Source organism: Camellia sinensis, unplaced genomic scaffold (genome assembly GCF_055761805.1).
Source record: "Camellia sinensis isolate YWXY unplaced genomic scaffold, ASM5576180v1 Unanchor1, whole genome shotgun sequence".
Classification (NCBI taxonomy): Eukaryota; Viridiplantae; Streptophyta; class Magnoliopsida; order Ericales; family Theaceae; genus Camellia; species Camellia sinensis.
This window is the reverse complement of record NW_028128987.1, coordinates 1,751,047-1,807,682: the sequence shown is the minus strand read 5'-3', so window position 1 is coordinate 1,807,682 and position 56,636 is coordinate 1,751,047. Positions and strand designations below refer to the sequence as shown.

At 35.2% G+C, this 56,636-nt stretch overlaps 1 protein-coding gene and 1 pseudogene across 1 annotated transcript; both read right to left on the bottom strand.

Annotated features, from left to right (window-relative positions):
* Nucleotides 1-27,359: 27,359 nt before the first annotated feature.
* Nucleotides 27,360-28,145, bottom strand: LOC145814325 (secreted RxLR effector protein 161 pseudogene; annotated as a pseudogene).
* Nucleotides 28,146-28,576: 431 nt separating this feature from the next.
* On the bottom strand, nt 28,577-29,551 carry LOC145814324 (uncharacterized). Its single transcript, XM_082910994.1, has 2 exons — nt 29,402-29,551; nt 28,577-29,152 (listed from the first exon to the last, which is right to left on the bottom strand). The coding sequence occupies exons 1-2, from the start codon at nt 29,549-29,551 to the stop codon at nt 28,577-28,579; spliced, it is 726 nt and encodes a 241-aa protein (XP_082767120.1).
* Between the last annotated feature and the right edge of the window lie 27,085 nt (nt 29,552-56,636).

Below are 56,636 nucleotides of genomic sequence, written 5' to 3'. Positions count from 1 at the left end.
TTTTCTTATTTTTAATTTGTATTGAGTTTTATTAATAATTTGAGGAATAAATGTATTTATTATCTTTAGATTTTTTTGTAGTCATTAAACATTAATTAAATTACTTCTGACTTTGGGAAGAATACTGGATTTGTCATTATTATAAAGATATCAGATGCGGGAGGTAATGACAGAAAATCAAGACTTACACTTGAGCTGAATTCGAATGTAGTGCATTACGTGTAACTATTTAGTTCACAGGAAAGGGTTGATGACCTTACCTCTTTATCTTATCCTATTTTGAATTTGACCCTGGATTTAATTATTGGATGACTATGCCTGACGTAGGCCATTTGATAGCATCATATTACCGAGTCGTTTTTTATCATTTATCCGCGCAACAGTGCTTGACGTTTCTATCACTTAGATCAGTACCGATTACAACACTTGATCAAAGAGATATCTACATAGGATTTGTAAATGGAAACCATTTCGTGCAGGTATAAACTACCAAGCCTATTTAGATCGTTACCATGTTTTATTTTATAATTCTACTTATTGATGTCTTTGTTATAAGTTTATTTGCAACCTGGTCATCCAGTACCTCCGATAGCAAATAATTAGATTCATTTTCATTATTCGTGTACTAGTGGATAGGAGAAAGCATATACTACCCGTATTCATCAATTTCGTATGCTTGTCAACCCTGATGTAATAACTACCAAAACTATCGATATAAACGAATTGTGATAACATGTTTGATTGATGGATGCAAACAATAACAGATTTTATGAATTTTTTTATGGATGTTCGTATAATTGATATTTTTATAAATATTGTAAATCATAGTATTATAACGTAGCGGGAAAAACATTTAGATCATACCTTTAGGTGATAGAACCTCGTGGGTAAATCACGTGCTTTCAGAATCCGAACAATAAACCCAGCAGTGGAGTGATATTACAAAATGAGTATCACCCACACAAGTCACAGTGCAAAATAGTTTGATCATTGTTTAATGGGAGAGAGTCAGAGAGAGAGTTTGGGAAAAAGGTTATGGGTAAAAACCACATAACGTATCTTATACGTATCTGATATATCAATATATTATCTAAAATATATAATCAGAATATAACCACCAATATCTATCTATCTATCTATCTATATCTATTGATATGATAGATATAGATATCCTGAATGATTATCCAAATAAGTTCTGAATTCAAATTCAAACTTACATGGATAAGGTTTAAAAGGTTCAGGTTCAAAGGGTCATGCCACAAGGGCGCCCAATTTCTAACATCTTTCACTCGCACATGAGTTGGCATGGCACTGCTACATCTCTATCTCAATCTCCCCAAAAATGAACAATCTCATACTAGCCAATGCACCGTGCGACTGCTGAGAACACTTGTATGTGGGAGCTCTATACTAGAAACTCAAAATGAGCCAACATAGAGACATCAACCCAAAAGGAACAGAAATAGTGTCTCATATATCCCAGACCCATCTAATTACACCGGTCCAAAAAACATCTCTAATCCCTCAAAAAGAGCATGTTTGACCCTCTCAATTCTTGCAATATATTCACACTCAATTCGTCTCTTTCAATTTGTCTCTTATACAGAGCGATGTGAGTTACCGATAGTGAATATACAGCAGTGGTGTAATACTAGATGATTTTCCCTTTGCCCTCATGTCATTTAGTTTAGGATTGACCGCTTTCCCAGTGATGTCCCTTAAGGCCGAATCATACATGACCGCAGGCAACATACCAAAGTAGCAGAACATCAACCCCTTACCTTATGAGATAGTCAAAAGTCACAAAAGGGTACATAAATGAAAGTCATATCAATAATGACATGTAAGACTCACATGGTGAGGAAACATGGATCCATTTTCTCACCTCATTACTCAGTCGCCAAGCACATATAGTATGAATACATGTTACGGTGGAGTAACTCTTCCAAAAGAGTGACGTCATACTCGATACACCGTACAGATCTTAGTCTAGTCGCTTTCTAGCGCTTAACCCGAATTCTCTATTTGCTCGCCTTCTAAGCGCCAAATGAGATCTCGCATCTGGCTAATCATAAATGGAAAGTGGGTACTAACATCCATGTTTGGTCCTTAACACGACCTCATCTTGGTTGTAACCAAGGAGACATACATAGTGGATAATTTTAAGCCTCTCTTGGCTCCAAATAAAAATAAAACACTAGTCTCATCCTTGCTCGCTCCCAAGCACCAAGGGCGATTGCTCGTGTGAGTGAGCCAATCTTGCCTGCTGACATCATCATCTGCTAATCATTATGGCACAAACCATAATAGTGTCAACATCCTATCATCTCAAAATAAGTGATCAATTTTTTTAAAAAAATTGACCACAGCTTGCGCAATTCTAGATTCCAAACATAAGCCTTATCAGCACCTCTTGCGATAAGTATATACAACGGAATCTACCATGTGCGTCTCATATGAAGTGATTCAAGATCACAATTCTAGATTCCAAACATAAGTCTTATCAGCACCTCTTGCGATAAGTATATACAACGGAATCCACCGTATGCGCCTCACATAAAGTGATTCAAGATCACTACCTCTTGTGCAATAACCTCTCTAAAGATATTTTGGTGACCAATTTGCGTTCATTCTGGATGCGCCCAACTAGCGCATTGAATCTTACAAGGAGCAAATTAATATACTACTAGTAAAGCATTCTGTCCACAGTCTAATGAGCAAGGTCAATGTCTAAACAACTTAGTTGACCATATACCAAAGATAACACTTATCATATCGAATACGCCCACATAGCGTACTTTAGGCTCCCATAACAAAGAAAAGATCAAGGAATATAGGTCATCTGTTTCTCCTAAAGACAATCCGAGGATTCACTCAATAGCTAAGGCTCTGGCTTTTACCGATAGGTAAGTCAATGGGTTTGCAATTTTGTATCTAGAATTGTTCTAGGATATTCCTTATGTAAGTCATTGGAGACAAAACAGGAATTCTCCCAAAACAATCCCTAAGGATCGTACATCCGAGCATATAAATTACATCACCCATGTCCATCATATCTAAAACAGAGGACTGCCCACCCGAAGTGGCGACAACTCTATAAATTCCTGGCTCATAATGACTAAGTAAGGAAAAACTTCTTTTGGACCATTGATCATGCCTCAGTGGTCTTCATCGATCATCGTTGGCCTATCATGGCTTGACGAAATCTAAGAACCACTATTTGAATAACTGTTTTAGGCTGTAAAAGATTTATTGGAACTAGCAACCTTTTTGTGCTCCTAACTTTTCACCATAAAAGCAGAAGGTAAATCCCTACGGATCTACTTATCCAATTCTTTAACGAGAAAGTTGGGTCACAATGTCCACAAATCAATGTTTTGAACTTTTGTCAATCATAGCCTAAGTCAAAATAACCTCATTCCCCAGGAGGAAGTCTTCTCATGGTCTACACTTTCCTCAATGGTGCGACTTTTCAATATCTAGCGAGCCTTATGCCTCAACAATGACTATCCAAATTGCGTATAACCTCAGAACAGTTTCACGTCATAATGGAAAGTCAACCAAATTATAGAAATTGTTAATCCTCAAAGACTTTGTCTTAAACTGCGCAACATTGATCAACTTTCTAAAAACAGGGGACTAGAGCCTTTGGCATTATCCTAGGCTCTTTATCATCTTGCGGAGCAATCATGAATGTTTCCTTCTCAATCACCCAGTGATGACGTGGAAAATTTTCACATTCGCTTCCACGCAACTAAGAATGTAAAGTATTCTTCTCTAATGGAGTAATCCATTAGTAGGCATATCGCTCCCACTGTCCCTAGGATATTGGAAATTTCTTTCCATTCTCAACTAGGCTACATAGAGCGCTATGCTTAGAATTCTCTATCTTATAGAGTTCCAAAAACTCTATTCACGTCACCTTTACTAAGAAAACTTTATGTGTCTTAGTTACACTCCCACAAAGCTGTTTACCTATATGCACATGACCCGGAGGGTTTACATGATAGCATACAATAATGCGCCTCGTGACCCTATGTGTTTACAAGACAGCATACAATAATGCGCCACAGAACTCTAGGTCTTAACTTTGCAACCTTATGAGAAGTAAAAATAAAGATAAGCTGCTTAACGGTTACAGATCGCCCATAGATGGTTCTTCACTAACCCATTACATAAATGGAGTGTAAAAATTTGATATAGAGGGCATTTAGTTAGGGATATAGGCAACAAACTAAATTGCAATTCCCAATTGGGAAACATTTTGCGCCATCATCCACCTAACACTAAAAATACTTAATTCCTTATCTCTACTACACCATTGTGTTGTTGAGTATTAGGAATAATTAATTTTCTAAGTATCCATTTCTCTTCACAGAGTTTTTTCTAAAATAACTCAAATAGATACTCGCCACCTTGGTCAAAACTAAAAGCATGAAAGTTGTTATCTAATTGATCTCAACCTCATATGTGCAACATCAAAAATCATCTCAAAGCTTTTGACTTATGGGAGATCAAATAGTCTTGACTCAGATGCATATCGTAATCTATAAATGTGTCGAGATTGAGGCTTAGCTATCAAACCCTTACACATATCTAGTCACAAATATCATAGTAGACTAAATGCGCCAAAACAAATGACCTTCTACAGCTTTCCTACTTACTTGTGCACACCCATTGCGAACAAAGTTACACATTCACATGAGAGCAGGATGTCATAAGCGAGTGGGCCCAAGAATGCCTACTCAAACCATCGTGTCATCATCTCATTAATGTGACTAAGTATAATAAGCCACTGGTTCATGACCAATGTCATAAACTAATTCCAATCATCTTAATGTGTGAGTTCTCGAAGACAAGTTTTAAAGGTTTAGGCCCAATTAGGTAATGACTCACGACTAATTCATATTCACTAGGTCATAAAAGGATGTCATGGAGATATCAAGTGCGCCTAAGTCGCAAATTTAACTAGTAAGTGCTAATCCCCTGCACCTTCAAGTCAATTTTATTCTCCATACACTTTACTGCATCTAGTTGAAAGATGACGATACTCCTCTTGCCATAGCTATTTCTCGCTTCATAGTTACTTGTAATTAATTCTACTATCCACAAGAAGGAGAGAATAAGCTATCAACTATGACAACTCCTGAAGTAACTTAAGCGCGAATTAGGCTAAAGAGTCTAATTCAACACAATGCTCTCACGAGCCATGCGTCAAATTCTTAGAGTCGTAACAACTTTGTCGGCCTTGACCTTTTCATTACTATGCTGCAACGTTTGCGCTTAATGGTAAACGTTATTCAAAAACAAAACGTTAGCCTAGTAAAGGAATCACACAAAGAAGCACCCCATCATGTCTCACACTCAAGTGTGGAAACAATAAGTGTCCAGACTTAGACAAGTTGGCCATGCTAATAGATTTTGCAGCCACTAAGCACTAATCTTTTCACTTAGTGTTAATAGATTTTGCAGCTTCTAAGCGCTAATCTTTTCACATAGTGTTAATAGATTTTGCAGTTTCTAAGTGTGTGACAACCCTCACCACTAATTAGTGCTAATCTCTGATTAAGCATGTTAACTGACTGAAATCCTGAACTGATTAATTGAGTGTGTAAGTTTGATGCATTTCTATATGTTTGCCATTGAATTATCTGTTCGTGTTTTATATTTCAAACTGTAAATTGAAGGCCTTATCAGCGGCCGAATCTGAAATTGATTAGTGTTTTATGCTAATTAGGATTTATGTGATTTTATGGTATATTTAATTGAAATGTGATTTGGTATGATTAAATTGGATTAAATAGTGTTAAATCACATAAGTTAGACTTATTTACCCTTTTGCCACTTAGTGGCCTATCTCGACAACATTTTGAGACTTGTTTTTACAACACTTCATCAACCATTTCCTAGAGCACAACCGACTAGAGAGAGAGAGGTAAGAGAAATTGAGTTCATCTAGGCATTTAGCTTGGAGACTTAAAGAAATTGAAGGTTGATTGCATAATTGAGCTCTCATTCTTGTAATTGAAGAACCTAGGTATGGAATTTGTTTTCTTAAGTGTGATTTAAGTTAATTCTTGCATGGCTCATTGTAATTTAGTCATCTAAGTCTAGAATTGGTTTACAATGTTGAATTGAGAGCTAGATCATGCATGCATGCTCTTATATTGAGGGTTTGAAGTTGTTTTCATGAAATTTGTTACATGCATGTTCATATCTTGAGTATAGTTCATGAAATCATCTTGTTTTTGAGGGAATTGGCTTATTGGAGCATGTATTAGAAGCTTTGAACTCATTAGAACACATGCATGTTATGTTTGATCATGTTCTTGAAGTTTTAAATGAATTTGTGTTTAATTGAACTACCTTTGGGTTTTGATTTCTCAAATTGATCTTTGAAACATGTCATATTATGAGTTTACAAGTGTTTTCCAGCAAATTGGCCCAAAAGGATCGAATTTGATACATTTAAAGTTGTTTTTGAGCTTAAGGTTCAAATCTGGAAATTCCAGATTTTGGACTCATGCTCGAGCGTACGCCTTGTGTTCATGCAGTCTGCTCGAGTGAAGAAAGTGGCGCTCGAGTGTGAAATGCGTGTATCCAGTACATTGCATGTGTTCACAGTCTGCTCGAGCGAAAGGGTTCACGCTCGAGCGAGGACTTGTGTGTCACGCTCGAGCGTAGATCGAGCGCTCGTCGAGCGTGATTTTTGTGCATCCAGTATTTTTACTGTAGTTTACAGTCCGCTCGAGCGATGGAAGTCACGCTCGAGCGGAGCTCCTTTATCTGCATGTCCATTCGAGCATAGAAAGCCACGCTCGAGCGAGACCCCTGTTTTCTAAAAATTCTGAAAAATATTTTAAAGTGCATCTTTGCATCCTCATTTCATCCTAGGCATTCCTAGGCCTAGTTTAAGGCATCTTAATGAGGATATTGATGTAGAACCACATCGAGGCAAATTAGGGACTAAGTTATTGTTTTCCCAACTGTATAGCTTAGTGTGTGTTCGTTCTATAACTGTGTAGAGTTGGCATCCGAGGACGCTCTAGCTTATCTATAGCCCAGAACTCTGTGAGTAACGATGTTGTAAAGATATGTTCAATTGAGATTATTTTCTGAATAAATGACTGTGCTGCTTTGTGAAATGACACTGTTTACTGAATGAATGTTTATTCTATTTGTGAACTGTATCCGTGGCATCCATAGCAATTTACTGTTACTGAACTGTTACTGCTACTGTTACAGAGATCTCTATTGGTTCCCATGTTGGAACCACTACTGTCTACTGATATGATGGCCATCATTGACTGCTCAGTCTGTTAAGACCTACTATACTGTTTTGCTATTGGATGTACCACATATGACTATTATAGTTTCTGAATGACTGTTATGGCATGAATTATGAGCCACAAACTGAATGACTGATACACTGATAAATGACTGTTTTCAATACTGAAAAGACATTCATTCATAACCTCTTTACACAACTGTTATTCACTGGGCTTTAACTTACTGTTTATATATATGTAGGTGTCCAAGTACCGGATTGGAGCTAGGGGCGTGGGGTTTAAGCTCCCGTTTTGTCAAGTCAACCAACGTGCCTCACTGTGAGGTTCCAAGTCCTTCAAGCTAGGGCTTTTTAGGGTGTTTTAGTTTTTCCCCTTTTTTGTATCTGGTTTTGTAACACTGTATAGACTGAATGATACTTGTACTGTACTGTTATGGTAGGGATTTGGTCCCTAACCTGTATGCCTGTAAATGATGTATGTACATACTGTTATGGTTTGAATATGTATATGTTTAAAAAGTCTTTTTGCATATAGACTGTCACAGCTCATTGGACATCTTTTAATTACTGTTTTGGCTTCTGCCAGCCCCTGTGCTCTGTATTACTGTTATTACTGTTAAGTAGGCCTTCGGTAATCACGGATTACTGGCCGGTTACGGTGCTAAACCTATAGGGGCGGGTTTGGGTCGTGACAAAACGCTAATCTTTTCACTTAGTGTTAATAGATTTTGCAACTTCTAAGCGCTAATCTTTTAACTTCACGTGATACTTTAATGCACACTATTATAGTGCGTGAAATTTTACTCCATTCATTCCCAATAATTGGGTAGAGAGCAAGACACTGCTCATACTGGCTACTCAACATACACTTAATGACTAATTTATTTAAGCTCACATTTCTTGGATGACGTGACTCTTGAATGTTACTTCATCCAATGATGTAACATTATTTATAAGTCAAATTACAAAGTCAATTCGCGCAGCTCAATAGTCAAGATCATATATAGATCTATTGAGGGCTTACTAATTTCATAACTCCAAAACTCGCCATCCAAAACTACGTAGCATGCCGCTAATCATAGCGTACACATTAGTTTTTATTATGCCAAACAAGGCAACAAAACCACGGCGACTTTGAGTCATGTTTCCTTACTTTGGCTTAATTAAGGTTTGACCTAAAGTCTCCAAGACTTTTGCTCATCTAAAGAATGGGATTGCATTGTTCACATTTGAACATCTCTATTAAGTCTAGGTCAACCAAATTAACTTCCATAAGCTAAATCAATTTAGAGAGAAATTCGCATTGAGATTAATTTGATTAGCATAATATAATTTTGCCACAAAAATCTAAATTAAATAGTGACAATATTACACAAGTCGCAAGATCGAAAATCTGCTATGCTCGTAATCATCTCTTGAGCCACAGGTCACAATTATCCAAAATTTAATTTAATTCATGCGCAAATATTAGTTTTCGGGAGTAAATCTACAAAGATTTCTCTCAACCGAACAACCTCCCACTGATTATGACATGTCTAAAAGCATGATAAATTTTTTTTAATTCCATACAATAGCATCATAATGTAGATCCACAACCAACTCATGCTATGTCACAATTAATAATGGAATTTAAACAAATAACAATTAATCATACTATTCTAATTGCAACATATTAGAAACTCTAGGCAAAAAACAACAATATGCTGTATTTAATATTCAAATCATGCCATAACAGAAAGTATATCACTTCTGAAATTTTCTGGAATTTTCTGAAATTTTAAATAACTAATAAACACACATAAAATTAGAAATAAATATTCCAGAATCTGGTAAAATGTAATAACCATACCAGTAAATAGTAAACTACAACAGTAGTCTACAATAAAAAATTCAGCCCCAGAAATTTAATCATGCAACGCCAGATACATTTTAAAGCAGAAATAATGAATTATTATTTCAAGAAAAATATTTTTTACTTTCATAAAATTTTGAAAATTTTACAGAATATAGAAAATTTAATTCTGAGTCTAATGGTCTCAACCACCCTTAAAACAAAACTATAACGAATTACCTATGACCATTTAACGCGATTCAGAATTTAAAACAAAACAAACAGCGCCTTAGTACCAGCAGCCAAGCCAGCCAAGCCGCGGAGGAAAAACGGCGCGGCTCAGAGGCGGCTTAGCAAGCGGCTCAGCACGCGCGGACGGTGCGCGCGTGAAAACGCGGATAGTGTGCGCATGGTAGTGCACGAAAGCGCGTGAGAGCGGGTGGAGGTGCATGCCCACCGTTGACGGCGTCATCTAGCGCGTGAGGCACACGCACCACGTTCCGGGGTATTTTCTGGTCCAATTTTGGTACTCCCGAACTCATTTTTCACAATAAAAACATTTATGGTCTCAAAAATAACGTTTAATGGCCATAAAAATAAGGTGTTTTACACTCTTAATCTAATGAGAGTGGACATCTTCCTCATTTATTAATATTCATGCATATATCATGTATATATATTTATATAAAAATATACACATATTTTAATGCATAAAAATAAGCACGAAAATACCCATATTGGCTCTGATACCAATGTAAATCATAGTATTATACCGCAGCAGGAAAAATATTTAGATCATACCTTTAGGTGATAGAACCTCGTGGATAAATCACGTGCTTCCAGAATCTGAATAACGAACCCAGCAGTGGAGTGATACTACAAAATGAGTATCACCCACACAAGTCACAGTGCAAAATGGCTTGATCATTGTTTAATAGGAGAGAGTCAGAGAGAGAGTCTGGGAAAAAGGTTATGGGTAAAAATCACATAACGTATCTGATATACGTATCTGATATATCAATATATTATCTAAAATATGTAATCAGATATATAACCACCAATATCTATCTATCCATCTATCCATATCTATTGATATGATAGATATAGATATCCTGAATGATTATCCAAATAAGTTCTGAATTCAAATTCAAACTTACATGGATAAGGTTCAAAAGGTTCAGGTTCAAAGGGTCATGCCACATGGGCGCCCAATTTCTAACAAATATTTTTATGGATACTTTTTATGTATGATTTTATAATGGATGCTTGAATGAAAAAGTAAATCTTTCAATGTACAGTAACAGGTGACTAGACAAATCTATTATAGTTTGACAATATGACACTAAAGTAATATAATTTCTATAGCAATGTATCAGCGAACAGACACTTCACAAGTGGCCCCGAACTAATTTCTTGTTATCATCCAATTGAACGGCAATATACTGCTCAGAAAAAAAAGTTTGTTTGGTAATATGGCACTAGATTAATTCAAATTCATTAGTGTATTATCGAACGGGCTCGACATAAATTTAAAAATCATTGTTTGGAAGGAAGTGACTATAAATGTATAGCAACAAAATGCTAGAAAAATCTATTTTTTTTGGGCAACATTACACTAGAGGAATGTAAATCGTTTAGCATCGTGTGACTGAATAGGCACTTCGTTGTGGGCTCCATTCACTGTCTTCCTTGCGTCTTTCTCTATTCTCTTACTTTCCCTCAAAAAACTATTGGTGTAACGAGATGGAAGGGTTTTGAAGAGTCTTACTATGGGGTTAATTTTGGTAATATGATAGGTGTAATGAGAATCATGTTTTTTTTAGTAGTGTAATGAGATGGAGGACGTAAAGAGATAAAGTAGTGGTGCAAGTAGAATTACTCAAAAGTTAATTGTTCTTAACATTTCAATTGTCCCTTGGTGGAGTTGGTAATCACATATGGATACTATTAAGTTGTGTTTGGATTATAAATTTGGATAAGAATTTGAAAAGGGAAAAGAAAATATTTCACCCATCCAAATCCATGATTCAAACACAGGAGTAAAATGTCATTTCATCTCATGTGATGTTTTAGATAATACTAATCACATTATCTTTATGTATGTATGCATCTTTCATAGAAGTGTTACGGACAAAGCTCTGGATGATTGGAAAAGATGAAAGCAGTTTCAATTGCTAACGACGTTACACTGAAATATGGTATCTGATTTTGACGTCATCTTTATATTAAAGGTTTATTGGGTTGGCCTTTAACATATTATTACAATTTTTGTTCGAAGTGAGTAAAATTTTTAATAATATGTTGAAATCAAACCTAATAGGACTAACCCTATTACAAAAGGTTATCAATTTAAAGCCACAAGTCACCATATGTTGTCATCTCTATGTCTAAGCATTTGTCATCATCTTCATGTTTATTATGTTAAGATTCATTGATTATCAAATTTATCTAATAATAACACCTTGTTTATCCTTGTCATGGATCCTCATCTTTGTCTATTATGATTATGTAGTCTATTGGCCATATTAATATGTGTGAGGAGGGTGGAGGAGAGGTGGTTGGTGGTGGTAGTATTTGAGAGAGAACGATGAAAACAAAATTTGGAATCCCAACCCTCTCATGAGTTTACAATTGTTTTTGCACCTTTCTATTCCTAGTGTAATTTAAAAATATTCCATCTTTTTGTAATATTTTACCCCAAAACTAGTTTTGTAATTTTTCCATTTTTACACAAATTTTGGTTAAATATTATGATGTGACTATTTTCTAAAAATTGAATAGAACTCTAACTTAGAGAGAAAAAAATTGAGAAAAGAGAGAAGGAGAAAGGGCTTTTGGAAAGGAAAAAAAAAAGATAAATGAAGGCATGGAAAGAATGATACTTTACCAAGAGAAAATAAAAGAAAATGAGAGAATTTTTGAAAAATAATAAAGTATGTCATAAAAAAGTAGTAGTTATTTGTTAGTCTTGGAATATTGCTCTCTACACTCTCATAGTAAGACACTTGTCTTGTTGTCTCTTCAAAAGAGACACAAAAGTGGTGAAGTCCACAATTTTTAACCAATAAAATTCAAATTGAGAAACTACAGGAATTTACCCTAAAGTAAAACATAATTTCCACAAAACAAGAGAGGTTGGAGAGTGGAGTAATGTGACTTGTGTCAACATATTTAAAAGAGTGCTCCTAATTGCTCCCAAAATTCTTCTTTAGACTTTCCATTTCTTTGAACTTCCATAGCAAATTTGCTCCCCTCCCTTTATTCTTTGAGCACTCTCCATAATACCAACCATACCCTTTGGACCACCCACATCTACAACTTCTTCCAATTGCCCTTAACCCCACCCCCACCTCCGGTGACCCTTCCATAACACTTTCTCCTCCAGTGACCATTCTTTGACCCCCCAACCCTCCTCCCACTCTAGTGACCCTTCTTCAGCCCCATGACTATCTTTTTTTCCTCTTTTCACCAAATGTTGTGTCCTTTTCTTTCCCTCATTTTCTCTAGTTGTGACCACCCCTGCTACCACTACCATTTCTTTTTTTCTTTTTCTTTGTCTTTTATTCTTTTTCACGCCAAAACCCCTGCCTCTTTGCTAACCTCCATTGTGAACCTCCATTTCTACTGTTAAACCCTAGATGCGAAAATGAGGAGGGGATTGGATGGTGGTGATTGGAGTTAGGGAAGAGAGAGAGAGATCACGATGGGTGGGGGTCATAGTGGAGAGAGGGGTTGAAGAAGGGATGAGGGTTGCGTGAGAGCCTAAGGAGGGATTAGGGGTGGCTATCAACATTGGGGAGGGTTGGAGGCTAGTGTTGGAGCATGGAGAGGGGTGGCTAAAGGTGGTGGTGACAATGGTAATGGCTAGGTAGGAAGATTAGAGTTAGGGTTTGGATGGTAGGGATGAGAGTAGATGTGATAGGCTGATGTAAGAAGATTGAATCATATAGTCCAAGTTTATGGACTTGTAAGGCGCTTCTTTTTAATGTTTAATTTGTTTATTTTTGAAATCTATGTGAGTAGATTATTTTCAAAAGAAATTAAATGGGGCACACCTGTAATTACATGATTTCATAAAATAAAAAAAAATAAAAATGAAAGGTTTATTTTTAAAATCATATTTATCTATTTTTTTGAAAAAAATATATATAATAAAATAATCTAAATAAAAATAATAAAATTATTATTTTTTAAAAATCAGATTAATTTAATTTTTCTAGAATAGTTTATAGATAAGAACTTATAAGATGAACAAATTAAATTATTAGAATGCACCCTTAATAGGCACACGGATTTGGACAAAACCAATCTAGTCTATACAGTAAAATGGAGACAAGCTAGTCCATTTTACATACACGCTTTTTTATTTTCTTTTGAGGAGAGACTTACATATTAAACAATTTAAATCATCGATTACTCTTTAGTTGATTCTTTCATTTGAAAAGAAGCCTCTCCCTTCCCTTTGAGAAATTCTATTTCCACACACCTGATTAGCTCAGGACACACACATAATGAAATATTAATTTAATGGCAATTATATCCTAAATAAAAATTACCATAATAGACATCCAGCAACACTCGTAATATTATATAGAAAATTCTTTATACAAATTTTTTAGGAATAAATAAAATCTCAATATACACCTTTTGAATTAAAAAAATTAAATCCTAGTTTTTTTTTCCCATTGTTGTCACTTTGCTTGTTGCATACTCTATACTTCTCTATTGCTTGCAAAGCAATCCTCTAAAAAATTTCTCATATTGCTTTAATCTCTAGGTTCATACTCTATTATTTATATCGTTTAATTATTAGTTCCACAATTTTTACTTGATTTTGATATGGAAGAGTTACAAATCTATGAAAGTTCAAACTCAAGCAAAAATATATCTGATAACAACAAAATCAGTGATGAAAATGTTAGTTTTTTTTGTGTAGTATTTATTTATTTATTATTATTTTTGTTTTTGCGTTTTTTAGTTGGATAGTCAGTGTGGAATTTTATCAATATATTCGGAAATCAACTTCCAAAATACTATTTATATTTCGATATACAAGTTCTGAATTTTATATATTTTTCGATACTTAAATTCTGACTATTTAAATTTATTTCGGTATTAAGTGCCAAATTTTTTTATTTTGTTTGTTTAATTATGTTTGTCTCTGTAGTGCCGAATTATTTTATTCTTTTCAGCCCTATAGTGCTGAATTGTTTTATAATTTTCACTTCTGTACAACCGAATGAAAATTGTTTTTCCTCCTTTTTCAGATGGCATACAGTGAAGAAACTAAGGTTCGATCAGATATTATGATGGATTGTACTAGTTATTTTACAGCTAAACATGTAACCTTTAACATGAAATTCGTAAGTTCATAATTTTTATTAGTTAGTTTGTTTAGTTTGTTCTTATGAAAGTTGTGTGACATTATGTATAGGTTTTCGACGACAAAGATGAATTGCTCATTTAGATACGTGATATTGGAAGGACAAATGGCTTTGTTATTATTATAAGAGCATCGGACTATGGTGGCAGACGCAAGAGACCAAGAATTTATCTTGCTTTGTGAGTGGAGTGGGAAGTATAAATCACTTAAAAAGTTAAAAGATGACTCAAAAGACTTATTGAGACAAACTGGTACGAAGAAGTGCGAATGTCCATTTGATTTGAGGGCATACAAGTTGAAAACAAATGATGAATGGACATTAAATGTAGTTTGTAGACTATATAATCATCTAACTCTGGAGCATCTCTAAGGACATTCATATGCAGGAAGATTGTCAGCTAATGAAAAGTTGTTCTTAGTAGATATGTCAAAGAGCCTAGTAAGACCAAAAGAGATACTCATTACACTCAAACAGAGGGATGCCCTTAATATGAGTACAATGAAGACAGTTTACAATGTACGACATTGATGTAGGGTTCTACAGAAAGCTGGTAGATCCCAGATGTAACAACTGTTGGGTGAATTAGCAAAACATAAGTACATTGAGCGTCATCGATGTGAGGAAGGCTCTATGGCTGTCACAGACTTGTTTTGGGCATATCTAGTGAGTTTGGATTTGCTTCATATATTCCCTCGTGTGTTGATTATAGATTGCATATACAAGACGAATAGATATCGGCTTCCTCTTTTTGAAATTGTGGGAGTGACATCAACTCATATGACATTCTTCGTGGCTATAGCATACTTGCAAACTGAGCGAGTTGATAATTATGCATGGGCGTTACAAACATTGCATAATCTTATGGGCGATAGTGTTTTACCTGAAGTCATTGTCACAGATAGAGAGCTTGCTTTGATGAATGCCATTGACAGCACCTTTCCGAATGCTCGATATTTGTTATGTTGTTGGCATATTAATAAGAATGTATTGGCAAAATACAAAAAAATGTTTGAGCCAAAAGAAAAATGGGATAAGTTTAACATTGCATGAAACTATTTGGTATTGTCATCGACTGGAGAGGAATACAATGATCACTTTGCAATACTGCATAAGGATTTCAGTAACTATTTGGAGGCAATCAAGTATGTTATTGTGAGTTGGTTGAGTCTGTATTAAGAAAAATTCATTACGGTACATGCAAACATGTGTATACATTTTGGCAATGTTATAACCAATTGGTAATATTTGTTTTTTTTTTTTTTTAAATTTCTTATAAATCATGTTGTTATTTTTAATTATTATGCTTGACTATTTTTGTTTACATCTATATGAACAAGGTTGAGAGTGCTCATTCGAGATTGAAGAGGCAATTAGGTTCAAGTTAAACGACATTTGAGATTTCATTTGAAAAAATACATTGTCTCCATGAGTTGCAGCACATTCAAGTAAAAGCACCATTTGAGAAGAGTTTGACAATTGTGAAACATCAATTCAAACCTTCTCAATTTAGAGAGCTCCGAGGTAATGTGTTTATTTGTGCATTGGAGTACGTGTTGGTAGAGAGTAAGAGAGCAAATTCAATTGGAATTGATGTTGCAGCATGTGAGTGTGTTCTTAGGCACACACATGGTTTACCTTGTGCTCAAAAGATTACAGATTACATGAGACAAGGCCGTCCTATTCCACTCAGTAGCATACATGTATATTGGATGCGACTTACTATATGTGTGCATAATCTGAAGGTTGAGAAATTGGAATTGACTTGTATCCTAGAACTTGAGATGATTCTGAAGCGGTTCAATGAGTCTGATATTAACTCTGCCGGGGTTATTAACAACTCTGCTGGTCGCAAGCTCGGGTTAAGGAGGAGGGTTATGTGTTAAGTAGTCGACAGCCAACACGTAAAAAAAGCCGCTCGGATCTCTTATGACAATGAATCCTACTTTGAATTTTTTAAATGCTAGGTCGTTACTCTCAAGTGACGCGTTGCGCTTGCCTCCGGGTATTTCGAAAAGTGAGCAAGAGGCGCTGCATTGACGCCTGGGTGCGGTGGAAAATGGGCAAAAGTTCCTGCGTTTTCCTGGACGAGCGCGGATAAAGAAGCTAGTCCATGACTAGAGGTTTAGGGTAGCCACTTGGAATATAGGAACCTTAACTGGTAAGACGATGGAGTTGGTAGATGTTATGATTAGAAAGAGAGTTAGTATAGCTTGCATATAAGAAACTAAGTGGACAGGTGAGAAAGTTAGGGAAATTGAGGATACCGATTTTAAACTGTATTATAGTGGTAATGATAGATGCAGGAATGTGGTAGAAACCTTAATTGCCAAGGGTCTTGTGGAGAATATAGTGACAGTCATTAGGAAAGGGGATATGATTATGTTAGTTAAACTAGTTATTGGAGGGAATATAGTGAACGTTATTAGTGCATACGCCCCTCAAGTAGGATTGGATGACCAGACTAAGAGGGATTTTTGGAAGCAAATGGATGAGATCTTACAGGAGACACCCGTAGGAGAGAACCTGGTTATATGTGGAGATTTTAATGGTCATGTAGGCATAGATAAACTAGGCTATGAAAGGGTGCATGGTGGATACGGTTTTGATGACAGAAATGAGGCTGGAGAGAGTATCTTAGATTTTTCATTGGCTTCTGACCTGGTGGTGGCCAATACTATGTATAAGAAGAGGGAGGAACATTTGATAACCTTTAAGAGTGGGTCAATTAAGAGCCAAGTAAATTACTTCTTAGTGAGAAAAGTGGACTGCCTAAAATGCAATGACTATAAGGTGATTCATGGAGAAAGCCTGACCTCTCAACATAGGATTTTGGTACTAGATTTATGTTTTAGAGGGTAATACCAGGCTAGGAAGGATGGTGGGCATCGTAGGACGAGATGGTAGGACCTAAAAGGGGATAAATTAGAAATATTTAAGAATAGAATGGATAAGGAATGTACTTGGGACTTGGAAGATGATGCTAACACTATATAGAACTCGATGGCCAATTATATGAGGAGAATTTCAAAGGAAGTGCTTGGAGAGTCGAAAGGAACAGGACCCAAGTCTAGGGAAACTCGGTGGTAGAGGGAAGAGGTTCAAGCAGTAGTTCAGGCAAAAAAAGAGTGCTTTAAAAAGTAGCAAAATGATAGAACTGGAGAAAACCTTAAGAGCTATAGATTGGCTAATAAGGAGGTCAACAAAGTAGTGAGAGAGGCTCAGTTGAAAGCTTATGATGACCTATACACTAGACTAGATAGTAAGGAGGGATAGAAGAGGGTACACAAACTTGCTAAGATATGGGAGAGGAAAATAAGAGATTTTAATCAAGTTAAGTGCATCAAGAGTAAGGATTCTAACGTATTGGTGAGGGATGAAGAGATTAAGGAAAGATAGAAGAACTATTTTGAGAAACTATTAAATGAGGAATATGGAGGTACGGCAATAAAAGAAGAAATAATCAGTAATACGATAATCCAAGACTATAGGTTCTATCGCAGGAATAGGAACTTTGAAGTGGAGATTGCACTTAAGAAGATAAAATCAAATAAGGCTTTAGGACCAGATGATATCCCTATTGAAGCTTGGAAGTGTTTAGATAAAAAAGGGATTGCTTGGTTGACTAGGTTGTTTAGCAAAATTTTGTTGACTAGGAACATGCCAGATGAGTGAAGGAAGAGTATTTTAGTGTCAATCTATAATAATAAAGGAGATGTCCAGAATTGCAACAACTATAGAGGAATTAAGCTAATATGTCATATAATGAAAGCATGGGAGAGGGTGATAGAACGCCGATTGTGAGATATAATAGAGGCGCCAGAGAATCAATTCAGGTTTATGCCTGACAGGTCGACAATGGAAGCGATATATCTTCTGAGGAGAGTTATAGAAAAGTATAGAGAAAAGAAAAAAGATATTCATATGGTGTTTATCGACCTTGAGAAAGCATATGATAGAGTGCCCCAAGATATAATATGGTGGGTGTTAGAGAAGAAAGGGGTGACAAAAGGTTACATTGATGTGATTAGGGACATGTATGAAGGGGTGGTGGCCACTATTAGATCGCCTGCTAGAGAGACAAATGAATTTCCTATCACTGTAGGGCTACACCAAGGATCTACCTTAAGTCCTTATCTTTTTGCTTTAGTTATGGATGAGTTGACGAGAAATATCCAAGATGACGTGCCATGGTGTATGCTTTTTGCAGACGATATAGTGCTAGTGGATGAAACTAGAGAAGGAGTTGGAGATTTGGAGAAAAGCTCTTGAATCTAAAGGATTCCGGATAAGAAGAACTAAGAAAGAGTACATGGAGTGTAAATTTAGTAACAATAACAATGAAAGCAGAGGAGAAGTGAAGATTGAGAACCAAGAACTACCTAAGAGTGAACATTTTCGTTATTTAGGGTCGATTATCACAACAGTAGGGTAGATTGATGTGGATGTGGCCCATAGGATTAAGGCGGGATGGTGTAAGTGGAGAAGTGCGTCTGGGGTACTGTGCAATAGACGAATACACACTAGGCTTAAAGGTAAGTTCTATAGAATGACTATTAGACCAGTGATGTTGTATGGGACGGAGTGTTAGGCAACCAAGAAACAACATATAGATAAGATGAGTGTGTCTAAGATGGGAATGCTAAGGTGGATGTGTGGCAAGATTAGACAAGACATAATTAGGAATTAGTGTATTCGGGAATGAGTAGGAGTAGCATCGATAAAAGATAAGTTGAGAAAGGATCGTTTAAGATGGTTTGGTCATATCCAACGGAGACCAACAGAGGCAGTAGTGAAGAGATGCGATGCTATAACGGTAGATGGAAGTGTTAGGGGATAGGGTAGGCCTAGATTAACGTTGGTTAGCGTTATAAATAGAGATATGGATCTACTTAATTTGACTAATGAAATGGCTTTTGATTGGGCCGCATGGAGAAGAAGGATTCATGTAGCCGACCCCATTTGATGGGACTTAAGGCTTGGTTTGGTTTGGTTTGGTTTGGTTTGGTTTGGTTTTAATGAGTCTGATATTGGCATGCAATTGGATATGTTGAAGAAGTTGAGGGAAATTACAAATCTAGCGAGCACTTTTCTTATTGAGCTTGATGTGAAGCCTAATCCACGTTGAGGACATAAAAAAATTGATATATATTGTCGTCGTGACTCGTGTGCGTTTGAGTTGGTTGACGATGGCCATGATAGCCAGAGCACATTAGCTTCTAGTCAGTCAAAAAAAAAAAGAGCTTCGAAAGTGCATGAGAAGAAGCAGAATATGAAGACAAACACATATCATACAAGAATAAGTTTACTGAGTGCATTTGCTAGTGACTTCCCGCCTATGTTAATACCATTCATAAAGTTAATGAATGATGTAAATGGTGATGAGAATTGTGGTTTTAAAGCAATTGCGAGTTTACTTGGTTTTGGAGAGAATGACTGGGTGCAAGTTAGGCTTGATATGCTACTTGAATTGAATAATCATAGAGATGAATACGTTGTACTATACGGGTTACATGAGAGGGTTAATGAGCTAACACACATCCTTTCATATTTTGAAGATAGCCCAAGCTTTGATCGTTGGATGACTATGCTTGACCTAGGGCATCTTATTGCATCATTTTATAATGTAGTCTTGTACCATTTGTCATTGCAACAGCGTCTCACTTTCTTACTTTTGAGATCACACCTGTAACCCTAGCTGATCGTCGCGAGATTGCCATTAAATTTGTCAATGGAAATCATTTTGTGTAGATATAAGTTATGAAAATAATCGAACATTGTTGTTTAGTATTTGTGTAATTGCAAATTTGATGGATTTGGTAAAGATGTGTAATTTTTTGGATGTATGTGCAGGTATTTTTGGATGCCGGTCATCCAATTCCTCCAATTGTTGTGCTTTGGCGAGTTCACCATCACCTTTGTGCATCAGAATTGGAGAATGCATATGTTAGCCGCATTCAAAAATTCAAAGACAACATAGGACCTAATGTAGCTAGTCGAGAGACATTTGATATAGTTGACATAGATTGATGTATTAGAAAGCAGTCATGAGAGGTTTAGGACATTAGTTTTTATAATTTACTAGCATAGAGTAACGAGATGGATATCATTTTGTCATTGAATTTTGTAATGGTCATTTTTTTTAATACAATATCATATGAGTTATAGTTGTCTTATTTATAGAATGGATGTCATATTATTTTTACATTGTCTGAACACAAAACATAATGAAAATAATATTAACCAAGTGCAATTACTATTAAAGATTATTCATATTAAACAACAAGTATCTAAGAAGAAATAGTAATATTAACTAGTAGTTCAATCCATCCACATCATCACAGAATACATGTCACCTTACACATAATCTAAAGATAATAATAATATTTGTCTCCTTATACATCCACCAACACCATCACAAATTACTTGTGCTGACATTATGAACTACTATCAACTATACAACTGAGGAGTGTAATGTGCTCCAAAATGATATGCAGTAGAAGAGCTGAGTGCAGATTGACCCTGAGCGGATGTGTTGGGCGCAGCTTCACTAATGTGTTGATCTTGAAGAAGCTGTTCAATTGCATCAATTGCGTAGTAAAGTCTATCAGGATGTTGAACATTGTACTCATAGCCAGCCTCAACGAAAGGATGAGTAATCTGATATATCTGTGACATACGTTGCATTACGAGAACAAATACAACATTATATACAAACCTATAATAGTTTACATATATAATTTATAATGTAAACGGGAAAAAAAAAAGTACTAGTGCGTCTTGGCTAGGATACTGATAATGATGAATATTTGGGTCCACCTGATAACAACACGCTGAGTTTTGAACATACATATGGGTAATGGTTTGGTACCAATCCATATAACCAGGAACACAATCCCAAGGTTGCCGTACTGGTGTACTCCTCCTCCAATCAGATAACACATGGTTATCCCATGCCTCCCAAATAATGTCCAAGTATGCATACACAACATTGTGGCGTGGAGCTGTGGCTCCTCAAGAGGTACGCATAGGGCTAAGTGGTGGATTAGGGATTGTTTGCAATGCACCAAACTGTCTCAAAACTCTATCAGGGTGATATGATTCAACTACTTCCAAACACTTTGGGCAACAGTGGTAGAACGTAACTCGATGACACGGATGGACATCTCTGTAACTCTGGTATGGGTCCAAATAATCTACAAATAATAACAACTGTAAGATATGACAACTGTAAATTTTGTATGATATAGAGTTTCAAATTTTGGACTCTCTAACTTACATAATGTACACCCAACCTATCAAGCTTCTCTCGAAAAGCCTGCAACTGTGTCTCTTCACCAAACTCTCTCCAAGAAGCCCAACGGTAAGCATGTGACATGTCTCGAGTGTAATTTATATTCAAGTGTAGTCGGAATCCATGAAAGTGCTCATAAATCCATTCCTCAAGGAGTGTCATGTAATCGGCTATTTGTTTCAAGCTGGACTTGCTAGTGTAACCCATCTGTCTATATAAGTATGTCAATGCAGCAGCACCCTAAGAAGATGAAGATACAGTCGTCAAATCAAACAACAAACTCAAATAAACAACAGGGACCCTAGTACCAGTCTTGTCACTGAAAAGTGTACAACTCAACAAAAATAGCAAGTATGCTCTACCTGCATATGCAATTCTTTCCATTGAATCATTGTCTATGACATTATAAAAGTGTGCCCTCAACCACTCAAGCCTCACTGAATTGCCTCCAGCACTAGACATCTCATGTCTGACCTCTTGCTTATCAATTTCCAAGGTATTAACTACTAATGCAATGGCCTGCTTCTCTGACAACTTACGCACACTAATAGATTTGTCTCCAATGGGAAGCCATAGGATAATGGCAACATCGTCCAATGTGATAGTCATATCTCTAACAGTCAAATGGAAGGTGTTTGTCTCCAGTTGCCATTTCTCAACAAAACTAGACACTATAATTTTGTTAACAAAGCGGTACACGCAACGAGCTAATTGTGTAAGTCCTAACATCTCCACAATATTTACAAATGCAGTGCTGTTTCCTTGTTCCCACCACAGCCACGAACGAATCTTGGACGAGTGATTATGACATTTCAAGGGCCCCCTTTTATTAGCTCCATTCCAAATAGCTGTGGCAACATAACTTTTAAAACTTTTAAGGATTGATGGATCAGTTGGCCCTCCCGAAATTGACTGAATAAGGATATCTTCATCAACAATGTCGGCATCATCACCAGTAGGGTCATCATCCATATCATCCATAACTGGTGCATCATATATAGGATCATCATTTATAGCAATGTGTGTGTCATCATCATGCACTCGAGCATGTTCATGTCCACGTCAACGTTCAGCATTGTCTAATTCACGGAGTCTTCTGTTCGAAGCTGCTACTGACCAACGTTGACTAGGACCGGCATCCATCTGCATAAGGAAAGTTGTTCTCACCAACCCAATATAATGAAATAAAATAAGCACTCCCAGAAAAGGATCACATCAATGCGGGTAATAAGCAGCCTAACCATGCCACCTTAATGAAATCTAATATGCAGTTATAGACTATTAAATTGACAATTTGAATGATATGAAATTAACAAAATAAGTTAAGGACATAAACCTACTACTGATGAAAGAGTGAGACTGGGATTTGTTGAAAAATTACAATGTAAACATGGATATATCAAAACTATTTGTATTCTATACAGACCATTCACCAATTAGTTTGGTTGATGTTCACAACATGCCAAAAACAGATTAACTTTACTTCGGGCAATTTACCAAGGCAACAGGGTCATTAATCAATACCAACATCATTTTTAAAACAAACATCATTTTTAAAACAATCAAAGAACTGCCCATTACTTGTCTTTGTACATTCTATTGATTGTAAATTTGTTATAGTTGTAAGTATACAATCAAAGACTAAATTTGGCCCCAATTTCAATGCTTTGAAAGGACAAACCCCAAAGGCAAAATAATTCAAGCTTTAATATTCTATATAATGCAATTGTTTTGTTCAACTATTTAGCTAACAACAATTTTGAAGACCTATCTTTAACAACTACTTAAGCTAACAATATAATGTGGAAATACCAATAATGCACAGATTTTTGTTTCTATTGTTATGCATTGAATTTCGCAAAAAAAAAAAAAAAAAAAAAACGCAAACATACCCACAAAATAAAATTGTTGGAAAAGAACCTAGAGTAAAACCAGTTTTGATGGCCTATGTAGCTTTGTGTAAATTTATATATCATTAAAAAAAAAAAAAAAGCATTCATTCGGAACTTCAATGTTGAATAAACACAAAGATTTCGAAAATCAATTGCCGAAAGTATTGCATTAATTCGGAACTACCGAACCGAAACTATGTATCAGATTCAGCAAACAAACTTTGAAAGTTTGTGTTTTGTTCGGATCTAATTGGTCGAAATTATATAGATTATTTGGTGATTAAGTTTTGAATTAAACAAACAAATTCGGACAACCAGTGCTGAGAGCTCCAAACCGTGACCAGCAAGGGAAAAATCAATGGTTTTATGCCAATAGAGTGCAGAGATATCCGAAAATGGTAAATGTAATAACAAAATGATAAATGTTATAATAAAATGGAAAGATTTCTTAACTTAAATAAGGATTTTCAATAGTTTTTAATGGAGGTTCAATGGATGTCTTCGATATCTTCAATGGAGGTGAGGAAAGTTCAATAGACATTTTTTTTTTTTTTTTATTGAACGAAGTCAGTTTGGTTTTCACTTTTGTGGGTGGAACTAGAAATGTGAATTAGAGTCAATTAAAGTGTGTGGATTTGAAGGTAAAGTGTGGTTATGAGTGAAAGATATAATTGTAATTTTGAAAGTGTGAATTATGAAAATTAGTTAATAATCAAATTAACAGGTGTGTGTATTAAAAAAAAAAAATTATCTTGAATTAATTAGATGCGTGAAAATAGAATTTTTTCTTCCCTTTTAACACTTACAATTCCCAATGTATAAAGAGGTGAGTGTGAGGGAAATAAATGAGATGTAGGTAGACCAAACTTCATTTAGCTTTGAGTTTCCCTTGAAGTTATGGATAACAAAGACACACTCCCATTTATGATAGATGCTGTGTTTTAATTTTTTATGGGAATTATTATAGAATCAAGCATAAAATATATTTGAATGAATAAAATTTTACATGATTGATTAGTGGGTCCATTTTAAAAAAAATTTACCATTCATATATTTTGTATCTACTTTTGTGATTGAATTCTATGTTCATAAACTGATTAATAAAAAAAGGTAAATTTTGCCGTGACACTTGTTAATATTGGAGAAGTAAGAAAAAATGCATTGAAAATGTGTAAAACGATTATAAAGTGTTTTGAAATTCATAAAAAAATTATTAAATTTAATAATAAATACCTCAGGATTAATTCATTTTTTGTCTTCTTCTTGTATTCTAGGGGCACTTGTTAGCAAAACCGATTAAAAAAAAATAAAATAAATAAATTGACAATCCTTTGAACTGTTAATAACATTTAAAGAAAAACTTTATTATATTAGATTTTTTGTACCGTCGTTGTATGTTGTAAATAAAATGCATCTGGATGAATTTTAAATTTGAAAATAATAGGTTCATAATTCAACACATCATTTTACATATATTTTATGTTTGTATATTATTTATCATATTTAAATATTAAAAATCTCACTTTTAAATATGTATGAGCTTTTTTTTGTGTGTGTAGAATACTATTGAAAACTATTGCAGAAAAAAACGTAAAATTGAGGAAATTGCAACAAAAAAAAAAAAAAAAAACAAAACAAAACAAACAAACAAACAAACAAAAGAAAGAAAGAAAAAAGTATTTTGGTTAAAAAGAGGTATTTTAGTCCCCTTCAGAAAATAACAATTCCTCAATAAAGTACAGTTATTACCTTCTCAACTTTCTATATATAGTGGAGGTGGTTTATCTTATAAGTTAAAAATTTGATAAACATAATTGTTTCTTCTTAATAAATAGTTTTTTTTTTTAATTTATTTAAGTTAAATCTAACCCATAAGTTGCAGGCAACAATTACATCAAACACTTTGCATAAATTTTCGAAATAAAATTTAAAAAAAATAAAAAGATAAGCAACACAAAATCATGCTCTTGTGACGGATCGTTTTTTTTTTAAATTTATTTAAGTTAAATCTAACCCATAAGTTGCAGGCAAAAATTACATCAAACACTTTGCATAAATTTTCGAAATAAAATTTTAAAAAAATAAAAAGATAAGCAACACAAAATCATGCTCTTGTGACGGATCGTTAGAATTATGATTGGAAAATAAATTATTTGGTGCTCTTGGAACTCCAAGTGTTCATGCTCTTCACTAATCATAATACAATATGCCCCCTCATGTTTTCTAATTACCCAATACAAAATCATGAGTTTCACCTTATTCACCAATCACAATACTCCTAAAACACCACATGGCTGTGCTCCAGGAGCACCCAATAATTACTCAGAAAAAAATTATTTGGTACTCATGGAGCACCATGTGTTCATGCTCATCAATAATTACTCCTCATGTTTCATTGAGAAAAAAACAAAGTTCAACTATGAATTCTGATAGGTTAGAGAATAGCTAATTGTAGGGTTGTAAGAAAAATTGATGAAATTGAACCGTTAGTTAAAGATTGCCCATAATTTTTTCAGTCTGCTTTTCATAAAATACAGTTTGTTTTAGTTTCAAATAATTTTACACATACAAACTAAATCGACTAAAATGTTATATTTAAAAACTTTCAAATATTAATTCTTTGACCATTAGAAGGTAAATGATATTAACTGATACATATTTTGTAATAAAAATTAGAAAGAGATACATTTGTAGAACATCTTTCACCTTTTTTTTTTCCCCATTTATTTCTAACATAGGATTCTAGAAAATTTTATAAAATCCTTTAAGATTTCATATCAATCCTCTCTCTAAACCAAATTGACAAAGCCGACAAAACCAAGTATTGAAATGTTCGGTTTAGTACTAAACTTTTCTTTAACTCCGATCAAACTGAATTGTTTAAACTCCTACCTAATAGAATAGTTCATTTTTTTTTTGTTTTTAAATATGTGAAAAATATTTGGAAAAGCCTCTTTGTTATAGGGGCCAACAAAACAAAGAATATTTTTGTGCCGATACCCTCATTTAAAAGGATGGGAAATGACATTATCTAAAGAATAATTAAAATTTAAAAAAAGAAAAAGAAAAAGAAAAAACAAACTCATTACTTGAAGACCTCTAATAACAAAGTAAGGCTAAGCAAGGAGTTCAAAAAATTTGCACGGTGAACTGGTCCAGATCAATTCTATAAGTTTGGTTCGATTTTTTTAATTCGTGGTTCAATTTTGATTGGAAAATTAGGGAATTGGTCTCCTTGATTTGTTTCAAATTTAGGTCTACGGTTTCGGATTGGAATCGAATCGGACTGTATAATTTAAACCATATGTGTTTATTTGTTAAATATTATGTTTGTTTTGTTGAAACCAAGCACAATGACAAAGAACTTTGTAGAAACAAAAGTACAACTACTCTCAGATGCAGAGAGAACTTCTTGTTAAATTGAAGAACCAACATGGCTATTAACTAGCCTTACATCAAAGCAGGAAAGGGAAATAACAACCCACGACTTTACAGCCCTAGAATCGTGGTGTATGACTAAATCTAAACAGAAAATAACTTGCCCCTTAAGACTAGGGATTATTATGCAGGACTTCAAAGCACTACAATCCTAAAAACAAGGAAACCCAAACCTTATCAGGTAGAAGATCCTAACAACTTTAACATCCTCCCTTAAACTGAATGCTATCAATATTCAGTTTATCCCTGGATATTCGCAGACACCCATAAGACCACGCATTTTCATGAACACCTCCAGCTTTAGTGGCTTGGTTAAAATATCTGCAATTTGCTCCTGAGTAGAACACTGCACCAATTCAACAACATCATCTTTGATGAGATTTCGAAGAAAATGAAAGCGCACATCAATGTGTTTGCTACGACCATGCATGAATGGATTCTTTGACAGCTTAATAACTGAAATGTTATCTCAGTGAACCACTGTTGGTTCGTATTGACCATGATTAAGTTGCTCCAAAATCCTCAGCCACACAGCTTGGCAAGCACTAGATGCAACAACGATGAACTCTGCTTCGGTAGTTGAAAGAGTGACTACGGGCTGTTTCTTAGAAGACCAAGACACTGCACTTGTACTTAGAATAAAAACATAGCCAGAGGTGCTCTTCATATTGTTCTGATCACCAGCGTAATCGCTATCTATGTAGCCAACAAGTTCCTTAGTTCCTCCCTTCTTGTAGAATAATCCAAAACTGACTGTACCCTTCACATACCTTATCACTCTTTTCATTGCTTGCAAATGAGTCTCAGTGGGTCGTTCCATGTATCTGCTAATTAAACTTAGTACAAACATCAAAACGGGACGAGTGGCAGTCAAGTACATAAGGCTTCCCACAATTTGTTTGTAATATGTTCCATCAATCCTTACTCCATTTTCATCCCTAGTGAGTTTAAAACCAGGAACCATTGGATTGTGCACTGGGCCATTTTGAATCTCTCCAAAACCTCCTGAGTATACTTCCATTGACTGATGAAAATACCATCCATCCTTTGCAAAACTTCTATTCCAAGAAAATACCTCATTTTACCAAGATCAGTCATGTCAAATTCCATCATCATGGATTTCTTAAATTGTTCAAACATAATCTCATCATTACCAGTGAATATAAGATCATCAATATAAAGGCACACAATCAAAACTTTACCTCCATCTGTTGTTTTTAAGAACAAAGTGTGCTCATAAGGGCACTTCTCAAGGCCTTCTTGAACAAAATAGGTCTCGATTCGACTGTACCAAGCTCAAGGAGCTTGTTTGAGTCCATACAAAGCCTTCTTCAGTCGACATACCTTATGTTCCTATCCCTTTTGTTCATAACTTGGTGGTTGATTTACGAACACTTTTTCATCTATCTCTCCATGCAGAAACGCAGATTTGACGTCTAGTTGGTAGATCATCTAGCTTTTCTGGGCAGCAAGTGAGATGACCACTCGAATGGTATCCAAACGAGCTACTGGTGCAAACACCTCAGCATAATCCACTCCATACTGCTGACTGTACCCTTTCGCAACGAGCTGAGCCTTGTATTTTTCCATTTCCCCATGTTCATTGAGTTTCGTTTTAAAAACCCATTTTACTCCAATTGTCTTTACTCCAAATGGCAGCTCGGTGAGTTCCCATGTATCATTCTTCACAATAGCTTCAATTTCAGCATCCATGGCCTGTCTCCATTTGCTACTCTTCACTGCATCCTCATATGTCAAGGGATCATGTTCAGAGAATAAGGCTAGATGAACCACATCATCATTTTCTTCATCGGAGAAGCCCTGTCTACTTACATAATCTTGCATCCACCCTAGTGGTCTTCGAACTCGTCCTCCATGACTGTTATCACTTGAAGATTCTCCCATTTCAAGTGAGTCACTTAGAATGGATCCTAAGTTTTCAAGTTCGTGAAAAGGAGTGATGTTTGTTTCAGTGTTTGCTTCAGTTTCCTCCCCAAGGCTTTCATTTGTCCTTGCATCTTCATCTTCCTTCCATTCCAAATCAGCCAAAATAGTTTCCTTGTGACTATCATCCCAGTTCTACCTTTGGTCTTCTTCAAAAACCACATCTCGACTCACGATTATTTTTTGAGAAATTAGATCAAATAACCTGTAAGCCTTGGATGCTTCACTTACCCCAAGTAATATGCATTTCATACATTTGGCATCGAGCTTTACTCTCTTGCTATCAGGTACATGAACATGGGAAATGCATCCAAACACCCTAAAGTGACTTACTGAAGGCTTAAACCCACTCCAGGCTTCTTCTGGTGTCTTGCTTCTCACAGCAAGTGTCGGGCTTCTGTTCAAGACATGCACTGTCCAATTCACTGCTTCAGGCCAGAAATTCGTTGAGATTTGCTTCCCTGACAGCTTGTTGCGCACCATATTCATGATAGTGCGATTCTTTCACTCTGCGACCCCATTCTGTTGAGGTGAGTAAGCTGTTGTTAATTATCTTTGAATACCATTCTCATCATAGAAGTGAGTGAACTCTTGTGATATAAACTCACCTCCACGATCAGTTTGAAGACTCTTTATGAATGCACCGGTTTCTTTCTCAACTCTAGCTTTGTAGCATTTAAAGGTAGCAAATGCTTCTGATTTTTCAACTAAGAAATAAACGCAAGTTTTTCTACTAAAGTCATCAATAAAAGTAATGAGATACCTTTTTTTTGCTGTTTGAGATTGGTTTTATTGGCCCACATATGTCTGCATGCACTAACTGAAGAATTTCAGATGCCCTCCATGTGCTTTCCTTTGGAAAAGGATCACGATGTTGTTTTCCTATCAAACAGTCTTCGCAGATCTTCAAAGGAGCCTTCAATTGAGGCAAACCATCCACCATATTCTTTTGTTGGATCACCTTGAGACCATTCCAAGTAAGATGACCATAATGGAAATGCCAGGGTTGAGTTTGATCTGTGGTTATAGAGGAGAAGCATTTTTCCTCTTTTGGAGGACAGTGACCAAGCACAGCAAACATTCTGTTGCATGCCATCTCGGTGTCCATGATTAAATCTTTTTCAGGATGATAAATCTCGCACTTTCTACGTTGCATGAGCACTGCAAGACCTTTCTCTTGCAACTGACCAATGCTTAGTAAATTGTTCTTCAACTCCGGCACAAAGAAAACTTCAGTAATCACCTGTACAATCCTATTTATCTCCATTCGAATGTTGCCCTTCCCTTACACAGTGAGACTCACATCATTGCCTAGCTTCACGTTTTCTCTGAAATTGTTATCAAATTGTGAGAATAACTCTCTTTTCCCACACATGTGATTACTACACCCAGAGTCAAGAAACCACAAATGATCTCTTCCAGCCTCGTTGCCATCCACATACGCCATCAAAAGCATCTCTTCACTGGTCTCGACAAAGTTGACCTTTGTATCTCTTGCTCTTTGGGGGCATTCCCACTGAAAATGACCCAACTCATGACAGTGATAACACTCTAGGGTAGATTTATCAAACCTGCCCCTACCTTTTCCTCTTCCTCGGTAAGAACCTCTACCACCACCTCTTCCTTCTAGTTGAAGTCCGTAAGTGATCTGAAGGGCTTGTTCATCCACAGTGTGACGGCTAATCCGTTGTTCATGCACCAAAAGACTGCTTTGAAGCTCATCTATGGATAAAGTATACAAATCATTTGATTCCTCGATTGAGCATACAACATAGTCGTACTTTGGAGTCATGGATCTTAAGATCTTCTCGATGATCACCACATCCTCCATCCTTTCGCCATGAATTCTCATCTTATTTTCTGTGATGAGGGTTCTTCCAAAATAGTCATTCACCGATTCCCCAGCTTTCATGTACAACACTTCAAACTCTTTGCGAAGAGCATGGAGTTGAGCACGTTTAACTCATGTTGTCCCTTAGTTCTTCTGCTTCAAAGAGTTCCAAATATCTTTTGCTGTGTCTTTTTTCAATATTGTCTCCATAATGGATCGATCAATGGCTTGGAACAGATAGTTTTTAGTCTTCAGGTCCTTCAGCTTTTGATCCTCAATCACCTTCTCCTGTCCCTCAATGAGATCCGTTCCTTCCGCTGCTGCAGAGATCCCAGTTTCCACCAAACTCCAATACTCCTTTGAACGCAGAAAATTCTCCATAAGCATACTCCAGTGATCGTAGTGTCCATCAAATCGTGGGATAACAGGCTGCACAAAGTTGCTTTCACTTGTCATGTTGTTCTTTTACCCTGTGGTACAAGCTGTTGGTCAAGCCCTGTGATAGAGCTCTGATACCATATGTTGAAACCAAGCACAATGACAAAGAACTTTGTAGAAACAAAAGCATAATTACTCTCAGATGCAGAGAGAACTTCTTGTTAAATTGAAGAACCAACATGGCTATTAAATAGCCTTACATCAAAGCAGGAAAGAGAAATAACAACCCACGACTTTACAGCCCTAGAATTGTGGTGTATGACTAAATCTAAACAGAAAATAACTTGCCCCTTAAGACTAGGGATTGTTATGCAGGACTTCAAAGCACTACAATCCTAAAAACAAGGAAACCCAAACCTTATCAGGTAGAAGATCCTAACAACTTTAACATGTTTAAGTTAATAGTGAAATAATGTGCATGTTTATATTTTGAAAGTTTATGCTTTGAAAAATCATAACATATTAATATTGAATAATATTTGTTTAATGTTATATTTTTGCTTAATTGCGGAATATTATGAGAATAGTTTGCTTGATGGATACGTTATTATTATTTTTAAAATTTATGATAGTTTGAATTTTCTTCAAAATATTATATGATTTTTTCTTGTGAACAGATTATTTGAAACCATGGTTCCAAACTGAACTGAAATGGTTTGGTTCGGATTGATTTCATAATTTTTTGAATGATTTGATTTGATTTGGTTCCAATTTTATGAAATACGTAGATAATAGATTGGTTATAATTTCATCCCAAATCAATCTAAACTGGACCATACCCACTCCACAAAGCGTGTAAATAAACGTTAGTTGCAAGAATTAAGGAGAAAACTCATATTTTACATCAAACAATTGATAATATAAAAGATCAATAAATGTTATTTTAAAACAATATATAATATAATAAAAGATAAAAAAAAAAAATTTCAAGATTTTACCTTGGAAATTATGCACGTTGAGCCGGCCTGTCCATTGTTACTATATTTTAAGAGTTAATCAAAATTTTAAGCATCAAAGTATGCTATGTTTGTGTTATTTTAGTGTTATTTATATTTAAATTCAATTAATTTAATTACAAATGTATAAAAGTGTTTAAATTTAGTTTTTTAACCTAACTCTGTTAGTAGACGCGATTAATATTAAGAATAAATGTGAAAAATCAATTAGTGTAAAAATTATGCTTTTAGTCCCAAAATATGTCAATTAAAAAAATTAAACTCGTTTGTTAACATTTTTAGTTTACAATTTTTTGTTTACAAAAAACAAGAAACAAGTTTTCATTTATTTTTATATTAAAAAAAAAACTTATTTCGTGTACAAAAATATTTTGAAACAAATAAAAATAAAAATAGATAATGTAATGCCCCAAAAATTTAAAGCAAAAATAGATACCAATTCATGATTAATTTCACTAACTATAAATAACAAAATGTTTTTCCTTGGAATTCCTTTAGAACCCAAAAGATAACTCTAATACAAAATACTCTCTTTGTCATTGAACTATAATCAAAAGATTACAATTTCAAGTTCAACAATACTTAAAGTAATGTCATCATAGTTCAAGAAGTTAGAGATTTTCGAACAAAATGTCCTAATGGCTTACAAACATCAAGGCAAGGGCCTTGGTACAACAAAAAAATTGGACACTCGGCCCCAAAACAATTAAGTTCGAAGCTTCCACATAATTCGTATCCATGAGCCTGTGTACTCCATTCACAAAATCTACCTCTTGATCATTGGGGTGGAGGCATATAACCAAGTCCTGAAAATGTTAGATAGGGATGAGTTATGGATCTCAAAAGTACGCCTAGTAGAGAAATTTCCCATCCATGAGCCTTTGTACTCCATTCACAAAATACGCCTAGTAGAGAAATTTCTCACAAAATGCCTATAATAACCGGTAAGTTCCAAAAAGTTACGGATCTCAAAAGTATTCTTAAGTCTTTCCCATTTTTGTACTGTCTCAATCTTGGAGGAATCTATAGTGATCCCATCTTTGGAAACCATGAGACCTAAAAGCTTCACTTCCGAGTGCCAAAATTCACACTTTTCAAACTTAGTATATAAACGGTGTTCCCTAAGTAACTATAGAACAATGCGGACGTGCTCTTCATGCTCCTCCTCAGAAGGTGAATAGATTAGAATGTCGTCCACAAAGACGACCACGAATTTGTCAAGATATTCCCGGAAAACTCGATTCATCAAGTCCATGAAAGTGGTGGAAGCATTGGTTAGACCAAACGACATAACAAGAAACTCATAATGGCCAAATCGAGTATGAAAGGTCGTTGTCGGAATGTTCTCGTCCCTTACTCGCAATTGGACCCGACCTTAAATCAATCTTAGAGAAATAACAAAAACCCTTAAGTTGGTTGAAGAGATCATTTACCCTAGACAACGGATATTTGTTCTTGTCACAACTCAAACCTACCCCTATAGGTTTAGCGTCGTAACCGGCCAGTAATCCAAGATTACCAAAGGCCTTCCTGTACAAATCAAAATAATCAGGGCTGGCGGAAGCTAATAAATAATAATATATAACCTCCAATGAGTTGTGAAGACTTAAATGAATGAAACCAACCGTATATACATATAAGCATATAATTACATATCAAACTTATATATAGTAAGCAAAACATAACCAAAACTTAACGACTTAATCCCAATAACAAAACCAGTCAAATTAATAATTGACCACCCAGAACACTTAGTCACAGCACAAAAGGGTGAAGTTTAAACCACCCAATAAGCCTGAAGCTTGACCCGGTTGGAACCTTGAAGTGAGGCACGGTAGTTGGCTTGACAAAGACAGAGTTCAGGTCAACGCCACCAAGTCTGGTCTTGCACTTGATCACCTACATACATATATAAAATAATGAGTTAGAGCCCAGTGAATAACAACTATGTAAAGAGGTTAAGAATGATGTCGTTACAGTAATTGAACCAGTCAATTTGATCATTTGCTCATTCAGTATCTCATAACATATCAGTCATTCAGAAATTATAGCAGTCATACGTGGTACATCCAATAGCAGAATAGTACAATAGGTCATAAAAACCGTACAGTCAAAATTGATGGACATGCCATCAATACAGTAAACAGAAGTTCCAAGAATTGGAACTGACAGAGATATCTGTAACAGTAACAGTAACAGTAAATAGTAGCAGTAACAGATGCTAAGGATGCCATTAATACAGTTCAGAAAATAGGACAATCATTCAATCCGTCATGAGATATCATTTCAGAAATAGAACATTTTATAAGTTAGAAAATACTTATAATTTGAACATATCTTTACAAGTTTGTTACTCACAGTTGGCTCCTTGAAACACATGATCACAATGCGGCGTCTGACCTATAGAAACACATTCAAGCACAACTTCTTAACACACATGCAATTCAATTAGTCATTCTTTAACCCTATTCAGTTCATTCACAACTTGTTCATTCTGTTAGCTCGATTCGTTCTTTAACTCCTTTTTCATTCATGAAATGCCTATGCATATGAAGTACATGTGAAAACCATGCAAATGAAGGCCCAATAGTCAGAGAAATGGAAAGAAAACAAAATCAAGACTGCCCTGCAGACCGCACGTGCAATGGCCTTAGCCGTACGTGCGGAGCCAAAGTAGTATGCAAAGTGAAGTAGAGCAAGGTTGGCCACTCGAGCGGTTTGGGTTTTAACCCAGTCTGAAAATCTACTTCAAGTGTGGAACTTCTTCTTTTTCAAAATCCATCTTCAAATCCATACAAATCAAGGCCTAAAACCCTTAAAAACATGTTGAATTAAACATGTCTAACTTCAAAACTCAAGGCCATAACTTCAAATCTAAACTTAAATTTCCATGTAAAAGATCAAATCTTTGGTTTTAAAGTGTAAAGTCATGAATCATGCATATCTTGAGTTCCTTAGGTAAAAATCCATGAAATTGCTCCTCAAATTTGGGGAACCATGCAAGATCTCACTTGTAGGAACAAGAATAAAACAATGAATGCCAATAATGTGAGCTAATTCTTTCAATTCTTCCCTTTTAAGCTCATATGAGTTCTAACCATAAATTTACACCATTAAACTCCCAATTATGCATGATTTCTTTCCAAATTAAACTGGATTTCAAGAGGACATGCATGTTGGTGTCTCAAATTCAACAATTTAGGAAGAAATTCTTACCTTAAGTTGATGATCAAGCCTATTTTCCATGGCTTCCCAAGCTTCTCACTCAATCTCTTCTTGAAATTCTATCTCTAGAACTCTCTCTCTCTCTCTCCTCGTATTTTTCTTGCTTTCAAAAGATGAGAATGAAGTGTTTAGCATCGTCTAAAACCCTCTCTAGCCTTATATAGGATCAACTAGTTGATTAGCTACACAAAGCTTACGTTAATTAAACTTAATCTAATTAATTTGATATGAATCATTTTTTAATTAAATTTCTCAATAGACTCTAAAAATTATGCTGATCACCATAACGTAATCCATATCGGTTTTTGTTACCTATACGACTCGCAAATGCAGATTGTAGCAGTAATTGTAAATAGATACTTCTATAAGCAACATATGTAAAGCCAAAAATCACATAAAACACATAATTGGCATTCAACTTCACATTAAGCACCTAATCATATGCTTAATTAAAGAATTAGAGTATAATGTGTGACGGGGTCGTTACAGTTCTTAATCGTGACCCTATTCAATTTGTGGTAGTCAATGCACAACTATAACAAACCATCCTTTTTCTTAGCAAAGTGAGTCGGTGTGCCCCACGACGAAGTACTAGAGGATATAAAGCTCTTATTTAATAACTCTTGCAACTGTTCATTCGAAATAACTAATTCGTCCAGTGCAAATCTATATGGTGACATGGAGATGGGTGCAATGCCCGGTACTAAGTCTATGGAAAAATCAACCTCATGGTGAGGCAGTAATTCGGTTAGATCTTTCGGAAAGAGATCCGGTTACTTGCAGACCACTCTTGAAAGTGCACCCCGAACCATGCTACCTTCCTCGACAAAAGTTATTACAAAAAGGAAACTAAGCTTTCCTTTACCCTGCAAGTCATATAATGGAGGTAAAACATATCGCACTGATCTCCCAGAAAATAGAAGCAATCCCCATCCAATGTACAAATGGTGACTCTCTTACGGTGACAATCTATGATGGCATAATAGGAAGACAACCAATCCATGCCTAAGATAACATCAAAACCCGACATGTCTAAGACGTTGAAATCAAACTAAAGTCAACGTTCAATGACCTCAATCTCACAGTCATGACATATTTGGCGCAAAACAACTCTACCCCCAACCGGTAACTTTACCATAAGCGGAGATTCTAGTTGGTCCACCTCTAGTCTCAAAACAAATGGTGACATATTTGGCGCAAAACAAATGGTGACTCTCTTACGGTGACAATCTATGATGGCATGATAGGAAGACAACCAATCCATGCCTAAGATAACATCAAAACCCGACATGTCTAAGACGTTGAAATCAAACTAAAGTCAACGTTCAATGACCTCAATCTCACAGTCATGACATATTTGGCACAAAACAACTCTACCCCCAACCGGTAACTTTACCATAAGCGGAGATTCTAGTTGGTCCACCTCTAGTCTCAAAACAAATGCAAATATATATAATATAATAAATGAGATGCACCAGTATTTATCAACACATTAGCCTAACTATTGAAGACAAGATATGTACCTCTCATAACGGATGGTCCCAATGACTCCATGGATGTGGTGACGGCGTACACTCACCCTTGTGGTCTCTGCTTTTCCTGGTTACCCCTCAGAACATAGGCCTATTGCACAGACTGTGCAGAAGTGGTCTCGTGCACTACTTTAAGTATCTGGCCTGATTAGACCAACTGGTAAGACTGCCTTTGGCCCTGACTCATCTGAAAACCTCCCAACTGGCAAGACCCCAAAATACTGGCTAACCCTAACCTTTGTGGGCAAAATTTCTTCATATACCCCGGCTGACCACACTAATGACATGCGGGCATCTGACTCCTACTTTGTCACTGGCTCTCAGAATAAGTCGGCTACGGCTGTGGCCCCAACTTCTAGCCACACTCTAAAGCCATGTGGTTTTGCTAGCCATAACGAAAGCAAGCACTACGGCTTTAACCCGTGCTCTCTGAACTCCTTACCATCATAGAACCCGAAGATCTAGCCTACTACGGTAATGACTGAAAGGATGATGAGCTCTTCGATTTCTTGGAGGATCCAAAATCACCTCAGGACTCTGTGCATCTTAAGTTTCTATCTCGCTTCCTTTGTCTCTATCATGATCTCTACATGTGTCGTGACTTCAACAAGCCAAGCAAACTTCCTAATCATGTTGCCCACTACCTTCATTAGAATATTGGGCCACAACCTCTTCTCAAACTCCAAGCATCAGCACTCCTTAGTCACCACGAGCTTAAGTGCGAAGCAGGATATACCAGTAAAAGTCGCCTCAAACTCAGCTACAGATGTGTCAAGCTACTTAAGGTCTTCGAAGTGTTTCCTTAACTGTTCCCTAATAGTGGAAGGGAGGAACTTCGCTTGGAAGGCGTGAGTGAATGCCTCCCAAGTGTGCTCAATACAGTTCTTAGCATATTTCTGCCACTGTTCGGCCTCTCCCTTCAATTGATAGGCCGCCAAGCCAACCGAAGCTCTCCCTTACGGATGTCTAGGATTTTGAAAGATTTCATGATTTGCTTTAGCCATTCATCGGCTTTCATTGGATCGGGTCCACCATTGAACTTTGCGGGATCAAAGCGGAAAAATTCATTTTTCAGAAAAATAACTCTAGCTTGCCCTCAATGGTTCTAGCCATTTGCTCGGCTCTAAGTATGTCCATGGATTCTCTAAGAGCCCCAATCATTTATCGAGCCAATGGCCCTATTACATCTTGGGCTAGTGGAGCGGCCACATTGTTTTGTCTAACTCCCTCTTCTTGGAGAGGAATTTCTTCTTAGGCCGAAATACCTTGACCACCTCGACAAGGCTTACCACAGCCTCTTCCATGCCTACACATCCTATATAAAAATTTAAAATATGATTAAGCTCACAATTCACACACTCACACGGTACCTCATGTGTCAAGCATGAGCCTATAGACGTATCTATTTCACATATGACAAACCACATAAGCACATAGTCACATAGAGTACATACAGATCACCCTCCTAAGATATTTATTCGTCCCACTGCACTCAAGGACTTCCAAAGAGAAAAAACATTGATCAAGTGCATTTCCAAAAGGATTTCAATGAATGCAATAGGCTTGAGTTGTATCCTAGAAACTTAACCACATACCCACATAGTCACATAAACACATAAGGCATACAAGGTAAACTAATGTCCCTTCTTAGCATGATAAACCTACTGGGGCAAAAGTCACAGCCCACGAGCTCAAGATATTCAAACCTGATTAGCTCTGACACTAAGTTGTAACACGCTGAAAATTTAAAACAAAAATAGATACCAATTCATGATTAATGTCACTAATTTTAAAAAAAAAAATGTTTTTCCTTAGAATTCCTTTAAAACCCAAAAGATCAATTTAGTACAAAATGCTCTCTTTGTCATTGAACTATAGTCAAAATATTAGAATTTCTAGTTCAACTATAGTTAAAGTAATGTCATCGTAGTTCAAGAAGTTAGAGATTTTCAAACAAAATGCCCTAAGGGCTTACAAACATCAAGGCAAAGGCGTTGGTACAACAAAAAAATTGGACACTCGGTCCCAAAACAATTAAGTTCAGAGCTTCCACATAATTCGCATCCATGAGCCTTCGTGCTTCATTCACAAAATCCAGCTCTTGATCATTGGGGTAGAGGCACATCACCAACTCCTGAAAATGTTAGATAGGGATGAACTATATGCCCTGTAGAGATAAATTTAACAAAGTATCTAACTGGTCGAAATTCATATGATCAAGCCATGACAAGATGATTACTTTTATTATGTTTGAACGAAAAATGAATAAATGCACCATTGTTCAAATTTAAACATTTCATTAACATTGGGGTGGTAAATACACCATGAAAATACACCATGAAATTCCTAGTAGGAGTCCCAATAATATATATATATATATATTCATATCAAAAAATATCGTCACATTTGCTGGCTATTAAAACTGCAGGGCGATGGGCACCTATAACACCCCGACTTTTATTACCCGGACAATGTTACATTTTTTCGTTTAAATCAATCCTCGTGCACATGTAATGAAATACAATACACACCAATAAGCGTTACGTCAACAATTACAAAATAAGAAAATATATAGAAGGGATTAACCCTTTTTACAACGTATTGGCATTCCGCCTGCATTTAAAAGGCCCCATGGCCAGCAATTAACAGACTTCAAGTCTCAAGCAACTCTTCACTCCATATCTAAAAAATGATTAGCAATGTAGGATGAACACAAAGGTCCAGTAGGAATCCCAATAATCCTAAACAATAGCAACATATAGATAGGTATGATCATGAATGATCCACTTATATATATATATATATATAGGAAATGTGACATTTCTACTTCAAAATATACTTAGATAAATACAATTTTCCAAAAGATCTTCTTTAACATAACAAGAAACAAAGACCACTTCTTATCTTTCAAAATTTTTCATTTGCATTTAAAGAAATCTCAACCGTTCATCACATTACCACGATCTCCTAAGATCAATCTAAACAATATACTTGTCTGACATTCCAACTCATTACGGCTACAAGGACAATTACTATATATTATGGCCTTAAGCACAAGTGTAAAATGAACATTCCGCATCAACACGCATTACCATATTTTACCGGTCACAAGCACGAAAAGTCAATAATGCATCCATTCTCATCATAACACAAGTATGAAGATACACTACGCATAATTAACACATAACGGACTACGGCTTTGTCAAGCCATAACCACCACAACCCACTTTACTAGGCGCGAGCCAGAGGGAAGAGGAAGCCATTTCAAAGCACCAAACTTTACCGATCCTCGAGCCGGAGGGAAGATGAACTCGTTCACACTTTACCAGGTGCGAACTGGTGGGGAGAGGAACTCATGTCAAAGCGCCAAACTTTACCGGGCACAAATCCGGAGGAGAGAGGAACCCATATCAATGCGCACTTTCATTCAACTCAACAATTGGCACATTATTCCAAATTTCACAAATTATTCAACAACGTCAATACCATCCTCTACCGATGGCCAAGGACACAGCCTTATAAGCTACAGGTACCAAGTCCATGAATTCAATTTCATTCTCTTGATTTAGATTTTATCAACATTTATACGTTACATAATTTTCATCTTTCAACTCCAATTAATTCAACTTCCAATTCACATTATTTTCAAAATTCATAATTAAAGTCTCTTCCATCACTACCATCCCATCTTTATAATTCAATTCAAAATATTCAAATTTGGTTCAACAAGTAATAATTTGTCAAGAATACAATTATTCAGTTGTTTTAAACAAAAATCGGCAGCTCCTCTTACTTTTAATTTCACAAAAGTATATAAATGTTTTATTGATTTTCAAAATTTATTTTCCCTTATCTCCAAACTCCCAATACCCACAACAATCCGTCACATGTTTCTCATTAATTATCAAAACTCAACTAGTAAGTTATTTTCATAATCCAACACATATGTAACACAAATTAATCCCATTTCTCAAAAAAATAAATAACCAAAGGATTTAGGGCTTTTCATCACAACCCTCATAGATGAGATTAACCAATCCACAAATATTTCGATACACATAACATTTACCAATATCCTTTTTATTTATCCGAAATTTTGATTTTTTGACAATTATTACAACTTAACAATTATAAAACCATAAATAATAACTAACACAAATTAAATTCATGACAACTTTCTTTATTGTTTTACATACCCATTTTCACATTTTTAATACACAATACCTTATGTGATTCAAATAAAATCAAATCACCAATTTTCTCCTCTTTCTCATAATCCATAAACAATTAATTAGAGTTTTTTACTCTAATCCTTTTAAACATATTCCTCAAATATTACAATCTCATATATTCATAACAAAACACAAGATTTAACTCTAGATCATAAAATCCTAACCCTCAACACATGCTTTTCAAAAGTATCCAACAAATCAAGTTTTTAATGCAATAAAAACTACTACTTGTCTATCTATAACGAGGTATTGAAAAGGAGTAAAGAAATCCATACCTCAAAGAGAGAAGAGAAGAAAACTCTAAAAATCAACTTTGTTGGAATTTGATCTCCATCGGTCAAAACGTAGCCCTCGAGATACTCGTTATTTTTGTATAAGGAACAAGTATCAAAATGTCGCTTGATCTTTGTAAATCAAAGAAAATGTGAAATTTGGTAAGCGAGTGAATGAGAGAGAGATAGAGAGAGAGAGAGATGATAAATTGTCAAAAAGACAGAGTGGGATATGATTTGAGTGAAAAGAGCACAAAAATTGATGTTTAGGCGCACAAAAATCACTCGTGTGGATTTTAAAACTGCTCGTGCGGATCAACTTAGGGAAAAATGGCTTTCTCATGAAATCCGCTCGTGCGGAATTCAAATTTTCGCTCTTGTGGATTTGACCATACAACTTTTGCTGGGTGACTTCAAACAAACGTATCTCCCTCGTTCGAAACCGAAATATAGTCATTTTTGTGTTTAAATAGAAGTCCCAGAAATAAGCTTTCCAATAGTTCTAGCCTCAGATCAATATTCAAAATGTGGAGAAAGAAAGAGGAAAAAGAGTGAACACTACTTAAAATAAATATTTGAATCTGGCATTAAAGTCTAATCTTGCCCGACCAACAAGTTAAATTATCAATCAAGGTTCCAAACAATGAAGATGAGGTCCCAATAACTAAAAGGTTAAATGCAACCCATGACTTTTCAAAAGTTCAAAAAAAAAAAAAAACAAAAAATTGTAACTATAAGGTAACGGTAACCACTTAACATAAACAAGTCGAGTTTAAGACTTGGGACACTACAACACCCAAAATACAATTATTTTCCCACTTTTGCAGGCTCATCGTATGGCCGCACCAGTGGGCATCCAAAAATATTTTCCTACATTCGTCCAAAAATAAGCTCAAGACAAGGCGATTGAGCACCTAGACTCTCCATGTAGTACCACTACCATACACAATACGTTTCCAAAATCCGACTTGAGTACCAAGATTCATACGATATTTACTCCTTTTTTGATATTTGCTAAACTTCCATGAGATCATAGGCTTACGAAATAAAACGATAATGCACATGATGCGTGAATTTGAAATTCCCAATTTAATTAAAGTTCATCCAATTCATAAGTAAAATAGAACAAAACAATAAACAAAAAGGGATTTTTGTTTTGAATTTCTCAATTCAACAAGCTCCAACATTTCTCCAATGCAATACTTATTTCCGAAATAATCCAAAATTTCATATCTCAACACATTTGTATCAATCATTCACCAAATTTCAAGATTCAAGGACCAATTGAACCAAACATCTTTCATAGATCAAATTTAAAACTAGGGTTTGGAGAGGTTGGGGGCTTTTACCTCTTTATGCTTCAGGAAATAAATACTCAACATCAATATCCATAATCAACAAGGAAATACTCATAACCTTTTAAAATAATAATAATAATAATAATAATAATAATAATAATAATAATAATAATAATAATAATAATAATAATAATAATAGGTAAAAGCCTCTTTTTAAGCATCAAAACTCATTTTATATACAAAAATTACCTCATGTAACACTAAAGCTAAGAAAATACCACATATTCATCTCAAATCAAAGAGATGCTAAGTTAAAAGTAACCATACCTCAATGATGAGAGCAAAAAGAGCAAGACCCAAGGAAAAATCCACCCAAAAATGCAATCAAAACAGTAGAGGTGATGATCTCCACATGGGCTTCACCTTTCTCAAGAGATCTAGGCTTGATTCTTAGTGAGAATAGAGATTTTTAGAGAGAGAAAGTTGGGGTTTTCGGAGCTTAGGAGAGGAAAAGAAAAAACCAAAAATAAACTTTTTAACTTGGCTAACTCACGTAGGACCACTCGAGCGGTGGACTCAAGTCCTCAGCAATTCAGGCCTGTAACTCAAGATACTGGACTCCCTTTTTCATTGCTTGAGCGGTCCTCCTGGAATTAGATTGTCACAGATAAATATATTTGATGAGTTGTTCGAGTTGGTGGTCGGAGATGAAGGGTGACAGATGTGGTGACTGATAGTGATGTTTGGCCGAAGGTGTCTATTGGAGTTAGTGTTTGGATGTCGTCGAAGGTCACAAGATGGTTGGAAGGTCACTCAAAGGTGGCCGAAAATTACAATGATGACCGTGTAATCTGCTGAAGAGTTGCCAAAGGTTGGTCGGAGCTCTTCAACCACCAGTGGTGGTTGGTGGCCGGTGGGTAGTGGCCAGAGGTGGTGGGTGAAAGAAGAAAGTGAAATTTTGTTTTGAAAACAAGTGTAAGTACATTTTTTGTATTTTCAAAAATTTTGAAATTAATTTTAACTTTTTGAAAATGAAAATAATATACCAAACAAGTTTTTATTTACAATTTTAAAAAAATAATAATAATAAAAACAAAAACAAAAATGTTAACAAACGACTCCTTAATTGTCAAAATATATGAGTTATGTTGTTTTGGTCTTCAAAATCATACATTTAACTATAACTTTAATTGAATTTATTGACGGAGTTAGATTGAAGGATCAAATTACAACATATAATATAGATTGAGATCTAAATTGGCACAATTTAAACATTAGAAACCAAAATGATATAAATCTCATAATTTGAAACTAAAAATCCCTAATTTTTTTTTTAAAAAAATTCTGATTCTCAATTAAATGTCCTATATGCACTTATATGTAATTACCCATAAATTAGTTTGGAACCCTTTTCCCACAAATTGCAATGAGATCATTTTGGCTTTTTCCTTGATGGACTGTTTCGGAAAACAGAAATACTAGGAACACAAAAAATAATAACAAAAAAGGTAAATTAAAAGTAAAAAACAAATATGTAGTCCAAATTTAATATTTATATCCTTTACTTGGTCGGTAATTGCCTAGTAGGGGTGTAATTTTAGCTCAGCCCGGCTCATGTCGGGCCTTGCGAGCTCCCGCCAAAAATCGGTCGAGCCGAGCCAGCCCACAGGCCAGAAAATCGGCCTAGGCCCAGGGGTATTCGGGCTTTGGGCGGGCCAATGGGCCGAGCCTCGGGCCGGGCCACTGGGCCTGGGCTTGGGTTCAGGCTTTGGGCGGGCCTAAATAATTTTTTTTTATTATTTTTTTATTTTTCCACTAAAATTTTATTATTTGCCATTAAAAATAATACTGGGTCTTGGGCGGACCGGGCCTCGGGCCGAACTTTTGAGTGGGCCGATGGGCCGGGCTGGGCGTCAAAACGATAGCCCAAGCTCAGGCCCAAGGCCTCGGGTTGGGCTTGGGCCTCGGTCTAAATGGGTCGGGCCCACCCCGAGCCGCGAGTGGGCTTTAGGCCGCCCACGGGTCACAATTCATTTTTATACTCCTATTGCCCAGTGTGTGGTTCGTAAGCCCATGTTCTACACCTGAAATGAATTTGAATTACATATTTATTTTCTTTATATTTTTTGTGAATAATTTCAATTTAGAAAATGAGTTTGAATTAGAGGTGTAACTTGGCCGGTTCAATCTGAGCTCAACCAAAATTTGTTGAAAAATGCTATAGGTCCTAAATTTTCTACGAAATACATGATCAAATGTCTCACATGGCAAAATTGCAGACCCATGTGAGACATTTGATCATGTAATTCGTAAAAAATTTAGTATTCCTAGCATTACCTAAATTTTTTAAGGCATGGGGTAAAATATTTTTAAATTTGGTATGGGTTTAGATAAAAATTTAAAAATTTGAATTAAATTTGGACATGTTTAGGCAAAAATATCAAACAATTCGAGTAATCCGAAACCCGAATAATATATATATTTTAAATAGACTTATAAATTATTAGCCATTAAATGATATCAAAGTAATTTAGATAGTTAGATCATATTGAACATATATTATACACACAAGTAACATAATACAAAATTTTAGTTATTTATTTTTTTCTCGCTCATAAATTATAAAGATTATCATAACGACATCTCTTTTATATTAAATAAATTATTTTTTTGATATTATTAATGATTTTATAAAAAACAATTATAACTAGCCTAATTTTAACAAATTGATTAGCTTGGTTGCACTAAAAAAAAAATAAAATTATGTGTAATTCACATAACTCAAACAATTCAAGTTTAACTTGGATCAAATTTAAACAGATAATCTCAAATTATAATTTAAATTTGAACAAACTTAAACAACTCTCAAAATAACTTAAATTAAAATTTGGACAACCCATCCAAATTGCGCCCCTAGTTTGAACTCCGCTCAAGTACATTCCATGATCATCACGTGGCTACCATTTACTGTATACAAAACTACAAAGTATATAAATTATAATATTCAAATCCACTAAGAAACGGTTCCCACCGCAGAGGTACTTACTAACCAAGTTTTAGAAATCAAAAATAATTTTATTAGATTTTTCTTTTTTGGGAACTAATTTTATTAGATTGATCACAACCATCCATTTAATGAGTCCAGAAGTTACAAGTCATGCTAAAGTATTTTTTTTTGTGTGGGAAAAGTTTTTCTCCAGGCCCTATCGGATTGGAAGATGATGTTAGCCTTCCGTGGACCCATTATAAAGTCCGCATCGATAATCTGAATTATTCAACATATAGAGCTCGTCAAATATTTCATTCTTATAAAAAAATTATGTTGATATTCGATCAACATAATTTTTTAAACAATTTGAATCATCGATACATGCTCCATAATAGACCTACAGAAGCCCAATACCCTCCTGTTGAGTTTTTCAACCGGAGAGTCTTTTCCTTTTTGTATGATATTGATCCTTTTTTAGGAAAATTTAATGAAAAATCTCCTTTCATGAACTATGTAACCTTATTTTATCGTGTTGAATATTGGCTACAGATTCTGGAGGTCACCCCATGTGAAAGGGGTGATCCTCATGTCAACAATGGAAGGCAACCAACCAAGGCAACCAACCAAGTCAAGCTTGGTGGCCACCAACCATGTCAAAAGTCAAGAATGAAGGCTCTCCCACCTACTCCTTTGTGTATAAATAGAGACGGGAAGGAGAGGATATAGATATCAGAATTGGAGCTGAGAGGTGTGAGTTGAGAGCAAAGAGAGAGAGAATTACAGAGAGTGTGTAATTCTTACCATTTTGTTCAATATAGTGAATCCGCTGCCCGTGGACGTAGGCGACTTGCCGAACCACGTTAAAACTTGTGTGTTATTGATTGTTTGAGTTCCCTAGTGTGCCCCCGATCCTCAACAATTGGTATCAGAGCCATTCGGAGTCCGTTTTTGACGATCCAATAGTGCTTCCCAACTATTTGGAGTATTCCGGACACATCTGTACGGTCAGTTTTTTTACTTGAAATTTCTAAAAAATGGCAGAATCTAGAGCAACCGAGTCCGTAAGTAATCCAGCCAGTACAAGCACTTCTAGGCATTGGACCCCAGTGTCCCATGCCAAGTTCGAGGTAGAGAAGTTCGATGGAAGCAGCAACTTCGGCATGTGGAGATGCGAAGTTAAGGATATGCTTGTCCAAATGAACCTGCACTTCACTCTGGGAGACAAACCAGATGACCTGGACGAGATAGAATGGGAGAGGGTGAATCTCCTGGCTTGCAGTTCCATCCGACTTTGCCTTGCAAAAGAGGAGAAGTATGCCTTTACAGAATATGATATTGCGAAGAAGCTTTGGAAGGCGCTGGAAGATAAGTTCATGACAAAGAGCATTGAGAACCGGCTCTACTTGAGGAAGAGGTTGTTTCGTTTCGACTACATTAAAGGTATTTCGATGAACGAACACCTAAATAATTTCAACAAAATTATTACGGATTTGAAGAATTTGGATGATGACGTTGGTGATGAAGACAAAGCACTGTTATTGTTAAATTCCTTGCCTGACTCGTATGATCATCTCACTACTACTTTACTGTACGGTAAAGAGAAGATCAAGTATATTGATGTTGCAAACGCCTTGGTGAACAATGAGTTCAGAAGGAAAGATAAGTCTGCAAACAGGGACTCAACATCCGAGGCATTAACAGTCAGAGGCAGAACAAATAACAGAAGAAATACAAGGCGAGGAAAGTCTCGCTCAAAATCCAGGGGGAAACCTTCAGACAAAAGACGTCTTGCAAAAGACGAGTGTGCAGCTTGTCGCGAGAAGGGACATTGGGCAAAAGATTGTCCAAATAAAGACAAGACAGAAGAGAAGGTGAATATTGCACGAGATGGAGATAATGATGAAGGAGGAGCCTTCACAGTTTCATCATATGGCCAGTCAGATGAATGGATAATAGATTCCGGATGTTCATTCCATATGTGTCCTAACAAGCAGTGGTTCTCGAGCTTACGAGAGTTCGATGGAGGAGTTGTGCTGATGGGCAACGACCAAGCTTGCCAGACAAAGGGGATTGGAACAATTAAACTGAAGAGCCATGATGGAACAATCAGAATTCTTGAAGATGTACGGTATGTACCAGATCTAACCAAGAATCTCATCTCAGTGGGAGTTTTAGACTCCAAAGGTTACAGAGTAACCATGGAAGGTGGAGTCCTTAAAGTTGTTCGAGGAGCATTGGTTGCAATGAAGGGTACTCGACAGGGAAATTTATATTTCCTAGATGGCTCTACAGTCACAGGGAGAGTGGCTGTCTCCACCAGTTCCAGCTCAGAAGATGATGCATCAGACACTTCCAAACTTTGGCACATGCGCCTAGGGCATGTCGGTGAGAAGGCTTTACAAGGGTTGGTAAAGCAAGGCCTGTTGAAAGGCGCCAAGACAGGGAAGCTTGAGTTCTGCAAGCATTGTGTATTGGGCAAGCATACAAGAATCAAGTTTGGTACTGCAATTCACCGTACCAAAGGGATTCTAGACTACGTCTACACCGACGTATGGGATCCTTCCAAGACTGCTTCGTTGGGAGGTAAACACTACTTTGTGTCGTTCATTGATGATTTCTCTAGAAGAGTTTGGATTTATACAATGAAACACAAAGATGAAGTCTTAGACATCTTTCTTACGTGGAAGAAGATGATTGAGACCCAGACAGGCAGACGGATCAAGAAGCTCAGATCTGACAATGGTGGAGAATATACATCAGATCCCTTCTTTGAGGTTTGCCAGAATGCAGGGATAGTGAGACATTTCACAGTTCCTGGAACACCGCAGCAGAATGGAGTTGCAGAACGCATGAACCGCACTTTGGTGGAGAAAGTCCGGTGTATGCTGTCACAGTCTGGATTGAGCAAGGCATTTTGGGGCGAGGCATTGAACTATGCTCGTCATCTTGTCAACAGACTACCTACTGCAGCATTAGATGGGAAGACTCCCATGGAGGTATGGTCAGGAGTCCCAGTTACTGATTATGATCAGTTACGTATCTTTGGATGTTCAGCATATTTTCATGTTACAGAATCTAAGTTGGATCCAAGAGCCAAGAAAGCCATCTTCTTGGGCTTCGGTGACGGTGTCAAGGGATACAGACTGTGGTGCCCTGAATCAAAGAAAGTTCTCATCAGAAGAGACGTTACCTTTGATGAGTCTGCAATGCTGAAGCAATCAGATCCTCAACAGAATGAGGAAGCATTGAAGAAGTCAGTGCAGGTGGAGTTTGAGACTCCAACAAAGACTAGTCAGCCAATCAACCATCCTGAAGAAGTCTCAGAGGATAGCTCTGAAGAAAGTTCAGATGAAAATGAAGATCCAGAGGCTCCGCAACAATCAGAACCCATTGCAATCAGGAAAGGGAAAAGGGTTACTAAGAAACCCAGTTGGATGACCGATATGGTAGCCTATGCACTTCCAATCCTTGAAGACAATGTTCCGTGCACTTTCAAAGAAGCCATGCATAATGCAGAAAGTGTCAAATGGAAGGAGGCTATGGATGAAGAGATCGGGTCACTTCACAAGAACCAGACTTGGGAGTTGGTGCAACTTCCAAAAGGCAAGAAAGCAATTGGGTGTAAGTGGGTTTACACCAAGAAGGAAGGCATTCCAGGCAGAGACAACATCAGATTCAAAGCTAGATTGGTAGCTAAAGGCTATGCTCAGAAGGAAGGAATAGACTACAATGAGGTATTCTCACCTGTTGTGAAGCACACGTCTATTCGCATCTTGTTAGCTTTGGTTGCACAGTTTGATCTCGAGCTCGCCCAACTCGACGTCAAAACTGCCTTCTTACATGGAGATCTTGAAGAGGAGATATACATGTCCCAGCCAGATGGTTTCAAAATTGCTGGAAAAGAGAATTGGGCCTATAAGCTGAACAAATCGTTGTACGGATTGAAGCAATCCCCGAGACAGTGGTACAAGCGATTTGATCGGTTCATGATGGAGACAGAATACACAAGAAGTCAATTTGATCATTGTGTATATTTCCGTAAGCTTCCCGACGGTTCTTTCATCTATTTGCTCTTATATGTAGATGATATGCTGATTGCATCTACGAGCAAGGTGGAGATTGACAAACTCAAGGCACAGTTAGCAAGGGAGTTTGAAATGAAGGATTTGGGAGAAGCAAAGAAAGTTCTTGGCATGGAGATCAAGAGAGACAAGAAGAAGGGCACGGTTTGTCTGACACAAACCCAGTATCTGAAAAAGGTGTTAGACAGATTTGGCATCAATGGGAAAACCAAAGCTGTAAGTACACCATTGGCCCCTCATTTCAGGCTTAGTGCTTCGTTGTCTCCACGCACAGAAGAAGAACGGAAACATATGGCACAGGTTCCATATGCAAATGCAGTTGGTGCATTAATGTATGCTATGGTTTGTACACGGCCTGACATCTCGCATGCTGTGAGTATGGTAAGCAGGTATATGCATGATCCAGGAAAAGATCACTGGCAGGCAGTGAAATAGATCCTAAGGTACATACATGGCACGGTCAATCTAGGATTGAAGTTCGAGAGAGATAACCGACTCGGGCAGAATTTGGAAGGATATGTGGACTCAGATTATGCTGGTGACTTAGACAAACGCCGGTCAACAACAGGGTATTTATTTACGCTTGCTAAAGGGCCGGTAAGTTGGAGGTCAACGCTTCAGTCAACGGTGGCTTTGTCTACTACAGAGGCAGAGTACATGGCAGTAACGGAAGACTTTAAGGAAGCTATTTGGCTACATGGATTGATTGAAGACTTGGGAATTGTTCAGAAGCACGTTGAGGTGTTTTGTGATAGTCAGAGTGCCATTTGTTTGGCAAAGAACCAGGTTCATCATGCCCGCACCAAGCACATTGATGTCCGTTTCCATTTCATCCGAGAAATAGTGAATGAAGGGGATATTCTGCTTCAAAAGATTGGTACTGCAGATAATCCGGCCGATATGCTCACAAAGGTAGTTTCTGGGATCAAGTTCCAACATTGTTTGGACTTGGTCAACATCTCTCGGAACTAAGCACCTTCGGGTGCATGGCAGTGTTGATCGATCACTATGTTGGCTAAGAGAATCCTCGCCAAGGTGGAGATTTGTTGAATATTGGCTACAGATTCTGGAGGTCACCCCATGTGAAAGGGGTGATCCTCATGTCAACAATGGAAGGCAACCAACCAAGGCAACCAACCAAGTCAAGCTTGGTGGCCACCAACCATGTCAAAAGTCAAGAATGAAGGCTCTCCCACCTACTCCTTTGTGTATAAATAGAGACGGGAGGGAGAGGATATAGATATCAGAATTGGAGCTGAGAGGTGTGAGTTGAGAGCAAAGAGAGAGAGAATTACAGAGAGTGTGTAATTCTTACCATTTTGTTCAATATAGTGAATCCGCTGCCCGTGGACGTAGGCGACTTGCCGAACCACGTTAAAACTTGTGTGTTATTGATTGTTTGAGTTCCCTGGTGTGCCCCCGATCCTCAACATATCGAATGTTTGGAGTTTTTTTTATTAATTTCTTTTTTTTTCACTTGTAAATTCTACTGAGCTAGACAGATTGAAATAGTAAAAAAAAAAAAAATTAAATTACAATCTAGAATGGACAAAAAATAAAAAGTCAAAAAAATTAGTTTTTTCTAGCTTCTTTTTAGTTTTAAATTTTTTAAAATTTTTTTACTTTTTAAATTCATTTACACAAGATGAAATAGAAATTTTAAAACGATAACTAGAGAAAAAAAATATAAAAATAAAAAATGATTTTTTTAACTGTATGCCAAACACCCCCTTAAAACTATTGTACTTTCATTTTTTGTAAAATTAAATCTCAATAATTCAAAAATCACTGTAAAATAATTATATAAAAAAAAAAACACTTTAAAAGATCTGAGTTCACTTTTAATAGGCCTAGTCCTTGATGATAATACTAATAATAATAATAATAATAATAATAAAATGCATATACACCTCAGGTGTAGACCTTCTCTTTGGGAAGCTAATAGTAAATGATTTGTCAAATCATATATATAAAAAGATTAGATTATTTATTAAATGGATGTATTGTTTTGTTTACTGTTTTTTATTATAATACTTGCAATTGTTGCCTCTACATAAAAAGGATTGTCAAAATTAAAATTGATAAAACCCTACTTAAGATTGAGAATGTCACAAGAAAAACTACGTAAATTAGCTATACTTTTAATTGAAATGAATTTGTAAGAAAAACTTAAGAAAAAATATTTGATTAGTAATTTTGCATATTAAAAAACTAATGAAATATATTTTAAATTTAAAAATCCTCTAACAACATTAATTTCTTTTTTTTTTTTTTCTTCAAAAGATTCATTTTGAATCATCGATTTAGGTCTCAAAGTTAGTGTGTTAACTTTAATGTTATTAATGCATTATTGAAATATAAGAAAACATTTCAAATTTAATCACTATAATATTATCGTTCAATTAGTATCGACATAGTTTAAGCGACATAGTTTGAGGTTTCTTCTTCTTCTTCTTCTTCTTCTTTTAGTTTTTATATTTTTTAAAATAGTTTTAGTTACATTTTATTTTAGGAAGAGGCTTGTCTCCAACACGGTTTCAAGATTATTTTCGTTTGGCATATGAGGTTGGAGCTAAAATAATCACAAAAACACAAAATAGGTTAAAAAGTTAATAAGATAAAATATAATATCCAAACCATAAGTATTTTACTTTTTTCTCACAAAAGTCAAAAAAGTCAAAAAACTCATCCCAAACGAGACTTTTTAACTCAAGCTAAAATAGCCAAAAAACTAATCCACTTTCCAAGCTTTGTTTTATTTTATTGTTAGAAATGATAATTTTTTACATGATGCCTTAATGCTATATATAAAAAAAATAGCACTAATTTCAATAATAAAATTAAAAATAATGTTTGAGTAATTTGCAACTATCTCAACAAAATTAAAATTTGTTGAAAGAAAAAAATTATTTGATAGCACTTTTTTGTTTTGTTTTTAAAAAATTAATATGAATTGAAATTAAAAAATGTATCTATTAATTATTGTATTCTTTGATATTTTTGAGGAATCAAATAAGACTACTTGTGTTTTTTTGCATTAATAATAATAATAATAATAATAATAATAATAATAATAATAGGAATATAACTAATTAATTTTTTCATCTGCAGGTAAATACACAAAATCCTTAAGTCATCTGATTGCATAGAAATTAAGGGTGAGATGTGTGGTCATGTTCATGCTACGTAATATGTTGGTTGCGTGTTGTGTTGGGTTATTTCATATTGAAAAAATGATCAATTTTAATTGTTAATTTTGTGTACATTATGTTTAAAAAATTGTCTCTCACTTTGGAAAATCTAGCGTGCACCCCAAAAAAATGCGCATTATTAAAAAAAAAAAAAAAATTTGTAATAAAAGTTACGAATTGTAATTTATATTATAAAATTTTATTAAAACAATTATGAAAAACATATCATATACACCTTTTTAAGATGCACATAGTAGCCTCTCTCTAAAATAAACCTCTGCCGTTTTATAGCATAATAGTCTTGGCTACCCATTTAGCACAACAGTGATTTGAAACATATTAATATCTGATTAACTTGATATATTTTAAGTGGAAAAATACTATTTACACACAAAAGTTATACAAAAAACATCACAAGAATGATGTGACAGTATTTTTTTTATATTTTATATTTTTTTTGTAAATACAAGTCATTTTTTTTTTATTTTAAAATGAAAGGTATCTATTAAGTTACATCATTATATATAAAAATTTTGTGTGATTCTTTTATATGTATGTCCTTACTCTTTTTAACTACATCAGACTGGACAATTATAATTTAACAGTACACATCTTATACAAATCTAACAATCACCACAAAGGATTAAATAAACAACTCAATACAACTCTCATAATGAATGAAAAATAATCAATCTTTTCTTTTGGCAAGAATTAACCCTCTAAATAGGAGTGTACAAAAGTGGTCAACTAAATTAACTCAGTTAGTTTATTAATTTAGAGCATGTTTGTTTGAACAGATTGGATAAGGGAAGATTGTAATCTATTGGACTGTTAATCTTGGGATACATTGTCCCCGTATGGACTCGATTTGTTTACTATGTTTGTTTAGTCATGAGATTAGATATTTGGATTGGACTATTTTTAGTGAATCAAATATTTAGTTGGGTGGATTAGATAAAGATAAATGTTCAAAACACTAATTTATCCTTATAATTTATAATTTTTATTTAATATATAATTTTAAATTAACAACGCTAAAAAAATAACTTTAGTTAATATATAAATTTAATTTTTTAACACTAAAAAAAATTAATTTATAAGGCCATAATTTTTAATTTATTATTTTTAATTAAATTAAATTTATAATTTATAATTTATATTTTTTATTTAATATATAATTTTAAATTAATAACACTAAAAAAATAATTTATAAATGTTCAAAAGATCATTTTACCCTTTTTCCAATTGTTTATTAAGTAATAGCATGAGCGTAAAATGGACATTTCACACATTAGTCCCATCAAATACCAATCCTATGAAAATAATCCCTCCCTAAGATACAATAATCCCTTATATGAGGGACCAATAATCCAGAGAGACTATTAATCCGAAGCAAAAAAATTGAATCAAACAACGGACTATTAGCCCGAATGGACTAATAGTCCAATCCCATGACCCAATTCTTCAAAACAAACACCACCTTAGAGTTTATAAGGGAAATTAAGAAAAAATGTTATATAAACTAACAATTCTTACTAACTGATGTGTTATTTAAAATTAATTTATTTCAATAATATAATAAATATCACATTAGTAAGTAAAAGGATATTATTGAATATTAATTTTTTATATTAAGATTAGTTTTAATGTTTCATGAGATTAATGAATATTTTAATTACACTTCTAGAAAGAAAATGAACTTAGAGATTTTCAAAACATTGGCCACTTTAGGATTCCACAAAGTGGAGATAAATGTGCTATCTACTTTTGGATGTTTCCTTAACCTCCTTGTCCCTTTGTCTTGATACTAATATCAGTTTTGTGAGGTATTTGGCTTTGCAAAGAAAACAAAACTAGGGTTTGGAAGTACTTGTTACAAATTTCTTGTAATTCCCACACTTGCCCCCACTAGGAAACAAAAATGAGGGCATGGTTTGGCTTTGTTGGGGCATGTTTGGACTCTAGCTAAGTTTGGGGAATATTAAAGTCTTTAGCCAACCCTGATTCCCCATCCACCTTAGGTCAAGACAAAAAAAAAACACAAGAAAAAGGTTTTAGAGAGGGAATAACAAAGTTTTTAGAGAGAGAAAAAGATAAATAAAAAAGTTATTTTTAGAGAGAGAGAGAGAGAGAGAGAGAGAGAGTGCAAGGCACAATTACTGTAATCGAACTGTATATCAAATCGGTGAAGGTTACTGTTGATGATTTATTATTCCTATTTTAAAATAATAGTATTTTTTAAGAATTTTAATTTTTTTAATAGTACAATTATTACATTTTAAAATATTAATTTTTTAAAATTACCCTTTGATGGTATATTTAAAAAATATATATTAATTGTCATGATTGTACTTTTTATGTTATTAATGAATTTAAAAGAAGAGAAAAATAGCAAATTCATCATTAATTTTTAAAAAGTGTCAAATAGTTTAAGACAATAAAAAATGAAATAACGGACTAATATTTTGAGGCGGAAGGAGTAATTCAATTAATCCGAATCACTTATTATAAAGATATTATTTTATATATTTTTAAATATTTTTATTTCATTTATATATAAAAATTTTCGTGAATATTAAATTTTTTGGAACAATGACAAAATCACAAATAAGTTGAGAGGGATTGTAAAACCGAGCTTGATTTAGTTTGTTTATTTTTTTCATATGGAATGAATAAAATTGTTTTTCTAAAACTAAAAGTCATATTTCCAACCACTATTTTGAAAATCAAACTAGGGTAGGACGGTGGAATTAGTTGAATGGTCAATTAATTTTAATTCTCGTTCAAATTAACTTTTAGAATTGTTTTTTTTTTAAATTCATTTATTTTGTTAAAAACATTTAAAATTGTGGTTGGACAGATTGACTCATGAGTTCTAGTCACGATTCAATAGTTCGAACTGGTTGAAAATTATGTCCTATTATTTTCTTTCACACACACACATAATGTATATATATATATATATATATTGATTAAAAACTTCCTCTTTTATTTTGGGAAGAATTTTATTCGGAGCTTCAATATAGATTATAATGTCTCTTTATGAAAAAAGAACACAGAAATTCCATTTGTGGTTATATGAATCAAATTGATTGAAGAAGATTTGAAATTTTAATTTTTTTCCAGAAATAAAAAATGCTGCATTCAATCAAACAATCAAATTGTTTAGAGAAGGTATTGAAAATTTAGAAATCAAAATTAGTGACCCATTTAACTATATATGATACGATACAATTTTTTTAGTTTATTTTGGGAAGATGGTTAAAAGCCATCTTCTAACTTTTAACCCATTTTGAATCATATTATCTCTCATATATTTTTATATGCATTTTTGGAAAAAGACAAAAAAAAAAATCAAAAAGTCGGTTTTTAATCATCTTTTCAAAATATCACAAGAAAAGCACAATTAAGAAATCTAGGAGGTTGGACCTCAAGGTCACATGTTCAATTCTCCTCTCTTTTGGGCCAATCTCCTGGGCGAAGCATAGTTGGTTAGGAGGTTGGACCTCAAGTTGTCTAATC

Bases quoted from the DNA above. Each gene is read 5' to 3' on its own strand.
- LOC145814324 (XM_082910994.1), bottom strand. From the start codon at position 29,551: ATGGTGCGCAACAAGCTGTCAGGGAAGCAAATCTCAACGAATTTCTGG. The intron at 29,153-29,401 runs GTAAGTCACTTT...TTGGAATGGAAG, and splicing joins GGAGTGGGTTTAAGCCTTCA to GAAGATGAAGATGCAAGGAC.